At 36.0% G+C, this 72,089-nt stretch overlaps 1 protein-coding gene and 2 pseudogenes across 2 annotated transcripts; all 3 read left to right on the top strand.

Moving 5' to 3' along the window:
• Positions 1 to 18,805, top strand: part of LOC120222183 — a 22,917-nt pseudogene extending 4,112 nt beyond the window's left edge.
• A 29,434-nt stretch (positions 18,806 to 48,239) lies between these two features.
• Positions 48,240 to 63,069, top strand: LOC120222184 (UDP-glucuronosyltransferase 2B31-like). Of its 2 annotated transcripts, XM_039219895.1 has the most exons (6): positions 48,240 to 48,963; positions 53,422 to 53,570; positions 54,849 to 54,980; positions 57,230 to 57,317; positions 58,136 to 58,355; positions 62,566 to 63,069. In XM_039219895.1, the coding sequence occupies exons 1-6, from the start codon at positions 48,240 to 48,242 to the stop codon at positions 62,843 to 62,845; spliced, it is 1,593 nt and encodes a 530-aa protein (XP_039075826.1). In that variant the 3' UTR covers positions 62,846 to 63,069. The 2 variants fall into 2 exon arrangements, with proteins under 2 accessions (XP_039075826.1, XP_039075827.1); XM_039219896.1 differs by lacking the exon at positions 54,849 to 54,980.
• A 2,853-nt stretch (positions 63,070 to 65,922) lies between these two features.
• LOC120222188 lies at positions 65,923 to 66,328 on the top strand (annotated as a pseudogene).
• Positions 66,329 to 72,089: the final 5,761 nt, after the last annotated feature.

Below are 72,089 nucleotides of genomic sequence, written 5' to 3'. Positions count from 1 at the left end.
AGATGACACAAAAAAATGGAAAAACATTCCATGCTCATGTATTGGAAAAATAAATATTGTTAAAATGTCTATAGTACCCAAAGCAATCCACACATTTAATACAATCCCTATCAAAGTACCACCAGCATTTTTCACAGAGCTAGAACAAACAATCCAAAAATTTTTATGGAACCACAAAAGATCCCAAATAGCCAAAGCAATCTTGAAAAAGAAAAGCAAAGTGGGAGGCATCACAATTCCAGACCTCAAACTATATTACAAAGCTGTAATGATCAAAACAGTATGGTACTGGCACAAAAACAGACACACAGATCAGTAGAACAGAACAGAAAACACAAACACTATATGATCAACTAATCTTTGACCAAGCATGAGAAATATCCAATGGAAAAAAGACAGTCTCCTCAACACATGGTAAACATGGTATTTGGGAAACTGGACAGCAACATGCAGAAGAATGAAACTGGACCACTTTCTTACATCACACAGAAAAATTCAAAATGGATGAAATACCTAAATGTGAGACAGAAAACCATCAAAATCCTAAAGGAGAAAATAGGCAGTAATCTCTTTAACACCAGCTGTAGCACTTCCTACTAGACATGTTGCCAGAGGCAAGGGAAACAAAAGCAAACATGACCTACTGGGACTTCATCAAGATAAAAAGCCTTTACGCAGTGAAAAAAAAAAACACCCAATCAACAAAAGTAAATGAGAGATGATACTTGCAAATGACATATCAAATAATGGGGTTAGTATCCAAAATCTATAAAGAATTTGTCAAATTCAACTCTCCCCTGCCAAAATAATAATAATAACTCGGTTAAGAAGTGGACAGGAGACACAAATAAACATTTTTCCAAAGAAGACATCTAGATGGCCAACAGACACAAGAAAATTTGCTCAACATTATTCATCACCAGGGAAATACAAATCAAAACCACAATGAGCTACCACCTCACACCAGTCAGAATGGCTAAAATCAACAACTCAGGAAACAACAGGTATTGTCAAAAGTGTGGAGAAAGGGGAAATCTCTTACACTGTTAGTGGGAATGCAAACTGGTGCAGCCACTCTGGAAAACAGTATGCAGTATCCTCAAAAAGTGAAAAACAGAACTACCTTGTGACTCACCATTTGCACTATGAGGTATTTATTTACCCAAAGGATACAAAAATATTGATCCAAAGGGGCACATGAACTCCAATGTTTACAGCAGCATTATCAGCAAGAGCCAAAATATTGAAAGAGCCCAAATGACCTTTGATGAATGGATAAAGAAAGATGGTGTGTGTGTGTGTGTGTGTGTGTGTATAAAATATTATATAATATATATTTATATTGGAATATTTATAAATATTTATATTTATGGAATATTATATGTAATATATATATATAATGGAATATTACTCAGGCACAAAAAGAATGAAATCTTGCCATATGCAATGATGTAATGGAACTAGAATGTATTACGCTAAGTGAAATAAGTCAGAGAAAGATAAATATCATATGATTTCACTCATGTGGAATTTAGGAAACAAAATAGATGAACATAAGGGAAGGGGTAAAAAGAGAGAGGGAGGAAAGAGTAAAGGGAAGAAGTAAAGGGAAGGAGTAAAGGGAAGGAGTAAAACCATAAGAGACTCTTAACTACAGAGAAGAAAGTGAGGGTTGCTGGAGGGGAGGTGGATAGAGGAATGGGCTAAATGGATGCTGGGTATTAAGGAGGACCACCTGTTGCATTGAGCACTGGGTGTTATATTTAAGTGATGAATCACTAAATTCTACTTCTGAAACTAATATTATACTATGTGTTAACTAGAAATAAAATAAAAATTTGAAGAAAAAAAAACAGAAAAAAAATGAAGAGGCATCCAGAGACTACAACAGTAGAAAACATAGAAGGTACTTAGTAATTATTAACTGGAATAGTGAATAAATAAGGAAACCTCATATTTACTAGACAGACAGGAGCTACTATAACAGGAGGAAAAAGAGATGAAAAACACTAAGTGGAGCAAATAGAAGTTAGGTGAAAAACCTGGAGAATATGATAAATCATGAAGTATAGGAAAAATTTTAGTAGATAAAGGAAAATGCTGCTAAATGTAGGTCATATAAACAAAACTACTGATACATTTTTATCCGATTTCAGCAGAGAACATAGTTATTACTCTATTTGGAATCCATAACTTACAGATAAATTTGGGGGATGGTTTCATCAATTAAGTGTCAGCCATTCTGTTGTCTAAATTAAATATCAAATATGTATGTCATTAAAAGCCTATGCATAGGTTTGACCGTATTTGTGCAAACTAACTAAATAAATGATTTTGAAAGATTCCTTCCAAAGTATTAACACTATGCAAAAGAGCGGCATCCCTTGCCTCCATGCCATTAACTGGTGCAAATAAATTTTGGCACACTGCTTCCACATTCCCGAAGCCCTTATTTTGTTAGTCTTATTGAGTCCAATCATGTCATCTATTGGCCAGCCCAGAAATAAGTTTATTTAATGTCTTTTTTTCAGAAACAGCTTTGTGTGATACAGTGGAGGTAAAAAGCCTATGCTATGATTGGCTTGCTCCCTACATCCTTATGTTCCACTGTATGTTTTTTATCCATGTCAGTCTTATTCATGAGTGGCCATTTTCTCTTTAAAATCGATTTCAGTTTCCACCATTTCTGCTTTCTGTAAAAGAAAATACTATTTGAAAGTTTCAACATTATTATTTATTTTCTATTTTATTATCAACAAATCTGCTACTAACACTGTATCAGTGATGTCATAGTATTTACCATTTCCAACACACTGAAAATTACCAGGAATCATGTTACATGATTTTCATACAGTAACTTATAATTCTCAATAATTCCACATGTTGATGTTTTTATTGCACATTACAGATGACATTAATAGACTCAAATGTCCTCAGAACATGCTAGTCTGGCCTTTTGATCATCATACAAAATACGAATTATGAAATGAATCACATAGGAATGATTTAGGTGATAAACATGAACATCAAAAGTAGGTCTTCTATACTGCTTACTATTTATTTCTGCATCAATTTCAAATATAATCTTTTCTAAAAATAATTTTAAGGAATAATATATAATGATTTTGTTTAGATATTTTATTTAAATCTACAGCTGCATTATTCTCCACAATCATTTAATGTTTACATATCAAAATTTTGATATCTTATCACTTAGGCAAATATTAGTTTTTTGTTGTTGATATTTTGTTCTTTATTTTAAATAGGCAAATTCATTTTTCTGTTGTTTTTTATTTCAGTCAGTAAGTGTAATTTGCATTATTTTAACTTACAGTATAAACCTAGGGATTTTATTTTACTTTAGTTATCCTCTGATTCTTAAAACAACCTTATATGTATAAGAAACAGAAGCCTAAAGGGGCGCCTGGGTGGCTTAGTCGGTTAAGCGTCCGACTTTCGCTTAGGTCATGATCTCGTGGTTCGTGGGTTCGAGCCCCGCATCGGGCTCTGTGCTGACTGCCAGCTCAGAGCCTGGAGCCTGTTTCAGAGTCTGTCTCCCTCTCTCTCTGACCCTCCCCTGCTCACGCTGTCTCTCTCTCTCCTAGAAATAAATAAAAATATTAAAAAAAAAAAAGAAACAGAAGCCTAAAAAAATATAAATGGCCCAGTTAACACAATTTGTTAATAGCAAAGGCAAAATTTGAATCTAGGTTTTTTTTTCTCTTTTAATTCTTCCAAGATTGTATTTAACTTCAAATTACTTAACATATAGTGTAGTACTGGTTATAGGAGTAGAATTTAGTGATTCATCACTCACATGTAACACCCAGTGCTCATCCCAAGTGCCCTCCTTAATGCCCATCACCCATTTAGCCCATACCCCGACCCTTCCCCTTCAGCAACCCTCAGTTTGTTCTCTGTAGTTAACAGTCTCTTATGGCTTGCTTTCCTCTCTGTTTTTATCTTATTTTATTTTTCCTTCACTTCCTTTATGTTTCTCTGTTTTGTTTCTTAAATTCCACATGAGTGAAATTTTATGGTATTTGTCATTTGCTTAGCAGACTATACTCTCGTTCCATCCATGTCATTGCAAATGGCAAGGTTTCATTCTTTTTGACTGTGAATAATATATATATATATATATATTTCAATCTTATATACATATATGTATATATACATATATATCATACACACACACACACACAAACCACCTTTTCTTCATTCATCGGTCGATGGACATGTGGGTTCTTTCAATAATTTGGCTATTGTTAATAGTGCTGCTATAAACATTGGGGTGTGTGTGCCCCTTCTAATCAATATTTTTGTATCATTTGTATAAATACCTAGTAGTGCAGTTGCTGAGTCATAGGGTACAAGTTGTTTCTATGAGAAAAAGAGATTCTAAATTCTAGATTACTAAGTTATAAGGAAATTTCTGAACCTGTCCACTAGCTAAACACAAAATGACAAATGTTGGCAAATATGTGGATAAAAAAGAACCCTTGTGCACGGTTGGTGGGAATGTAAAATGGTGTAGCTACTATGGAAAACTGTATGGAAGTCCCAAAAGTTACCACATGATCTGGAAATCTCTCTTATGGGTATATATCCAAATCAACTGAAAGCAGAATCTCAAAGTGATATTTGCACACTCTTGAAGCATTGTTTATAATAGCCAGGAGGTGAAAGTCATTCAAATATTCATTAATAGACAAATAGATAAAATGGAAATGCACATACAAAAGAATGTCATTCAGCATTAAAAACAAAAGAAATCTTATCACTTGCCATAACATGGATGAACCTTCAGAATATTATACTAAATGAAATAAACCAGTCACAAAACAAAAACAAAAACAAAAGAGTTGTAAATTAGAGTATGAGTTGTAGAAGAATATACGTATCATCACTCCAGTATTTAAAAAATACAGCGAGAGAAAATATATATTCTGCTCAAATCAACATTCAAATTCTTCTAAAGAAACCAAACTATCATATTTGAACAGACATTGATGATGAGCATTTTTTCAATACTTTAAAATAGTTTTTATTAAATATTTTTATTAAATACAAAAGAAGAGTTACAGAACTCACATAAATTTTATTTTTTATTTAATTGTTTTAATGTTTATTTATTTTTGAAGGAGAGAGAGGCAGAGCATGAGTTCTGCAGAAGAACAGAGAGGGAGACACAGAATCTAAAGCAGGCTCCAGGCTGTGAGCCGTCAGCACAGAGCCCTGCGTGGGGCTCAAACTCACAAACTGTGAGATCATGACCTGAGCTGAAGTCTGGTTCAGGCAATTCTGAGTGGGGCCTGTTTTTGCAGTTCTAACAAAATCCTGGGTGATGTCAGTATTCCTGTTCTGCAGACTATCCTTTGAATTGCAAAGGTACTGATAATCCAATGATCACCTGTGTACAGTGATGACTTCTTTTAGATTCAATTAGAAACCACTTGATTAAACTTTAAGCACTTGTATTCCTATCCTCCAAATGTAACTTTTAGAAAATTTTTGGTAGTTTGAGCGATGTTGCTCAATTTTATTGAGCTGGACTCTGGCATAAAACAAAACTCCATCTCTCTCAAAATATATGAAAACAAACTTTAAAAAAAAAAAGGATTTCTGTCTGTGTTTTTCATGAGTTAATAAATATAGAAGATTTCCTGGGAGAGAGTAAATTCTTGACATATGTTTATTAATTTCCCCTTTAACCAAAAGACAGAAATGAAGCTCAGTAAATTTTTGTTATTGAATGAATGCAATCACAGAATCATGACAGGAAATCAGTCATATATGGAAAATATACTGAACCCTCCCATATTTCTTCATTTTTCAAACTGAGGGGAAGTACTGAATCTATCTAGCATCAGAAAACAGATATTGATAATTCTAATATAACCCCCAATATTTTAGGTTTACCTAGCAGATAATTTTGATCCAATGAGAATAAAGGAGTAATAGTAAATAATGCCCAGAGATAACTCACCCACAACTAGGCAATTTTCTTTCCTAAGGTAGATATTCTATGATCAGATCAAAGAAATAATACAGGTATAACTGAAAATTAAATCTAGAAGAGAGATACCAGAGACTTTGATTTTTCAAAGCTGAGTGGAATCCTAGCTATAAGATCATAGAAATGTTTAATTGTAAAGGGAAGTAAATTTAAATTTCACACAAAGTAGCCATACTTCTATACAGATAAAGTATACTTTTTATTATAAACAGATTTGGAAAATATATTTCCCCATGACCAACTTTCACTTGATTTCATAAATATATTTAATGAAGTTTCTTTCTGTAGCATATTAAAAATGGCTACGTGTTTTTTGTAACTTCTCCTATCAGGAGATGGAGGCTATTTCTCCAATATTGGAATAAGACTTGCCTCATGACTTGTTTTACCAATAGAGGTGGGAGAAATGACATAGAATGACTTCTACAATTGGGCCTAGAACTTTCATGCAAGCTCTTGTAAACTTCTGCTCTCACTGGAAAAAGCACAAAATTGTTCCCTGGAGAGGCCACATGAAGTGAGAATCAAGGTGTCCTGCTAACCTAGAAAACCTAGCCATATGAGTGTCACTTTCTTGGACCATTCCTCTTTAGTTAAGTTGATAGCTAGCTGCAGCCTACTGAGTGAGCCCAGGAAAGTCCCAAAGAAGAAACATTTTCTTGAGCACAGTCCAAATTGCTGGTCCACAGGATCATGAGCAAATGTTTCTGATTTAAACCCTAAGTTTTAAGATAGTGGGTTATACAGCAATAAATAACAGAGACATTAAGATTTATGAAAAATACAGTGCATATGTTGCTCTTCAAATAAGCCTTAAGAATGTAAATATAATGGATCAATCTCTCTCTCTCTCTCACTGCCCCTCCTATGCTCATCACACTTCAAGGGTGGGAGGAGTATTGAAATTAAAGATCATAAATTCTTAAATAAGTTAAAGGATGTAGAATGGTGGACTCCATTACATCTCCATTAACTCCATTGCAGTTTGCCACTGTAGCCAACAGGTCCTGAAGACTGATAGTAGACTCCTGGAAACTCTACCAAGTAGTTGCTCCAGGATCACCTCTTGTGCCATATGTAGACTCCCTGACAGATCAGATTAACTCATCTTTGAGTACATGGCATGAGGCCATTGCTTTGGTGTTCTCTTCCATTCCTATCTGGAAAGAGGATCAGAAACACTTCTCATTCTTATAGTTTTCATTCTGTTAGAGCAGTCATTCATTGGCATACATTTATGGTTCTGCATCAGGATTATATAAAATAACTTAGCTCTAAGAGATATGGAATATATGGTGCTCCTTCGGAAAATTGCACCAACCCACTATGTTGATGTCAGTATGTAAATTACACAGAATGAAGCGAGAAATGGCTAGGATTTTGGAGGCTTATTTAAGACACATGAGACCCAGAAAGTGGGAGATAAACTTTGACCCATCCCAAATAGAGAATGTATTTTCACATTTTGCCATTTTTTCCATTGACAATGGAGTGAATAAAATGGAAAAAAAATTGTCAAAAGGGTTATATAAGACGAAGCTAGGAGGACATGGAGGAAGAAGGGTTTATGTACATCTCCTGTCTTTAATTCTCAGAATTGTGGCTGAACTCAGTTAAAAGCCAAGGAATCTACTACATATTAGAGTAGACATAAGTGCACTTTCTGCCAAGAATTTGCTCTACTAACCAATCACATATAGATTAATGTAACTATAGCTGTACCAGCACCAATCAGATTTCATTCAAAGCAACTTATATCTTTCCTGTTTAAAAATACGAACTTTCTTTGTCTTTTGGAAGCACATGATTGATTTTACTCAGCTCTATGCTTCCCAGATTGCAATTCCATAGAACCAAATACACACATTTTATTTTGCATTTTTTAGTTTTGTCATTCATTGGTTGCCATCATTAAAAGGAAGATAGTGGGATGGAGGCAAGATGTCAGAGAAGTAGGGAGCTCTGTATTTTTTGCCTACTCACATCTCTCAAACAAAGAAGAGCTGAAGCCATAGAATACTGAACGGCAGGAGTCTGGGAGGAAAAGAGGCAAGAGTCTACTAAAAAGTCAGCCTCATAGGTGTGTGATTGTGAACTGGGGAAGATAAAAACGGGCCGGGACCCAGAGGCATGGAGGGGAGCTGTGGAGACATGAGGGGAAGAGAAAGAGCGGCTGAAACTTCTCACAGAACTGTCTCTGGAGAAGACAAAATCATTGGCCCGGGAAGAAGAGGGATCCTATCATCACATCTCAAACCTCAAGGCATTCGGAGAAAGATCCCATCTCTAGTCGTGGCGTGTTCTTTGCGCTGGGTGCCCTGGTCCCAAATGGCGCCAAGAGAAACTGCTCCTGTACTCCCCCTACTCGATCCCTGGCTAGAAAGCAGCTGGGCCTGCAGGATTACATTTTAGGTGGTATCATTAAAATACAAGGACTAAGATCTGGAAATGAGGTGGGGCTTGGAACATACAACACAGCCCACCTTGGCTATGCCTGTGGCACACCAAAAGAGTGATTTGCAACCCTAGGTTGGAGAAGGGACTGGGGCGCCGCCATTTTATCCTCACAATCGCCAAGGCGGGGCCTCAGGGAGCGCCCTAGGGACATACAGTGGAGGTGAGGCCTGCCTACACCAAGCCACGCCCATCCATGCTGGAGAGCTGCTTTTTTTTTTTTTTTGACCGAAGCCTGGGGCCAGTCAAACATTGATGCATTGCCATGATTAACTCTAGATCAATTCTTGCTATATTTTCCCTTTACTCATTCTTATCTCTCCCCTCTGCTGGACTGGACACTCTGGTCATTGGTTTGCTTAAACAGCCACATTTAATCCATTCTCTTGATGTATATTCTCCACCTCCATTGTTACCATCATTTCTCTCTCTAGAATAATCAGACTATATACTTCCTTTGGGTAACATTATCTTCATTTCTTTCTCCTCACTTCCTACCATATTCTCCTCTTTCTCTGTCTGAATTAAGCCTCTTAGTCTCTCTGCCTGGTCATTGTCCAATTTCGCTTTCTCTCCAACCCTGTCTTTTCTCTCTTTGTGTGTGCTCTTCCATCAGCACTGCCTCCACCCTGCTCTTTATTTGTAGCTGGGATTTCTGGGTTTATACTTTTAGACTGTCCTTTGTCTTTTTTTCTCCTTTTTTCTTTTTTTTCCTTCCCATCTCCCCTTTTGGTTTGCTTGTTTGTTTGATTTGTCTGTGCGTTTGTGTGCTTTTCTTCCCTGTGTGTTTGTCTGTCTGTTTTTCTTTTCAGGGCTACCTCAAGAAACAAGCCAAAGTACACATGGTGGAGAGTCCCAAATATCACTACGAGTAGGGAAATAAAATAACCAAAAACACAACAAGAGAGACCAAGGGACACCATTAAAAGAACACTGCCTGAATGAACAGGCTGTGGACAGCCAATGAGCCTCCTTTAATATAGCAGTACTTGCAGGTGCAGAGTGCATAGCAAGCTTTTAAAACGAACAAGAGACAGAAAGCTAGCCAAAATGATGAAATGGAAGAACTCTCCTCTAAAGAAATTCCAGGAAGAAATGACATCTAAAGAATTGCTCAAAACAGATATAAGCAACAGAACTGAACAAGAATTTAAGACAATAGTCATAAAGTTAATCACTGGGCTTGAAAAAGGCATGAAAGACACCAGAGAAGTTATTACCACAAAGATAATGGACCTTAAATAGTTGTGATGGATTTAAAAATGCTATAAATGAAGTGCATAATAAAAAGGATGTCGCCACTGCACGGATTGAAGAGGCAGAGAAGAGACTAGGAGAATTAGAAGACACAATTATAGAAAAAGACGAAGCTGAGAAAAAGAGAGAGAATTTGACCCAGGAGCACAAAAGGAGAATTCGAGAACTGAGTGATGCAATCAAACAGAACAATATCCATATCATAGGAATTCTAGAAGAAGAAGAGAGAGAAAAAGGAGCTGAAGGGGTACCTGAACAAATTATAGCATAGAACTTTCCTCAATCTGGGGAAGGAAATGGACATTGAAACCCAAGAGGCACAGAGAACTCCCCTCAGACATAACTTGAATCAATCTTCTGCATGACATATCATAGTGAAAGTGGCAAAATATAAGGACAAAGAGAGAATGAATTTTGAGAGCAGCTAGGAATAAAAGGGTCCTAACATACAAAAGGAGACCTATCAGAGTAGTAGCAGACCTATCTATTAAAACTTAGCAGGCCAGAAAGGAATAGCGGGAAATCTTCAATATGATGAACAGAAAACATATGCAGCAAAGAATCCTCTATCCAGCAAGCCTGTCATGTAGAATAGAAGGAGAGATAAAAGTCTTTCCAAATAAACAAAAATTTAAAGACTTCATCACCACTAAACCAGGCCTACAAGAAATCCTAAGGGGGACTCTCTGAGGGAAATGTTGCAAGGAACACAAGGTACCAGGGACACCACCACAAGCATGAATCCTACAGAGAACACAATGACTCTAAACCCATATTTTTCAATAATAACTGAATGTAAATGGACTAAATGCTTCAGTCAAAAGACATAGGGTAGCAGAATAGATTAAAAAAAAAAACAAAATCCATCTATTTGTTGTCTACAAGAAACTCATTTTAGACCTGAGGACACCTTCAGATTGAAAGTAAGGGGATGGAGAAATATCTATCATGCTACTGGAAGTCAAAAGAAAGCTGGAATAGCTATATCAGACAGACTGGACTTTAAAGGCAGTAACAAGGGATAAAGAAGAGCATTATATAATAATTATAGGGTCTATCCACCAGGGAGAGTTAACAATTATAAATGTCTACACATCAAATCCCGAAGCACCCAAATACATAAAACAATCACAAACAGAAACAATCTCATGGATAAGAATGTGCTAATAGCAGGGGACTTTAATACTCCATATACAGCAATGGATAGATCAACTAGACAGAAACAATGGACCTGAATGACACATTGGACCAGATGAATTTGACAGATATATTTAGAACTCTACATCCTGAGGCCATGGAATTCACTTTCTTCTCAAGTGCACATGGCACATTCTCCAAGATAATCACATACTGGGTCATAAAGCAGCACTCAATAAATATAAAAGAATTGAGACCATACCATGCACACTTTTAGATACCAATGCTATGAAACTTGAAATCAACCACAGGAAAAAGTCTGGAAAACCTCCAAAAACCTGGAGGTTAAAGAACACCCTACTAAACAACAAATGGGCCAATCAGACAATTAGAGAAGAAATTTAAAAATATATAGAAATAAGTCAAAATGAAAATACAACAATCCAAACTCTTTGGGATGCAGCAAAGGCAGTCCTAAGAGGAAACTACGTTGCACTCCGACCCTATTTCAAGAAACTAGGAGAAGTGCAAATACAAAATCTAACAGCTCACCTAAAGGAACTAGGAGAGCAACAAGAGCACCCCAAACCCAGCAGAAGAAGACAGATAATAAAGATCAGGGCAGAAATAACCAATATAGAATCCAAACAAAAACAAACAAACAAACAAAAAAGCTGAACAGATCAATGAAACCAAGAGATGGTTTTTTGAAAAAATAAACAAAATTGACAAATCTCTAGCCAGCCTTCTCAAAAAAGAAAACAGAGAGCACCCAAAAGGACAAAAACATGACTGAAAATGGATTTATTACAACCAATACCTCAGAAATACAAGCAATTATCAGGGAATACTATGAAAAATTATATGCCAACAAGCTGGACAACCTAGAAGAAATGGACAAATTCTTAAACACACACACACTACCAAAATACAAATGGGAAGAGATAGAAAATCTGAACAGACCCATAACTGGTGAAGAAATTGATTCACTTATCAAATATCTCCCAAAAAATTAGAGCCCTGGGCCAGATGGCTTCCCTGGAGAATTCTACCAGACATTTAAATCAGAGTAAATACCCATTCTTCTCAAGCTATTCCAAAAAATAAAAATTAAAGGAAAACTTCCGGACTCATTCTACAAAGCCAAAATCACTTTGATTTCCCAACCAGACAGAGACTCAGCAAAAAAAAAAAAAAAAGAGAGAGAGAACTAAAAGCCAATATCCTTAATGAATACAGATGCAAAAATCTTCAACAAGATACTTGCAAATCGAATGCAACAGCACATAAAAAGAATTATTCACCATGATCAAGTGGGATTCATGGAGTTACAGGGCTCGTTCAATATTTACAAATCAATCAATGTGATACATCACATTAACAAAAGAAAAACCATATGATCTTATCGATAGATTCAAAAAAATTTTTGACAAAATACAACATCCTTTCTTAATAAAGACCCTCAAGAAAGTCGGGATAGAAGGAACTTACTTAAACGTCATAATAGCCATTTCTGCTAGGCCCTCAGCTAACATCATCAGTGGGAAAAAAACTGAGAGCTTTCCCCCTGAGATCAGGAACACGACAGGGATGTCCACTCTCACCACTGTTGTTTAACATAGTGCTGGAAGTGCTAGTATCAGCAATCAGACACAAAAGGAAATAAAAGGCATCAGAATTAGCAAAGATGAAGTCAAACTTTCACTTTTTGCAGACGACATGATACTCTACATCGAAAACCCGACAGACTCCACCAGAAGCCTACTAGAACTGATCCATGAATTCAGACAAGTTGCAGGGTACAAAATCAACATACAGAAATCAGTTGCATTTTTATATACCAATAATGAAGCAACAGAAAGAGAAATCAAGAAACTGATCCCATTCACAATTGCACAAAAAAAACATAAAATACCTAGGAATAAACTTCACCAAGGATACAAAAGATCTGTATGATGAAAACTACAGAAAACTTATGAAGGAAATTGAAGAAGACACAAAGAAATGGAAAAACATTCTATGATCATGGATTGGAAGAATAAATGTTAAAATGTCATTACTACCCAAAGCAATCTACACATTCAATGCAATCCCGATCAAAATTGCACCAGCATTCTTCTGAAAGCTAGAACAAACTATCCTAAAATTTGTAATGAACCACAAAAGACCCTGAATAGCCAAAGTAATATTGAAGAAAAAAGCAAAACAGGAGGCATCACAATCCCAGACTTTAGCCTCTACTACAAAGCTGTCATCATCAAGACAGGCAAAAAATCAGACACATAGATCAATGAAATAGAATAGAGAACTCAGAATAGGACCCACAGATGTATGGCCAAGTAATCTTTGACAAAACAGGAAAGAGTGTCCAATGGAAAAAAGACAGCCTCTTTAACAGACAGTGCTGGGAGAACTTGACAGCAACATGCAGAAGAAAGAAACTAGATCATTTTCTCACACCATACACAAAATAAACTCAAAATGGATAAAGGACCTGAATGTGATACAGGAAACTATCAAAACCCTGGAAGAGAAAGCAGGAAACAACGTCCTTGACCTCAACCGCAGCAATTTCTTACTTGACACATCCCCAAAGGCAAGGGAATCAAGAGCAAAAATGAACTAATTAACTTTTGGGACCTCATCAAGATAAAAAGCTTCTGCACGGCAAAGGAAACAGTCAATAAAACTAATAGGCCACCGATGGAATGGAAAAGATAGTTGCAAATGACATATTGGATAAAGAGCTAGTATACAAAATCTAAAAGGAACTCACCAAACTTTGCACCCATTACCTCATATAGTTACAATTTTTGCCCTTGTGGTGAGAAATTTTAGAATCTACTCTTAGAGGAGGGGGCAAGATGACGGAGAAGTAGGGAACTCCGTACATTGCACTCGTCCCCATATCTTGCACGGAGAAGGCCTGAAGCCATAGGAACCCTTACAGAATCCACGAGTTTGGGAGGAAAAGGAGGCAGAGTCCGCTGAGAAAACCTCCAAGCGTGAGTGCGAACTGGGGGAGATAAAATCAGGCCGGGGCCAGAGATACAGAGGGACGGGGGGGAGGGATCCCTCTCTGCGGGGAGTTTAGAGTGGAAAGAGAGTGGCTGAAACTACTCAAGACACTGTCCCTGTCACTGGAGAAGAGAAAACCTCTGCTCGGGACACAGAGGGAACCAATTTCCTGCTCTCCAGCTAATCCTAGGCAGGAAGCACTTGCCCCAGGCGACCCCCAGATGAAACTCCTCCTCACTAGCCATCCCGACCTGGAGGAGACGGGAGCAGTGGCTTCTGGCTCAATCCCTGGGGGAAGGCAAGAGGCTTGGGACTTCCCTGAGGGGCTCGCCTGTGAGTTTGTGTTTCCGGCAATTTCAGTGGGGCGGGCGGACTGGAATCTGGAAACGAGGCCTGGCCTGGGATATAGAGCACGGCCCACCTTGGCTGCGCCCCTGGCACAGGGAGTTTACACACCCAAAAAAGTGAGTTGCAGCGCTTGGTTCAAGAAGGGACTGGAGCGCCGCCACTCTTCTCCCCACAACTGCCAAGGCAGGACTCCCGCGGGACACACTGGATCAAACCACGCCCATCCCTGCTAGAGAGCTGCCCTCTTCCTTTTTTTTAAAATTTATTTTTTATTTTTATTTAGTTATTTTTTTTTTTTTTACCAGAGTCAGGGCAAGACCAACATGGATGCACTGTCCTGATTAACTCTGGTCACTGGCTTGCTTAAACAGTCACATTTAATCCATTCTCTAGATGTAAATTCTACACCTACCTACCTTTTCATCTCTTTCTCTCTGGAGTAATCAGACTATATAGTTTCTATGGATAGCATCATCGTCATTTCTTTCGCTTCTTCTCCAACCATATTCCACTCTTTCGCTCTTTGAAAGAATCCTCTTATTCCTTCTGCCTGCTAATTTCATTTCCAATTTCACTTCATCTCTCTCCTGTCATTTCTCTCTTTCTCTATGCTCTTCCACCAGCATTGCATACACCCAGCTATTTTTTTAGCTGGGAAATCTGGTTACATGCTTTAAACTGTTCTCTGTCTATTTGGTTTCTTCTTTTTTCCTTTTCTTTTCTTCTTTTTTTCTTTTTATGTAGTTTTATTTCTTATTATTCACCTTCTCTCCTCCCTCTTTTTTCTTTTTCGTTTTCCCTTTCAGTTTGCATGTTTCTTGGATTTGTTTGCGCATTTGTGTGCCTTTGTTCCCTGTGTGTTTGTCTATCTGTTTTCTATTCCAAGGCTAACTCAAGAAAGCCAAAGAACACATGGTGTAGAGTCCCAAATACCACTACGAGTAGAAAAATAAAATAACCAAGGTCTCAACAAGAGAGACCAAGAGATACCATTCAAAGAACACTTTCTGAATGGACAGGCCCTGGACAGTCAAAGAGCCTTCTTTGGTACAGCAGCGCTCACGGTGCAGAGTGCATAACAAGCTTTTTAAACTAACAAGAGATAGAAAGCTAACCAAAATGATGAAACAAAACAGCTCTCCTCCAAAGAGGAGAAAGAATGAAACCTGGCCATGTGTAGCAACATGGATGGAACTTGAGGGTGTTCTGCTGAGCGAAATAAGTCAGGCAGAGAAGGACAGATACCATATGTTTGCACGTATAGGAGGATTAGGAGGAACTTAACGGAGGATCGTGGGGGAGAAGAAGGAGGGAAATAGTGGGGGAGAAGGAAGGAGGCAAACCATGAGAGACTCTTGAATGCTGAGAACAAACTGAGGACTGATGGGTGACGGGGGAGGGAGGGTGAAGGACATGGAGGAGGGCACTTGTGGGGATGAGCAATGGGTGTTGCATGGAAACCAACTTGACAATAAACTATTTTAAAAGATTAAAAAAAAGAATCTACTCTTAGAAACTTGCAAATAAACAAAATAGTATTCTTAGTTATAGTGATCACATTGTACACTATATTCCCCAGGATCTATTATCTTATAACTAGAAATGATCACCTTTTGACAATCTTCATCCCATTCGCCCACTCTACCCTCTGCCTCTGGCAACCACAAATCTTATCCCTCTTATCATCAGTTTGATTTTCTATTTTTCTATTTTTTATTTCTTTTTAAATTTTTAATGTTTTATTTATTTCTGAGAGAGAGACAGCATGAGCAGGGGAGGGTCAGAGAGAGGGGGAGATACAGAATGTGAAGCAGGCTCCAGGCTCTGAGCTAGCTGTCAGCACAGAGCCCGACGTGGGGGTCGAATGCACGAACTGTGAGATCATGATCTGAGCTGAAGTCGGATGCTTAACTGACTGAGCCACCCAGGCCTCTTAGCTATGTATCCATGATAAATAAAAACATATGCCCACACAAGCATATACATGAAAGCTCATAGCAGTATTATTCATAGTAGCCAAAAATGAAAATAACCTAAATGATCATCAACTGATGAATGGATAAAGAAAATGAAGTATATCGAAATAAATCTTATTTAGCTATAAAAAGTAATGAAGAATTGATATAGACTATGATGTGGATGAACCTTGAAAACATTATGCCAAGTGGAAAAAGGAAGCACAAAAGACCAGCGAGTGGATTATTTACTTATATTAAATGGAGTAAGATTATTCTGGAACAGACAAAGAGATGGAAAGTAGAGTAGTGGTTGTCAGAGTCTGGGAAGAAGGGGAAACAGAATGACTGCCAATGGATACAGGATTTTTTTAGAGTGGGTAATGAAAATATTCTATAATCAAATAGTGGTGATGGCTGCATAACTTTATAACATACTAAGAACTATTGAATTGTGTATTTTAAAAGAAAGAATTGTATGGCATATAAATTATAAAACTGATATTAAAATGGTGGGGGAGTGAAGTATCACACAAAGAGAATAAGATTACACCCAGAGCTGACACCAGTAAGGAACTAAAATGGAGTATGTACTGAGTATGAAGCTGGATTTTCAATACCGTTGTCATTACCAGAATCAAACCCATAAATTACTGAGATTTGTTTGTGATTGCTTATACAGATAGATTGTCCTAATCAATTCAAAATCCCTCATATTTTCTGATCAAAACTTTAGCATACCTAGAATTATCAAGGAGAATATTCAAAAGGCCATATGGTGGGAAACTATATAACCTACAATTTCCTCATATCAGCAATACTGAATATATATTTCAAAAAGACACAAAACCTCTGTGTAAGTTTCCTTATACCACAATAATTGACTAGAATTCAGAAACAAAGCTCTGGCTCCTAAATAAGGAAAATTACTTAATTCAGTCACTAATTTTAGTTTTTGTTCTGTTAATGTTCATTGGCTGCCACATCATTTGAAAGGAACTCCTTTATTGTTATCTGTCAACTAAATATGTCAGAATAGCTAATATTTTGTCACCAAAGAGGACAAAGTCTTATGAAACAGGAACTTTAATTTTGCATAGCAAAAGAGATAAGCCCTTTCAAAAATTTATTAAAAGATTTCTATTCCTAGTTGGATGTGATTACGTGTTTACAGCACACTTGAAAACACTAGAAAGAAGATGAATAGATTTGAAAGGTCAGTTTTTAAAGAAATCAAAGGCTTTTGGAGCAACAAGAATGAGATAAATTGTAATTCCAGTGTGTCAGAGACACTGCTACAATGGGCCATGGATCATTCTTTGTTTCTTATCCTTTGCTGAGAGTATTTGCCAACTCTGAGCATGAAGTAGGGCTCAGGCTTATCTCAAGAGACAGACTCTATTGTCAGGGAGAAAGCAGCAGGCCTTTGGTCTTCTCTAGACTTAGATCCTTGCTTGTTATTCAAAAATCTCACTATGATGTACCCTCAGGGGGGAAAGGTGAATTGACTTTGTGTGGCTTACATAAGCCCAATATTGATTCTTTAAAGATTTTTCTTTGAAAATTAGATGGTTAAACATTTCCTATTTAACATATCAGTTTGTTTTCTCTCTATCATCCTTGAGTTTTATTCAGGAAAACCTGCCACATGTGAAACTATGGGGAAAGCTGAAATGTGGTTGATTTGAACTTACTGAGATTTTGAATTTCCTTACCCTTATTTACCTAATTTTGAATTTGTTGGAGGATTGCACTGCCAGCCTGCAAAGCCCCTAAGGTAAGTGTGCTTATTTTTGATTGTCTAACTTTTTACCTCCTGGGATTATTTCTAGTTTATTATTCATAAAGTTTGACCCCTACACTGAAAACATGGACACAGCAATTAATGGACATTATTTTCTTAGACTGTTATATTACTATAGGTATCTTATAACATTGTCATGGCAACCATTAGTGATGTTGTTCATCAGATATGCCATGTATTTGATAAGGATGAGATCCCTAGCCCCTGAGTATAGTGGAACCATGGCTTTACAACAATCAGCTTAACTTAGAAATTTGGTGCTGTCACCGCTACTGCTGTGTAGCCTTGGACAAATTACTTAAACCTCCCTGAGACAGCTCTCCCATGTGCAAATGTATACATATCTCTTAAGATCACCATAAATCTAAGTTACATAATGCATCCAAAGAACTCAACACATGGCAGGAGATAACATGTAGCCAATAATTCCTAAACACAGACACACACAAACATACCTTAGAGTGTTTAGAACACATTGGAAGGGAACTTCCAAGGTAAATTATTTTTATTTGCCTAATAACGAGTGATTTAACATCATATTTCATACTCTAAAATGGTTAATATATGAAAAGACAGAACTATTCAATGATTCAAACACAGTGCTAAAGGTATATAGCTATATTATTCTTGTAAGCTCTAAATTTTCATATAACAAAAACTGTTTTCTTTACAGGAGTTAAAAGAGTTTGTCCAAAGCTCTGGAAAGATGGAGTTGTGGTATTTACCCTGGGTTCAATGATTAAAAACCTCACAGAAGAAAAGTCTAATCTAATTGCATCAGTCCTTGCCCAGATTCCACAGAAGGTCAGATAATCTTATCTCTTTTTGAGGAGCAGCCTTTCTAAAATCCATGAAGTTCTCCTTAAAAATGTACTTAACAGAGTTAAGAAAAGCTATTTAGTATTGTTAGTATCAATTTAACTGAACTTTGAGGAAAAAGTATTAAATGCTAGAGAGGGTAGCTAAAAATCTTGATTATTATCATGCTTTAAACTTGGCAATACTATCGGGAACACATATTGTAGTATTTTCATTTTTAATAATAGGCTAAAATAAGTCATTCACTGATCTTAAGCAATCTGTTAGCTCTAGGATGTAAGGCTTCTATGTAATCTAACCTTGTTTTTGTTGTTCTTGTTTGTTTTTAACTCTGAGGTACACATGCAAGTTATAACCAATATGAAAGAGAGTAAAGGAAAAGATATTTTAAAAATATAAACTTAATTCATAACTGCAACTATATGTCATTTTAATTGATGATTCTGAACCAGGTCCCGGGTTAGCCTAGAATTGACAGCTTAGCTTCCTAGACTATTCTTATTTAAACAGGATTCTCTTATTTAAACAGTTAAAAATTTTAATAATAGAGTAAAATTTTTGTGCAGTTCACTCTATGATGTTCCTAGCAAGATATGACTTTTATAACATTCTAGGTTATAACTTAATAATGTTCTTAAACTACCAGGGATATTTTTCGCTTTCTCGCCTTAATTAAAATAGACAGGTACACGCATTTTTAAGTTCCAGACAATCATGACAGTGCTTGGATTCATAACTAAATTCCTTGGAAAAATTGTTTGTGGAAGCAGTAGCCATTTAAATATTTAACTTTTAAAAATCTTCATATAAATATTGAATTTTGAAATATGATGTTTAGAGGTGACATCAGGGTAAAGTAGGAAGCACCAAGGATCTATCTCCCACCTAAACAACAGTTATACTAGCAAAAACTCTCTGAAGTAACTATATTAGAACTCTGGAGTCTATCTGAGCACTTGCAATTTGCAGCGAAATATTGGCTGATCAATTGTAGTTAATTTTGGAATTGCAGGAGCTTCAAATCCTGCACCACCCAGACTCATGGCAGCTAACCTCCCTGTATTACTGTGTGATTTGGTGGAGCCAAGATAGGCAAAAAGGATATCATCTTCTAAATATTATGATTCTGCATTCTGATTGCTAACTACTGCTTTCCGTCCACTGATATGTAGAAACAAAAGTTGGTCATAATTATTTCAGCTCCCATTAGTTGAAGCAGCAATACTTTTTTCTCCCTTTTCCCTCTTTTCTCCATCTGTCAGCCAGACATTAAAGAATGAGGTCATTCAAAAATAATCTCACATACGGGGCGCCTGGGTGGCTTAGTCGGTTAAGCGTCCGACTTTCGCTTAGGTCTTGATCTTGCGGTTCGTGGGTTCGAGCCCCGCGTCGGGCTCTGTGCTGACTGCCAGCTCAGAGCCTGGAGCCCATTTCAGAGTCTGTATCTCCCTCTCTCTCTGACCCTCCCCTGTTCACGCTGTCTCTCTCTCTCTCTCTCCTAGAAATAAATAAAACATTAAAAAAAATAATCTCACATACAATAAAATTTAGAAAGCAATATCCGTGTCCAGGGAAAAATACAGGCTCAAAAAAAAAAAAAAGCTTTAGTTACAGAAGATCTAAAGCATTCACTTCAGCCTATTCCTGGCAAAGAGACACCTTTCAATAATGAAAATAAATAAGCCTCAAATCTTAAGGAAAGAGAGAATCTGATTCTCAGAGGTATTGGGTGGCTCAGTTGGTTGAGCATCCAACTCTTGATTTCAGGTCAGGTCATGGTCCCAGGGTTGTGAAATCAAGTCCTGCATTGTGCTCCGTGCTGAGCATGGATCCTGCTTAAGATTCACTCTCTCTTTCTCTCTCTCTCTCTCTCTCTTTCCTTCTGACTCCTACCCCGCTTGCATGCTCTCTCTCTAAAATTAAAAATAATGCCTATAAAATTCTGATTCCCAGAGATATTATACTGATTACAAAAATCAATTGTCCAGTTCTCAACAACAAAAGAGTTCACAAGGTATACAAAAGTATGGACCATTGAAAGGACCAAAATATATTGAGAGAAACCATTACTTTATTCGTTTAGGTTTATTTGTCTATTTTGAGAGAGGGAGAGAGAAGGAGAGAGGGAGAATCCCAAGCAGGGACCACACCAGCAGCATGGAGCCCAACACAGACCTCGAACCCACAAACTATAAGATCATTACCTGAGCCAAAACCAAGAGTCAGATGCTTAACCAATTGAGCCACTAAGCACCCCGAGAGAAACTATTCCTGAAGAAGCCTAGATGTTGGACTTACTAGATATAGACTTTAAAACAATTGCCCTAAAGATGCTCAAATAATTAAAGACCCTGGTAAAGAGAAGAAAATGATGTAGGAACAAAATAAAAACATCAATAAAAAGTAAAGCAATTATAAAAATGAACCAAAAATAAATTCTGCAGCTAAAAATTACAATAACTGAAATAAAAAATCCACCGCAGGGATTCAAAACCAGTTATATGCAGGCAGAATAACAAACTTGAAGAAAAAATAGTTGAAATGATCAAGTCAGAAGAACAAAAAGAAAAACAAAGAAAAGTGAACAAAGCCTAAAGAACTTATGGGATATTATCAAGTGGAAGAACATACACACTCTGAGAGTCCCTGAAAGAGAATAATGGGCAAAAATAATTTGAGGATATAATAGCTTAAAATGTCCCAAATTTAATGAAATACACAAATCTATAAATCCTAGAAGCTTAATGAATTTAAAGTAGAATAAACTCAAAGGGATTCACACCAAGACACATAATCAAGTTGTTGAAAGCCAAAGACAATGAAAGATTCTTGAGAAGCAACTCAACACATAAAAGGTAACCAGACTATTTCTCATCAGAAACCTTGAGGCCAAAAGGCAATGGGTTGATATATTCAAAGTGCTGAAAGAAAAAATTGCCAAATGAGAATTTCATATCAGGCAACAATTCTTTCAAATTAAAACATTCCCAGATAAACAAAAGCAAAGGAGATCATTACCACTAGACGTCCGCTGCAAGAAATGAAAAGTCTTTGTGGTGGAAATGAAAGGTTGCTATATAGTAACATAAAAAAATAAAGATGTGCGGCAAAGGTAAAAACAAAAGGTGATTACAAAAGCTAGTTATCATTGTAATTTTTATTGTATTCGACTGCTTAAAATCTTCTCAAGTATTTTTTAAAAATGCATAAATAGCCATTATTAATCTAATCTATTTTAGAAACATAATGTTTAAATATGTGTTTTGTGTCATCAGAAACAAAAAGTAGGAGGTTTTGCTATAAAGGAGCAGAGTTTTTGTATGCTATTATAGTTTACAACTAATAAGCTAAAAAGAAAATCACAAGAGTAATTAGAAAATATTTTAAAAATGAATGAAGACACAATACACCAAAACTTATGGGCAATGAAAGCAGTGCTCAGAGGAAAGTTCATAGCTATAAATGCCTACACTGAAAAAGAAGAAAGATCTAAAGTCAATACCTAATTTTACACCTTAAAGCACTAGTAAAAGAAAGCAAACTAAACACAAACTTACCAGAAGGAATGAAATAAACATTAGAACAGAAATAAAACAGAATAGAAAAATTATAAAGAAAATCAATGAAACTTAAAGTTGGTTCTTTGAAAAGATCAACAAATTTCTCAAACTTTTATCCAGACTGGCAAAGAGAAGAAAAAAAAGATGCAAATAATTAATATCAGAAATGAACATGGGCAGATTACTGACTTTAGAGAGTTAAAATGGATTATAGTAAGATATTAGGAAGAATTGTATACCAACAAATTAGACAACATAATAGAAAAGGATAAATTCCTTGAAAAACACAATTTACTTTAAAGAAGAAACAAAATATTTGTACAAACCCACACCAAATCAAGAGATTGAATTAGTATTCAAAAACCTCTCAATGACAAAAAGTCCTGGATATATATCTTCACTGGTAAATACTACCAAACAGTTAAGAAAGAATTAAATAAACTAATACTTTTCAAATTCTTCAAAAAAACTGAAGAGGAAGAATCACTTCCTAAATGATTCAAGGGCAAATCTGCTCTGATACAAAAGCCAGATAAAGACATTACACGAAAATAAAATTACAGGCCAAGATCCCTTATATAGATGTAAACACATTCAACAAAATATTTAAATAATAAAATTCGCTAGAAAAAATAAAGTAATTTAAAAAATAAAATCCAGGGGTGCCTGGGTGGCTCAGTCAGTTGGGCATCCGGCTTCAGCTCAGGTCATGATCTTGCAGTTTGTGGGTTGGAGCCCTGCATTGGGCTGTGCCGACAGCTAGCTCGGAGCCTGGGGCCTGCTTTGGATTCTGTGTCTCCCTCTCTCTCTGACCCTCCCCTGCTTGCTCTCTCTCTCTCTCTCTCTCCCTCTCTCTCTCTCAGAAATAAATAAAACATTTTTAAAAATATATAATCCACTATAACATTGAAAGGTGTTTTCACCATAAATGGGATGTATCCCAGAAATGCAAAATTGGTACAACATAAGTAAATTAATCAATGCAATAAATCATATTAATGCTTATGAAGTAAAAATAACCAAACACATGATTATTTCAACTTACACAAAAATGTAATTTGATAAAATACAACATTCTTTCATGATAAAAAATCTCAGAAATCTAGGAATAGAGGGGAAATTCCTCAATATGATAAAGAGTAAGTTTGGAAAACCCACAGTTAACAACATACTCAATGGCAGACTGAAAGCTTTCTCCCTAAAATCAAGAGCAATACAAGGATGCCTGCTCTCATTGCTGCTATTTAATATTTTACTAGAAGTTATGGCCTGGCATATTAAACAAGAAAAAGAAATAGTAAAGCATCCAGATTGGAACAACAGAGGTAAAACAATGTCTATTTGCAGATAACATTATCCTATACATAGAAAATTCCCAAGAATCCACAAAGAGGTAATAGAGCTAATAATAAAATTTAACAAAATTGTAGAACCAATACACAAAAATCATCGAAATGTATACACACGTATTGAACAATCTGAGCATAAGATTAAGAAAACAATTCAATTTACAAAAGCAACCAAACAAATCAAATACTTAGTAATAAATCTAACCAGGGAGATGAAATATTTGTATGTTGAAAACAACAAAATAGGGGCACCTGGGTGGCTCAGTCAGTTAAGCGTCTGACTTTGGCTCAGGTTACTATCTCAAGGTTCGTGGGTTCGAGACCCGCGTTGGGAGGTGCTGACAGCTCAGAGCCTGAAACCTGCTTCGGATTCTGTGTCTCCCTCTCTCTGACCTCCCCTGCTCGTGCCCTTTCTCTCTCTCTAGAAAATAAATAAACACTAAAATTTTTTTAAATGCCACAGTAGTCTAGGATTCACTGAGATTTTATTCCATTGATATGGTTGTAGAATTAGATTCTAGTTAGATTCATGATCTATATTATAGAGTAAGATAAGATCATCTAATAGAATACCTTAATAATTTTCACTAAATTTTTATTGGCGAAGTAAAAATTTAGCTCATGATCAATTGATTATATGGGTTCCTGATTATTGTGGATATATTAATGATAATATTATGATTTCTGTCATTCCTATAGGCTTTTTTCTTTCTACATCAAAACTATAGAAAACAAGTCAGTAGGCCCCTAGTAACAAAAATATATTAGCTGAAGGTCAATGATTTCTGTCTACAATATTTTAGGACACAGTATTTCCTCCGTATTATATAACAGATTTAACTATATTCCCTCTCTAAGAAGAATAAATGTTATTTTTACTCTCAAGCCAATTACAATATGTTATTGACTACGTACCATAGAAAGATAAGGCAATAGCCAAACTATGCCAACAGCCCAAGTGTCCATCAACTGATGAATGGATAAAGAAGATGTGGTGTGTATATGTGTACACACACACACACACACACACACACAGGAATATTATTCAGCCATCAAAAAGAATGAATCTTGCCACCACTTGCAACGCCATGGTTGGAGCTAGAGCATATAATGCTAAGCAAAATAAATCAGTCAGAGCAAGACAAATAGCTTATGATTTCACTCATATGTGCAATTTAAGAAACAAAACAAGTGAGCAAAGAGAAAAAGGAGAGAGAAAGGCAAGCCAAGGAACAGACTGACTTAACTATAGAGAACAAACTGATGGTTACCATAATAGAGGTGGCAGTGGGTTAATAGGTGATGGGGGTTAAGGGGTGCAATTGCTGTGATGAGCACTGGATGTTGTATGGCAGTGTTGAATCACTATACTATACACCTGAAACTAATATTACTCTGTATGTCAACTAACTAGAATGTAAACAAAAACTTTTTTAAAAACATAGAAATATAGGTAAGAAAATATAAACAAATCACTCCTTATTTCCTTTAAAAAATGTTAAAACAATTAAGATCATGGTGGAGAAACCTAAATTGTCTTAAAGAAATCATAAAAATAGATTGTTAGTAGAACAGCACTAAAGTTGCTTCCAGTGAAGGCTTAGAAGAAAATGTTACTGGAAACTCAAAGGGAATCCTTGTTCTATAGGGTCAGAGAGCTTAGAGAAATTGTGTCCTATGATTATGTGGATAGAGCAGTTTGTAAGAGATGAACTTGCAGGTTTACCTGAGGAGATTTCCCAGCAAAGTTTCAAGATACTGCCTGATTTCTTCTGCTGCTTATAGTAAAATGAGAAAAGAGAGAGTTAAATTGATGGAAAAAAACTGTTAACAAGGAATGTGGGCTTGATGATTTAGGAAATTCACAGTCTGTCCAAATTGAAAAAGAGGCTAATATTAAGAGATTCACTGTGAGGAGAACATGCTCTAGAGAAAGAGCCAAGGGTATGGCTATATAGCCTTTTGCTAAAATCTCAGAAAAAAATCAAAAGTTTAGAGTATTTAGTCACACAAAAGACTCTTTGAAAAGATAGAAAGTATGACTCAATTAAACCAGAGAGCATATAGAAGTTACTCTCACCCATCTCAGTAAATATCAAAATAGAGGATTATCTTAGAAAGATATGTAAATGAGCCTCCTATCTAAGGAAGTAAATCTCCATGACATACACAGGAAACTCACAAAGTGATTGAGAATTTTATACCAGCGCGACCACTGTCAGCTTGGACCAAAATTGAGTACCAAATGAAAAACAAAACAAAACAAAACAAAACAAAAACTGTTTAATATCCAGAATTCTACTTGCAGGAAATGAGCTGATAAAATTTAATTGGCTGCAAATACATGCTATCTTCCATAAAAAAGGAAGAATGGCTCAGAAGGGAGAAGTTACAAACTCTGAGGGCAGAGCCATGAAGTACAATGGATTATCCTCAGATCTTGATATCTAGGGGCATTTTCCCAGATGGATTTCACAATGGCTTGAACCAACAGCTTTTTTTTTTTTTCATTTTCTCCTCTTTTGAACCGAAACTTCTATAACAGCTATATTAGGTGTATCACCATTATATTTTGGGAGCAGGTAAATTGTTCTTTAGTTTCATAGAAGAGAAACGGTGCTCCATAATGTATTATACCTGAAGCCTCTTTCCTACCCGATTTAGGTGGATATGGATGATGAGATATGGGACTTTTGAACTGATGAGATTTTGGACTTTGAATTAATGTTGCAATATATTGAGACTTTGGGGGCCCTTAGGATGCAGTGAATGTACTTTACACATGTGATTGGCATGAATCCTTGGGGGCCCAGACGACAGACTGTGGTGGGCAGGTTAATGACCATCAAAGATATCCAAACCCTAATTTTTAGGATCTATGAATACCAGAGTATCCATAGCAAAAGGAACTTTGCAGATACTGCTGTCAATTTCTAACTTTATGTCCTTGTGGTCAGAAAAGATGTTCGGTGTTATTTTCATCTTCCTATATTGCTAAAACTTGTTTTGTGGCTTATCATACATATGATCTATCCTGGAAACGTTCCATGTGCACTTAGGAATATGTATTCTGCTGCTGATAGGAAAGATTTATATATGTCTTTTAGGCCCATTTGGTCTAACGTATGGTTCAAATCTAACATTTCCTTGTTGATTTTCTTTTTGGATGATCTATCCATTGCAGAAAGTGGGGTATTAAAATCCTCTACTATTGTTGTGTTGTCTATTTCTCACTTCAGATCTGTTAGTATATATTTAATATATTAAGGTACTCTGATGTTGTGTGTATACTGATTTTTTAACTCTCTTTTCCTTTAACCTTTATATGTATACTTACCTTTACTACTGTGTTGTATATTTTCATATGTTTTCATTGAAAACATTTCAGCTAAAGGACTTTTTCATTTAATTTAGGCTAAAGTACTCCTTTTCACTGTTTCTTGTAATGCGTATGTGTAGTAATTTTTATTTCAGCTGAAGAACTCTTTTCATTTCAGCCAAAGAACTCTCAGCATTTCTTATAATGCAAATATGGAATAATGAACTCTCTCAGCTTTTATTTGTCTGGTAAAGTCTTTATGTCTCCTTCATTTCTGAAGGATAACTGTCCTATATGGTATTCTTGGCTGGCAGATTTTTCTTCTACCACTTTCAATATATCATTTCACTTTCTCCTGACCTGAAAGGGTTTTGCTGAAAAAATTTGCTGATAGCCTAATGGAGGTTCCTTTATAGCTTACAATCTTCTTTTCCCTTGCTTTTAGGATTCTTTGTCTTTGATTTTTGACAGATTCATTATAATATGTCTTTGAGAAGATTATTTTGAATTGTAGTTATGGGTGATCTATTAGTTTTGTTAAGTTGGATATCCAAGTCTCTCTCTGGTTTGAGCAGGTCTCAGCTAGTATTTCTTTAAATGAACTTTCTGCCTCCTTTTCCCACTCCTCTCTTTGTGGAATTCCAATAATTCATTTATATATAGATAACTTTTCTTTTTACTGATGTCCTACAGACTTTTTTTACTATATTTTTTATTCCCCCTGATAAGTTTATGTCCAATTTCCTATCTTCTAAGTCATTGATTCTGTCTTTTGTTTGCTTCATCACTCAATGAAAAAAGAAATTCTAGATTTGAGTTTTTGATTCCAGCTTTGATCAGGTTTGGAGATATCAATAGTGCTACATCCATCCTTAAAATTCCTTCAAAGGGAATGGCCAGAACTTTGTGTTTCAAAAATAAATCACTTCAAAAAGAAATCAGATTTTAAATTTTATTATGGTATATGGAGCCATTTAGGAAAGTTGTTTTTTTTACAACTTAAAGTAATTTTTCCTCGTGGCTTTAAAGACATTTTACTGAGATGTTCTCCCTCTATACATTTCCTTCAATTGTGAAAGCTCTCAAATGCAATTCATCTAATGAAGTCTTTGAATAACTATTCTTTCAAAATATGAGGTTATATTGTGTTTTTGAAAAGTATTTTTATAAATAAGTTGCATATAAAGCTATTTTCCCCATAAGCAAAAATTAGGTCCTCTTTTCTCAGTCTTTCTATATTTTCTCAAAGATTTTTCTTTCTTTCATCTCATCTCTTTCACATATAAACACTGAGTCTCTCAGCAGAGGTTATATTAAAAATAACCCCTGCTCTGTGTTTTAAGTTTAAGTAACAAAAAATTATAAAGATATTGGGAAAAATTAGAAACTAATTCACAAAGATTTAACAATTCTTCACAAAAATTATTTCATGATGAGTGTTCTATAAGGAGAGACATGTAAATATCTCAATTGATCAAGAAGTTCATGATCTAAGATCTATACTTACAAATTAGTCTTAATCTCACCACCTAAATTCATTTCAAAATAAAACTTTAATAATATGTTCCTGCCAGGAAAGTTTACAACAGGATTTATATAAGTTCATATAAAAAGTATGGGGTAATTTTAGGGAAAAAATAACATTTTTAAACTGGAACATATAAGTTTGGTATATTTCATAATTAAAATTATTAGTGCAAAAACTATCTCACTCCAACTTAAACTAAACTATAACAAAATCTTTAGGATTACAGTTGCTTAATATTTTCTTTGCAATTCAGATCATTAAAGATCTTTCCAATGATTATCCAATGTCTTCTAATTATAAATCTGTCATTAAGTTATTTCTTAACCAGACATCCTTACATTTCTTATCTTTCTTAAAGGGATGAGGCACTTAGTGGAATTCTAATTCCATGCTTAAAAAAAATAGTTTTGAATGAGAAATATATAGAAAAGTATTTAACCCGTTTAAGAATATAAACTCCCAAATCAAAGAAACCAGCGTATTTAATGAAAAATGTTCTTGAAGACATCTGACATGTTTCCTTAAACAAGGAGACAACCAAATAAGCATAAAATAGAAAAATAAAACACTCTAGTTAACTTTTTCAACCCCCGCCCCCCCCCCAATACATACACACGGTGTTTTTTCTTTTTTTTCCTCAGATAATCTGGAGAGCTCTAAAGGACAATGACCATGTATCTAATTGACCAGCCCCCAGCTAACATATCATAGCACTATGCTTTGAAACTGGGCTAAAACTGTGAAGAAATCATTACTCAAATAATAAAGTGAGGCATTTCAAATCACATATTTTATTTTCTAACTTTATGCTTTGGTTCATATTTTTTAAATCCCCTAAATCAAACATTCTTTTGAATTATATGTGTTATACATCACAGAATTGCTAAAAACCACTGATCAACAGCCAGTGAACTTATCCATTATCACTATTATTTTGTGCAATATTAATAGGTGCACCCTGGCATGAATGTTAACTGTTTTGTTCTTTATTAGGGAAAAAGTTGCTTATTTTGTTCCCTTAATTTTAGTGAGTCTGAGAAAATAAGAGGGTATACACTCTCTCAGTTCAGTAAGTCACCAAACATCTATATTAAGAATATCCCAGGAGTACCTGGGTATCTCAGTCGGTTGAACGTCTAACTTTGGTTTTAGGTCATGATTTCATGGTTTGTGAGTTCATGGCTCATGTACTGACAGCGCAGAGGCTGGAGCTGGCTTCAGATTCTGTGTCTCCTGATATATCCTGATATCTCTGATATCTCTGCCCCTCCTGATATCTCTGCCCCTCCCCCACTCACACTGTCTCTCTCTCTCCGAAATAAACATTTAAAAAATATTTTAAAAAATATTCCCTTGTTACAAAGCTTCCTCAGTTTCTGCTCTAATTTGTCTACTCAAGACTATCCCTAGTTGTTTGCACTGCTTAAAAATAGGTACGGACCTCTATTTCTGGCCCTTACGGTGTTAATGTGGGCAGTGGGCCTCTACCGTAAACAACTAGAAAATGAGACAAATTATATATAACAATTATTTTCAGGCATTGAATATTAGGCATCACAGGAACACAATACCTAAAAGAAGGTAAACTAGTGAAGTGAATCTTAAGGTCTCTCCAGTTTTCTGAGTATAGCCACTATGTAATTTGAAAATTCAAAATAGCCCACACTATTTTCTAGTGAAAATTAAGATACTGAGAAAGGGCTTTGTTTTGACACGCAAAAGTCAGTTTTCACACATGACCTTAAACTATCTTGATTTCAATACCAGTTTATATCTCTCAGCTTTATCAACGGTTTTAAATGCCGAAATTCCAGGTTAATGGAATGTGACCTTTCCACAGAGCCCATGTGGACAAGAAAGATAAAGTAATTCTCAGTATATGTGGCTATTCCTGTCAGGGAAAATAGCCAGGGTGGAAAAGACCCAATATGGGAAACTGACACCCTCACCTGTCCCATATCAGGGACACAGTGTTCCACTCTAGAGCTAGCAGACTTGATATTCTTGACACTCAGTTTATATAGCAGTTCAATCAGCATTGTTAAATAGAAGCCCATACATGTGGGCCCATACATGGCCTTACTGTCTGGTACAATGGTCACTTCACTAATTTGTTCTTGGAGCCAGCACTGGGATGGTTGTCTACAAAGACTGGCTGATCTCAACTGGGTGAGTGATTTTGCCTCCTTTATTGTTCAGCACCTATTCTGTGATGGATGTTGTCTGCTGGGCATTACCATGGTATCTCATGGTCAAGTGTTCCATCTCTAACATGCCAGGATTTCTTTTTTCAAATGCATGTAATTCTTCAGTCCAGATGGCATCATCTGGCTGTCCTGTTATTCTCTTATCAGCCTTGCCACCAATTCCACATGTATAGAATGTGCCATGTCCTTTTGGTTGTCTGTATATTTTATCCTTAGCTCTGCCTGCTGTATAACCATATCCATAGCTTTATATGGGTTACGCCTGCCTGGTTGCCACTCTGACCTTACTACTTTCTCATTGTGATCATTGTGACCACTTGGCTTCTAACAATTGAATGCCATCTGCTAGGTTTTCAGATTTGTTTATAATTAACATCACTGAGCTGCTTTGTAACTACAAACAGACCTGGCCATCAGAGGACAGCATGCTGAGCATCCCTTATAACTTTAGTCAGTATACAATCACTGGTAGATTTTCCAGATTTATGTAGCATCTGTATCTTAATATGCCCACTTCTATAGCCTTTTGATTCCTTCTTCCGCTGTTTCCTATGCACTTCCAGCAGGTCAGTTTCACTTTCTGTGGGGCATTGCTTACCACCACTTCCTGAAGTCTGAACAAGGGTATTGAATCCTATGTCCTGAGAAAGTGCTCCAAAATAAAACTATGCTTCCTTCTACAAGTTTATGTTCTGCTTTCCTTAATTCAGTCCTTCAGCATACAGTTCTCGATATAATCTCCCAGTTCCTACTAGGAGATATTGGCTATGTCTTCTAGTTCTTCTGAGTTTGAGTAATATCTTTCCTCAGTCCTTTAGTAGGTCCAACATATACCTGGCTGTTGACTTATCCCTACTTATTGGACTATAGCCAAAAGGGGAGATAGCAAATTTTGAGAGGGACACAGGAAGCCCTGTGGAAAAGATCATAACATATCTTCAAAAAATGGAAAAGTATAATTCCTTAACAAAGAGGAGCAGGCCACTGATCACAACTCAAAACACTCAGGGGAACTTAGGAATTGAAAAATGTCATGTACAATTAACCATTTCTCAGATGACTTGAAATTCTGCTCTTTCTCAACTAGGGTTCTGACATTGGTAAGAGATTGGACTAGTTTGGGAATTTAAGTAGAACTAGAAATGTCTTATTTTTAAAATGATTCAGATTTTTTTTTTTTTGGCTTTCTGCCAGAGATGGGAATCTCTTTATATGCTACCAAGGAGGTCTCTCTGGTTTTCACATGTTGCCTTAATTTGATGGTTAATAGTCATCACTTCTTTTTTCCCATTTTATTTCCCAAAGCATGAATTCTACAGAAACAACTATCTACCTCCACTGTCTTCATAATTTCTGCTTTTCCCAGATGTTTATCAAATACCTGAAACATCACAGCCATTAGTGCCTTTCCTTCCTGCAGTGTAAGGTCCCATTCACCATCACTGAAAGAAGTAAAAGTTTCAGTTATCAGGGTTCAGAGGCTATTTGTATCCTACCTTCCACCAGTGATAGATTCTTCATTACAACTGGTGGTGATTGATCCAGCTCCAAAATCCAATCTTAGTGTCTACTCTGATTCCATTCTTGATTCTATTATCAAAGATTGAGTATCCCTAAGAAGAAGAGACTGAGCTGAAGATCGGCTTAAAGGAAGACTATTAAGGAGTGATCTTGGAAACAAAGTCTGTGAAAATGAAGGACTTGAAGCAATATTGGACAGTGGAAAAAACAGAGACAGGGGTACCTGGGTGGCTCAGTTGGTTAAGCATCTGACTTCAGCTCAGGCCATAATCTCACAGTTTGTGATTTTGAGCCCAGTAATGGGCTCTGTGCTGACAACTCAGAGCCTAGAACCTGCTTTGGATTCTGTGTCTTCCTCTTTCTCCCCTCCCCTCCCCTGTTTGCACACATCTCTCTCTCTCAAAATAAAATAAAATAAAAAACATTAAGAAAAGATAGAAAGAAAAAGGAAAAAACAGAGACATACAGTGCCCCTCCCTCTTATCCACAGTTTTGCTTTCTGTGGTTTCAGTTACCCATGGTCAACTGCAGTTCACAGGCAGATGATTCTTGTGACATATTATCAGAAAATCAATGGTAGTCTAGTGCCATATCGCAATGCATACATCATTCACTTCACATCACCTCATCACATAGTCATTTTATCATCTCATGTTATCACAAGAAGGGTGAGCACAGTACAGTAAGATATTTTGTACCACATTCACATAACTTTTTTTATCGTATTTTGTTATAATTGTTATATTTGTTATTTAGCTACTATTGCCTGTTGTATAAATTAAAAATTTAGCATTGGTATATATGCATATGGAAAATAGCATATATAGGGTTTGATATTTTCTGTGGTTTCAGGCATCCACTGGGTATTGGGAGTCATTCTGAACTCACTAGTTGAAAAAACTGCTTATGAGGTTAAGGCAAGTTTGCAAGGTCTCTTGCCATCAGATGACAACCAATATCCACCCCTACTTAATTGTTTCTGCTTGAGCACCGACACCCTCTGCCCCAGGCATCTTGTTGATTGGTATGCCAAGTGACTTATTCTGGCCACTCATATGCTGATTGCACCTTGTGAAGAAATTTATCTTACTAACTTCTTTTCTCATTATGTGGGCAAACATTGCACTTCCTGAAAAACCTATTTTTCTTATACTTCCCCTTAAGCAAACAGGCTATTGACCCCTGCTCACAAAGAACTCACTTTTGCCTTTGCTCTGCTAACAACATTGTCTTGTGTTTGAATGCTAAAGATACCTTCTTTCCCCATAGGATAAGCATCAAAATCCCCTACCTCAGTCACTATTGATAAAGGTTCTGCAGGAGTCTTCTAGAAATCTACGTTCTGGGAAATTTTTACATATCAAAGAAATTTGTCACTAGAAATCATTGTCTAAGGCAAATGCCACTTCTGGGCTTTTCCCCATACACTTAACCATAAATAAAGCTAAGTCTCAGTCAGAGCAGAGATGCCTGCCTGGTGACCAGGAAGACTCTCGTGGCCTCTCTCATCCCTCCCTCGCCGACACCGTCCATCCTTCAGGGACCCCTGAATTGGCTGGAGCTGGACTCCGGCAACTGGGGGTCTTGAAACACATCTTTGCAGATAAAGGGTGGGGAGACTACTGCAATGAAGCTCCGGCTTAGGTCTCAACCAACCCAATCTGAAGGTAAGGTCACCTTTAAGAGTTGTCCCAAATTGAAATGAGGAGGCAGACACTGGATGTGGGCTGCCCCAGGGAAAAGACATCACTTTAGACTACATAGTTCTCTTCAGCAGAAGTAGCTCTTAAAGAAAGCTGGTGGGTGAGAACTGTCCATCTTCTCATCAGCTGAGGAATAACTTCTATATCCCCACAAGGAGAATCTAGGTAACACATCAAACGTCCACCAAAGGGCATTACCAGAGTAAAGGATGTTGCAACCCTATGGACAATGTTTTGCTCAGAATCGTCTGACCAAATACTTTTTAAGAGGGAATCTCCTCTCATTTCAAGTCAACAGATCATTGATAGCGTGAAAACGAATCGATCCCATGACACAAGGCTTCCCCTTTCTACTTCTAATTTGAAGAGACTTCCTGATAAGAGTTTTTACATACAATTCACGTGGATTAAGAAGGCAGTCTACAAAACAAAGTTCAGAAGATATCTAGAGGATAAATACTTTTTAGAAGTGTTGAGGAAGTAAAAGTAATATAAGAATGTTGCAAATGTTCAAACAAAGGAAATTATCATAATTTGGAGGTAATATTTCTCAATGAAGAAAAGTAATTTAAGTGGTACTCAAAGGGCACCCAAGTTTAGATAAAAGGGGGAAAAAAGACAGTAATATCTATCTATAGTCAGAAAAACAAAGGCAAAAAAATGGAATAGAGCTAAATACAAGGTGTAAAAATATGGAGGAGGAAATTCAGAAAGCATGCGTGGCAATGCTCAAATAAATCAGAATAGATTTGCACTGACACAATGGTGCTTTCTTTCTCATCTGACAATTCATTACATGCAAGGTAGTTTCTTTCCAGCCCAGAGATGACAGTATTTACAGTGATACTAGGATTCGTTAGAGGCACATAGAAATACAAGATCGTCTACTCTTTTCTTTATTTAATTTCTTACTGATCTCTGTTAGCTCTTTAATCAATGCAACCTTAACATTTATTATACTTTATATATAAACTACCTAATTAATTAATTAATAACTACCTAATTTTACTTTAACTGCTTATTTCTATTTTCTATTTTAACTACTTCATTCATTCCTGTATATGAATGACAGCCACATCAGAAGTTAAGAGAGATGTATAAATAAAGGATTAATTTTCCCAGGATGTCTAAAACACCGACTCATCTTTTTGTGCTGTGTTTTTATTTCAGCTGTGGAGCCTGTGGCAAAGTGCTAATGTGGCTATTGGAATAATCATTGAATCAGTTTTCAGACAATAGTGTCTGAACTTGGTCAGGGGTCATGAGGTAACTGTTCCATTCTTGTGGATTCCACCACACCATCTGCTCTGAACTTTGAAGTGTATCCTACATCATTAACTAAGAATGAATTTGAATTTGCTTGTCATGAAAAGTTCAAGATGTGGTATATGAGTTACCAAAAAGCACAATGTGGACATATGATTCAAATGTGCAAAAAATCAATATTCGAATACTTTTCAAAAGCTCTGTGAGGGATATAGTTTTGAACAAGAAACTTAGGAAGAAACTACAAGAATCTGTTTCTCCTTGTGAGCTACTGCCTGAATCGTTTAACCTATTTTTGGTCTACAGCTGTAATTTACCGCTAGCAACACGTATGAAAACCTGTGGAAGGCTTACATGATCTTTCTATGTACCTGTTGTCATATTAGAACTTACTGACAAAAATGATAATTATGGAGAGGGTGACAAATATATTGCATTACTCTTATATTTTCACTTTGTAGTTGAGATTTTTCATAAGAACTGGGATAAGCTTTACAGTAAAATATTAGATAAGCCAGTAGTTCATTTATTACATTTTTTCTAAAGTAGGTGGAAAGAAACCTTACTTTACATATACTATATATAGATATACTATAAATAGATAGAGATATCGATGATATAGAGTTTATATATATATATAATTTTAAATTAAAGAGAACTTATATTTTCTTAGGTTTAGTGTTGAAATGGATATATAATGGTTTTCAATCAAAATTTATCAACCATTTAAGAGAACTCGTGTAATCTAGAACTCTGTGACAATAGAGATGTCTCTCTATTGGACAATGATCTACGATATTAACATCCTTAAGGCTGTAATTATTTAAAGAGCACTGTGTTTTTCCTAAATCCTAATGTCCCTGTTATTTATTGCTGTGTAACCCACCATCTCAAAACTTAGGGTTTAAACCAGACATTATTTGCTCATGATCCTCCGGACCAGCAGTTTAGGGTGTGCTCAGGGAAATGTTTCTTCTTTAGGGCTTTCCTGAGCTCATCATTAGGCTGCAGTTAGCTATCAACTCAGCTAAGGAGGAATGGTCCACATGGCTAGGGTTTGCTAAATTAGCAGGAAACTTTGATTCTCACTTCATATGGCCTATCCAATGACAAGCCTGTGCTTTCTCCAGTGATAGTAGAAATCCACAAGAGCTCACATGAGAGTTCTAGGCCTAGGTTTAGAAAGCATACTATGTCACTCTTGCCACCTCTATATGTAAAACAGGTCATGAGGCAAGTCCAATTCAAAGGTTGGAGAAATAGCCTCCATCTCTCGATAGAATAACTTGCAAAGAATATGTATCCATTCTTAATATACTGCAGCAAGAAACTTCATTAAATATACTTATAAAATCAATGAAGGTCAGTTATGAGGCAATATATTTTCCAAACCTGTTTCTATTTTAAAATCTACTTTACATATAAGAAACAATGACTATTTTGTGTGAACTTTACATTTCCTTGCCTTTACAACTAAACATTCCTATGCGCTTATAGCTACAGTAACTTTCAGTTTTCTAAATCAAAGTTCCTACAGCTCCCTTCTAGATTCAATTTTTTAAATTATTATATCTATTCGATTTCTTTCATCTAATCATCTAATATCTCCAATAGAAAGGAAAATTTCTCCATTGTGAATGAGTTGTCTCTGGGCATTATTTATATGACTCCTTCCTTCTCGATGGATTAAAAATCACCTGCTAGGTAAACTTAAAACACTGGGGATTACATTAGAATTACCAATATCTGTTTTCTGATGCTAGATTCACTACTTCCCCTCAGTTTTTTCAGTCTGAAAAATGAAGCAAAATGTGAGGGTCCAATATATTTTTCATATCTAAATGATTTCTAATCATGATTCTGTGAGCACATTCATTCAGAAACAAAAGTTTATTGAGCTTCACCTATGCTTTCTGTTTAAAGGGGAAATTGATAAACATTTGTTGAGAACTTACTCTCCTGGGAAATCTTCTATGTCCTTCACATTTATTCACTCATGGAGGACACATAGAGAAATTCTTTTTATGGGCACTATTATTCTCATTTTACAGATGTGGAGACTGAAGTACAGAAAGTTCAGGCAACTTGCCTAAGTTCTCATGGGTAAGAAATGTTGGGGATGGAATTGAAACACAGCAGTCTGGCCCCTGGACCTAACAAATTTGCATATTGCAATAACTGGAAGACAAGAGAGAGCTCCTAACTTCAAAACTTAACATATTACTGGGAGAGACACTGTGCTAAGCACCAAGTATATTACATAGAAGACAAAGAAAGTTAATTTTTCTTGATCTGAGTGGTCTTTCTGTTTTTGTATTTTTTTCTTGAGAAGGAGACAGAGAGAGAGAGAGGGCGGGAGAGAGCAGGAGTAGGGGAAGGGCTGAGGGAGAGGGAGTGAGAAAATCTTAAGCAGGCTCACCNTCATGTTCACATTTTCGGCCATTGCAGGTTACCACTGCCTCACTGGAATGAGGTTGTACACGTGTCTGGCATGCCAGCTTCTGTGTCAGCTGCACAGAAAGCCCCAGACTTGATCCTTGGTTCTGGGATAGTCTTCAAATACATCAGATCTTAGGCCACAAAAATGTCTAAATAAGTTTAAGAAAATTGAAATCATATCAAGCAACTTTCCTGATTTGGTGGCCAGAAGTGTCAGAAGTATTGTATTGCGAAATAATAAGAAATACATAGATTGATCTTGACTCCCAGGTCCTGACAGATAGCTCCTAAAACCCTTATAAATTCCTTAGCGATACGTGCACTAGAACAGCTTCTGTTCTAATATTTGGTCTTTGACTCCAGTCCCTGACACAGGGCTTCTAAAACTCTTATATATTCCTAAGTGATAAGAGCACTAAGTGCATCTTATATTCAATAAGGTAGCTCTAGATGGACTCTTGGGTGGGAGCTGGTCACCAGAAAGACCAGAGCATAATTGGAGCTTGCAACTCTCAACCTCCCTCCCCACTGCTTTAGACAGGGGAAAGGGCTAGGACTTGCGTTAATATTGATCATGCCTACACGAGGAAGCCTCATAAAAATCCCAAAAGTAAAATGGTGAAAGCTTTCAGATGGGAGAACACATCCATGGAACGTCATCTTTTGTCATTATGTGGGCAAACATTGCGCTTTCTGAAAAACCTATTTTTCTTATACTTCCCCTTAAGCAAACAGGCTATTGACCCCTGCTCACAAAGAACTCACTTTTGCCTTTGCTCTGCTAACAACATTGTCTTGTGTTTGAATGCTAAAGATACCTTCTTTCCCCATAGGATAAGCATCAAAATCCCCTACCTCAGTCACTATTGATAAAGGTTCTGCAGGAGTCTTCTAGAAATCTACGTTCTGGGAAATTTTTACATATCAAAGAAATTTGTCACTAGAAATCATTGTCTAAGGCAAATGCCACTTCTGGGCTTTTCCCCATACACTTAACCATAAATAAAGCTAAGTCTCAGTCAGAGCAGAGATGCCTGCCTGGTGACCAGGAAGACTCTCGTGGCCTCTCTCATCCCTCCCTCGCCGACACCGTCCATCCTTCAGGGACCCCTGAATTGGCTGGAGCTGGACTCCGGCAACTGGGGGTCTTGAAACACATCTTTGCAGATAAAGGGTGGGGAGACTACTGCAATGAAGCTCCGGCTTAGGTCTCAACCAACCCAATCTGAAGGTAAGGTCACCTTTAAGAGTTGTCCCAAATTGAAATGAGGAGGCAGACACTGGATGTGGGCTGCCCCAGGGAAAAGACATCACTTTAGACTACATAGTTCTCTTCAGCAGAAGTAGCTCTTAAAGAAAGCTGGTGGGTGAGAACTGTCCATCTTCTCATCAGCTGAGGAATAACTTCTATATCCCCACAAGGAGAATCTAGGTAACACATCAAACGTCCACCAAAGGGCATTACCAGAGTAAAGGATGTTGCAACCCTATGGACAATGTTTTGCTCAGAATCGTCTGACCAAATACTTTTTAAGAGGGAATCTCCTCTCATTTCAAGTCAACAGATCATTGATAGCGTGAAAACGAATCGATCCCATGACACAAGGCTTCCCCTTTCTACTTCTAATTTGAAGAGACTTCCTGATAAGAGTTTTTACATACAATTCACGTGGATTAAGAAGGCAGTCTACAAAACAAAGTTCAGAAGATATCTAGAGGATAAATACTTTTTAGAAGTGTTGAGGAAGTAAAAGTAATATAAGAATGTTGCAAATGTTCAAACAAAGGAAATTATCATAATTTGGAGGTAATATTTCTCAATGAAGAAAAGTAATTTAAGTGGTACTCAAAGGGCACCCAAGTTTAGATAAAAGGGGGAAAAAAGACAGTAATATCTATCTATAGTCAGAAAAACAAAGGCAAAAAAATGGAATAGAGCTAAATACAAGGTGTAAAAATATGGAGGAGGAAATTCAGAAAGCATGCGTGGCAATGCTCAAATAAATCAGAATAGATTTGCACTGACACAATGGTGCTTTCTTTCTCATCTGACAATTCATTACATGCAAGGTAGTTTCTTTCCAGCCCAGAGATGACAGTATTTACAGTGATACTAGGATTCGTTAGAGGCACATAGAAATACAAGATCGTCTACTCTTTTCTTTATTTAATTTCTTACTGATCTCTGTTAGCTCTTTAATCAATGCAACCTTAACATTTATTATACTTTATATATAAACTACCTAATTAATTAATTAATAACTACCTAATTTTACTTTAACTGCTTATTTCTATTTTCTATTTTAACTACTTCATTCATTCCTGTATATGAATGACAGCCACATCAGAAGTTAAGAGAGATGTATAAATAAAGGATTAATTTTCCCAGGATGTCTAAAACACCGACTCATCTTTTTGTGCTGTGTTTTTATTTCAGCTGTGGAGCCTGTGGCAAAGTGCTAATGTGGCTATTGGAATAATCATTGAATCAGTTTTCAGACAATAGTGTCTGAACTTGGTCAGGGGTCATGAGGTAACTGTTCCATTCTTGTGGATTCCACCACACCATCTGCTCTGAACTTTGAAGTGTATCCTACATCATTAACTAAGAATGAATTTGAATTTGCTTGTCATGAAAAGTTCAAGATGTGGTATATGAGTTACCAAAAAGCACAATGTGGACATATGATTCAAATGTGCAAAAAATCAATATTCGAATACTTTTCAAAAGCTCTGTGAGGGATATAGTTTTGAACAAGAAACTTAGGAAGAAACTACAAGAATCTGTTTCTCCTTGTGAGCTACTGCCTGAATCGTTTAACCTATTTTTGGTCTACAGCTGTAATTTACCGCTAGCAACACGTATGAAAACCTGTGGAAGGCTTACATGATCTTTCTATGTACCTGTTGTCATATTAGAACTTACTGACAAAAATGATAATTATGGAGAGGGTGACAAATATATTGCATTACTCTTATATTTTCACTTTGTAGTTGAGATTTTTCATAAGAACTGGGATAAGCTTTACAGTAAAATATTAGATAAGCCAGTAGTTCATTTATTACATTTTTTCTAAAGTAGGTGGAAAGAAACCTTACTTTACATATACTATATATAGATATACTATAAATAGATAGAGATATCGATGATATAGAGTTTATATATATATATAATTTTAAATTAAAGAGAACTTATATTTTCTTAGGTTTAGTGTTGAAATGGATATATAATGGTTTTCAATCAAAATTTATCAACCATTTAAGAGAACTCGTGTAATCTAGAACTCTGTGACAATAGAGATGTCTCTCTATTGGACAATGATCTACGATATTAACATCCTTAAGGCTGTAATTATTTAAAGAGCACTGTGTTTTTCCTAAATCCTAATGTCCCTGTTATTTATTGCTGTGTAACCCACCATCTCAAAACTTAGGGTTTAAACCAGACATTATTTGCTCATGATCCTCCGGACCAGCAGTTTAGGGTGTGCTCAGGGAAATGTTTCTTCTTTAGGGCTTTCCTGAGCTCATCATTAGGCTGCAGTTAGCTATCAACTCAGCTAAGGAGGAATGGTCCACATGGCTAGGGTTTGCTAAATTAGCAGGAAACTTTGATTCTCACTTCATATGGCCTATCCAATGACAAGCCTGTGCTTTCTCCAGTGATAGTAGAAATCCACAAGAGCTCACATGAGAGTTCTAGGCCTAGGTTTAGAAAGCATACTATGTCACTCTTGCCACCTCTATATGTAAAACAGGTCATGAGGCAAGTCCAATTCAAAGGTTGGAGAAATAGCCTCCATCTCTCGATAGAATAACTTGCAAAGAATATGTATCCATTCTTAATATACTGCAGCAAGAAACTTCATTAAATATACTTATAAAATCAATGAAGGTCAGTTATGAGGCAATATATTTTCCAAACCTGTTTCTATTTTAAAATCTACTTTACATATAAGAAACAATGACTATTTTGTGTGAACTTTACATTTCCTTGCCTTTACAACTAAACATTCCTATGCGCTTATAGCTACAGTAACTTTCAGTTTTCTAAATCAAAGTTCCTACAGCTCCCTTCTAGATTCAATTTTTTAAATTATTATATCTATTCGATTTCTTTCATCTAATCATCTAATATCTCCAATAGAAAGGAAAATTTCTCCATTGTGAATGAGTTGTCTCTGGGCATTATTTATATGACTCCTTCCTTCTCGATGGATTAAAAATCACCTGCTAGGTAAACTTAAAACACTGGGGATTACATTAGAATTACCAATATCTGTTTTCTGATGCTAGATTCACTACTTCCCCTCAGTTTTTTCAGTCTGAAAAATGAAGCAAAATGTGAGGGTCCAATATATTTTTCATATCTAAATGATTTCTAATCATGATTCTGTGAGCACATTCATTCAGAAACAAAAGTTTATTGAGCTTCACCTATGCTTTCTGTTTAAAGGGGAAATTGATAAACATTTGTTGAGAACTTACTCTCCTGGGAAATCTTCTATGTCCTTCACATTTATTCACTCATGGAGGACACATAGAGAAATTCTTTTTATGGGCACTATTATTCTCATTTTACAGATGTGGAGACTGAAGTACAGAAAGTTCAGGCAACTTGCCTAAGTTCTCATGGGTAAGAAATGTTGGGGATGGAATTGAAACACAGCAGTCTGGCCCCTGTACCTAACAAATTTGCATATTGCAATAACTGGAAGACAAGAGAGAGCTCCTAACTTCAAAACTTAACATATTACTGGGAGAGACACTGTGCTAAGCACCAAGTATATTACATAGAAGACAAAGAAAGTTAATTTTTCTTGATCTGAGTGGTCTTTCTGTTTTTGTATTTTTTTCTTGAGAAGGAGACAGAGAGAGAGAGAGGGCGGGAGAGAGCAGGAGTAGGGGAAGGGCTGAGGGAGAGGGAGTGAGAAAATCTTAAGCAGGCTCACCCCAGCATGGAGCCTGAGGGGGCTTGATCTCATGACCTGAGCCACAATCATGCTTCAGATGCTTAAACAACCGAGCCACCCAGGCATCCCCTGAGTGGTCGTTTTAACAGATGCTTTCCATTGCCAGCATATGTCGCCAACTACACAAACTTCACTTTACCAAGAGGAGAGTCCTCTTGTGACAATTGACTCATACATAGAGAGAGCATCTTTTTGTTGAGCAGTCTTATAAAAATTTTGGAAACCTAAAAAAGAAATATTCCTTTCAAATGGAACTTAACTACCCTAGCATAAATGTCATAATTATTCTCAGTGGCCAAAAGGTATGTAAGACTGATTTAAGGTTACAGAGAAAATAAAGCTCTGAGTTATTAAAACATTAGACTGTGGCTACATATTTTGTATGGGGTTACAGGAGGATTAGATACTGCCTAAATACAGGTAAGACTAAAGCCTCTAAAATAAATCTGCTGAATCGCAGGTCACAGAAAAGAAACTATTCTTTTAGGTAACTCTAAAACACCATGGGTTATTTTGACCTTCTGAGATTCCAAAGCAAGTTCATGAAAGGTAATGCGAAGGAAAACAGAACATCTCATGACAAACAACCAAAGTAGAAAGCTGAATGATGGGTGAGGTCAAAAGGTGGGCAGATCCACGATCAAAACCCAAACTGAAACATAGAAACACTAAATAGACAATACAAAGACCAAAGTTTCTAAGATAAATCTGCTAAAAATTAACCAAGAATCATAGGTCATGGAGAATAATCTCATAGATGATGTGATATAAGGGCTTGCACAATAATATGTAGAAACAGGGTAAGAAAAGGCAAACAAAAAAAGTAGGAAGCTGGATGGTGAGTGGAATGGGTGGTTGAGTTGATGAGTCTATGGGAATAAAAAACTAAATAAATAATCCAAAGTCACAAAGAAGCAAGGAGACCCTTATATTGGGTAAATAAGGGGACAGAGATGCAAAAGACTGATGCAAATAAACATTTACAACAATGTAGAGTTGAGAGGAGAATGGTTTTCTAAAGCTCAGCTTGGCTCTCCGGAAGTTGTTTGCCTTTTCTTGAACAGGCACCAATCACACATTGATGATTTCTTCTAGGCATAGACACTGACAAAAGAGATCCCTTGGTTAAATTACAAATATATAAAAAGAAAAATTTACAGCATTTTGTAAGTGACTCTTTCTTACCACCCATGGCCACCATGCTTGGTAATACTTATCTTCAGTTTTCCCATTTTATTATTTTTCTGGAGCCCAGAGACACAAATTTAGATCCAGAAAAACACTTAATGGACTGAATCATAGAACAGTTCCTGGGCTCCTCTTCTTTCCAAGCAGTTATCAAGCAGCCTTCCCTTTACACTAAATCATAACAATTAATACATTATTATTAACGTATGTATCAAAATGTTTCAGAATGTTTCAAGTTTCCTCAGACAGAAAAAACTACATGACATGGATATGGAAGTGCAAGACATCATTTCATTTAGTGCATCTCATTCATCATGCACTTTGCCAATTCTAGAAAGTCCAGGAACTTGGTCTTGCAATAACTTTTGTTTTGTACAATATACAAGAAAAGATGAGTCTGCAAAGCTATGGAAGGGAAGGCGTGTTGATTCCTGGTGAGATCTGCATCATTAGGGAGGGCATCTAAGTCGCAGGTTTCTCTGCTTGTCTTTCCCTATAAACCCTATAGGATATTCAGCTTCCCATCTATGCTGAGGTGGCTGGCTGAGGGCCACTGGAGGCTAGATGGAGATATGTGTGATCACTGCAAATTCTTCATGCTGCAAATCCACATTTAATATGGAAGGTCAGTATGAGCTTTAGAAAACAATTTCTTATTCAGCCACGGACATCAGCCTAAGGGCCTTTCTCCATTTTAAGTGAGAAGTGAGTTCTGGGTTGGGCCCGGGTGCCATGTGACACTCAGTCACATGAGCCTTCCTCAAACGATGAGGGTCATCAGTTAGCACAGAAAATAAAGCATGCTTACAATGCTATAGAATTAAGTAAAAATACCACAAATACCGTAAAAGAGACACAAACCTAATGCAATGGAGATGGGAAACAAGATAGCCATTAGGAATGTAATGTATAAACCATACAAATGATCACAGAGAAATACTGACTTACAAACATAACATATCTTGAATTTGGAATACATGCAAGAAAATGACTCTTTATTGAATATTTGAACCTTGAAAGACTTCAGAGGTGAGAGCATTTTATAAAATATGTAACCTTCTCACGCACATGGTTTTCTTTTCATTTTTGTTGTCTAAATGTCTGTTTAAACTTTAAAACATTGGCATACTTTGAACATCCTGCCTGGAATTATATTACTGTATCTTCTAGGAAATATAAACAAAAATTCTTAAACTAATGTATTTTTGTTTCTCTCTTTTCTTTTTCAGGAAGATCCATTACATTATGTGAATTGATGGGAAAGGCTGGCTTGTGGCTGATGCAAAATATTGGGATTTTGAATTTTCTTACCCCCTCCACCCCACCCACTCCCAACACTAATTTTGAATTAGTTGGAGGACTCCGCTGTAAAACTTGCGAAAATCTTGCCTAATGTAAAACTTTAATCCCTTTGAAAGAGTTTTCCATCAGACATTCAGACATCTTATGGAAAAGACATGGGGCAACGTGTACAATTTCTTCACACCATTCCCTCACGATACTGTTCACCTATTAGTGAGGATTCTGGGCTATATAACAGTTGTGAAAAGTGTAAAAGAAATGCTATATCCTGTGGATACAGCCACTATAAGACAGCCTTTCTCTTCCAACATGTAAGAAAGGATAATTTTTTCAACAAATGTGTATGCCGTGTCCTCTAGATGCTAGTGCACCCTCTGTACTGGAGGACAGTGAATGATACAGATGCTCCGCTGCTCTTGGAAACATATAGACTTGGAAGAAGAAAATTACAGATGTTGGGGTACCTGATGGCTCAGTCGGTAAAACATCGAACTCTTGATTTCAGCTCAGGTTCCAGTTCATGAGATCAAGCCCCACGTTGGGCTCTGTACTGATAGTGCTTGGGGTTCCCTCTATCCTTCTCTGTCTGCCTCTTCCTCTCTCTCTCTCTCTCTCTCTCTCTCAAAATAAATGAATAAACTTTTAAAATATTGATGAAGGAAGTAAGAAGGGGAAAAGACAGTCCCTTCAATTAATGGTGTTGGAAGAACAGTTATTTGCAAAAGAATAAATCTGAACCACTTCCTTACAACATATTCAAAATAAATTCAAAATGGATTGAAGACTTAAATATGAAACATGAAATCATAAATATCCTAGAAGGAAACATAGGAGCAATCTCTTTGACATTGTTTGCAGCAATATTTTTCTAAGTATGTCTCTTCAAGCAAAGGAAACAAAAGCAAAAATAAACTATTGGTATGACACCAAAATAAGGTTTTGCACAGGGTAGGCAACCAGCAACAAAACAAAAGGGCAACTTACAGGGAGAAGATATTCGCAAATGACATATCCAATACGGGTCAATATCCAAAATATATGAAGAAATTATACAATCTAACTCACACAAAAAAATAATCCAATTAAAAATAGACAGAGGACCTGAATAGACAGTTCTTAAAGATGATAATACATGAAGGGGAGCCTGGCTGGCTCAGTCAGTAGAGCACATGACTCTTGATGTCAGAGTTGTGAATTCAAGCCCCATGTTGGGCATGGGGCCTACTTAAAACACACACACACACACACACACACACACACACACACACACGCACACACAAGACCAAGAAGAAGACACAGAACGGCCGACAGACACATGTAAAGATGCCCAATGTCACTAATCATCAGAGAAATGCAAATCAAAACCACAATGAGATATCACCTTACATCAGTCAGAATGGCTAGATTCAAAAAGACAAGAAATAACAATGAGCAAAGATGTGGAAAAAAAGGAACCACCATCCTGTTAGTGATGCAGCCTCAATAGAAAACAGTATGGAGGTTCCTCAAAAAATTAAAAATAGAAATACCTTACGATCCAGTAATTCCACTACTGGGTATTTACCCAAAGAAAACAAAAACACTAATTCAAAAAGGAATATGCACCCTATGTTTACTGCAGCATTATTTGCAATAGCCAGCATATGGAAGCAACCCAAATGTCCATCAATAGATGAATGAATAAAGAAGATGTAGTATATATAGACGATGCAATGTTACTACATCTTTAAAAAAAAAAAAAGAAAAAAGAATGAGATCTGGCCATTTGTAATAACATGGACAGACCTAGAGGTCTGTTATTCTAAGTGAAGTAAGTCAGGGAGAGAAAGACAAATACCATATGATTTCCCTTATATGTGGAATCTAAAAAACAAATCAAATGAATGAACAAACAAAAAAGGCAGAACGACTAAAAAATACACGGAAACGATGGTTGCTAGAAAAAAGAGGGGAAAGGGGAAGACAAAATGAGTGAAAGGGAATAGGAGATACAGGCTTCCAGTTATGGAATGAATGTCAGGAGGATAAAAGGTACAACATAGGGAATATAGTCAAAGTTATTGCAGTGGCTCCGTATGGTCACAAATGGAATCTACCTTTGTGGTGAGCATAGCATAACAGATAACTTGTTGAGTCACTATGTTGTAACCTAACACTAATATAACATTGAGTGTCAGCTTTGCTTCAATAAAAAATTACTTTTAAAAAGTCCATACCACAAAAACAATTTGTGACGTGAGGGATTCCATAACTAATCTTATGGAATAATCATTTCTCAACATGTTGTACATCTTTAACCTGCACAATGTTATATCAGTATCTCAATAAAGTCAGAAAACAAATCTTTTAAATAAAGCATTATGTTAATTAAAGTAGCCAGCACAAAAGACAACATAATGTATCATTTCATTTCCATGAAATGCTCAGAAGAGGCATTATATAAGACAGAAAGCAGATAAAATGTTGGCTAGGGCTGAGAGATTCAGAAAATGGAGAGCTTCATTAGAGCGTAAAGGTTTCCATTTGGGGTGAAGAAAGTGCTCTAAAATTGATCAGTTTTGTGCAGGGTGGTTACACAATTTTGTGAGTAGACTACAAAACACTAAACTGTACATTCTAAATTTGGCAGTTGTATAGTATGTGAATTACATGTCAACAAATTTCCTATGAACAAAACCAAAAAATCCCTTGACCCACCGTATCTAAGAAATATAATCCACCTGTATAATGACTTTAATTCCTGTGTCAAGAAGACTGCAGACACAGTTACCTCTTGCCTCTTCCAAAATATATTACATAAGGCAGGTGATTTGCATGTGCAAGGTCATTGGCTCTTAGCTAGATAATAGAACTTATAATCATCAAAGAGACATTAAGCACGTGTATACCAATGAAGTCATCTGCCTTTAGCTTTGTCCACATGCCATCCAAATGCTCTGACTGTTCGTATGATGTATTTACTTTGAATGTAAGCGTTATATTTTAACTTCTTGATTGATTTCTCCTTGGATATTAGAACAAGCGACGGTAGAAGGAAACAGGAATTTGAAAAGAAGCATTGCATTCCACTAGGATGTCTATGAAATGGATTTCAGTTGTGCTTCTGCTACATCTGAGCTGCTACTTTAGCTCTGCGAGCTGTGGAAAGGTGCTGGTGTGGCCCACAGAATACAGCCACTGGATCAATATAAAGACAATTCTGGATGAACTTGTCCAGAGAGGTCATGAAGTGACTGTTCTGACATCTTCAAGTTCCATTCTTGTTGGTCCAAGCAAATCATCTCCTATTAATTTTGAGGTTTATCATGCACATTTATTGAAAAATGATTTTGAGAATCTCTTCCAAAGACGGATCACGGAATGGATTTACGATATGCCAAAAGATACATTTTGGGCATATTTTTCACAAATGCAAGAAGCCTTCTGGGAATATTCTCACTTCATTGAAAAGCTCTGTAAAGATGCAGTGTTGAACAAGAAACTCATGAAAAAACTACAAGAATCAAAGTTTGATGTCATGCTTGCAGATCCCGTTGGACCGTGTGGCGAGCTGATAGCTGAACTACTTAAAATACCTTTAGTGTACAGTCTCCGCTTCTCTCCAGGCTATGCATTTGAAAAGTATAGAGGAGGGCTTCCTTTCCCTCCCTCCTATGTACCTGTTATTATGTCAGAATTAAGCGATCAAATGACATTCATGGAGAGAGTTAAAAATATGATATATGTACTTTACTTTGACTTTTGGTTCCAAACATTCGATGAGAAGAGATGGGATCAGTTTTACAGTGAAGTACTAGGTAAGTCATATTTTTAACTGGTAGCATGAAGTCTTAATTCTCCTTGTTTCTTGGAGGCATGTTTGGATAAAGTCAGAGGAAGTTGTCTTTTATAAGAGAAAGGATAAAATGAAAATATAAAATGATCTCTCAATCTCACAAATATTGTGGAAAGGCATGCAGGAGGGTCAGTTTGAACCTGTGGTCCAGTATTAATACATTACACTCCAGGAAGTTAATAACCACAAATTGAAGACCTGAGGATTTCTTGGAGCAATGATGTATCTATTATTTGCTTGCTTTTAATATTTAAAAAATGTTTTTCTGGGTAAAGTGTTTAATCCTTCCTATGTTTATTAAATGCAGGGTGAAAACACTACTTACAATATGCTTTATTTTTTAGAACAATTTTAAGTCACGGTGTATTTATTTGAGATTTCCCATATAACTACTGCCCCCACACATGCATAAGTTCCCCCATTATCAACATCTCCCACCAGAATGGTACATTCGTTACAACTGATGAACCTATAGTGACACATTATTATCATCCAAAGTCCATAGTTTACAATAGAGTTCACTTTTGGTGTTGTACATTCTATGGGTTTTAACAAACTTATAATCACATGTATCCACTACTACTGTATCAGAGTAGTGCCTTAAAACTCCTCTCTGCTGCACCGATTTTCTACATAACCATTTTACTATATTTTGCAATCTTTAAAAAGGCATTAGAAATTTCACTATCTTGATGTAAACAGACATGTAGATTGAAGAGTTCCATATTTCTAGCACAACTGCTTATGGACATTATTTCCATTTGTTTCTCCTCACTTTCCTCATTTAAAAATTAAAATGTTTTGTCACATTACCTGAAAGATTCCTTCACAATTGGAAGATATGGTGGCTCTATCCCAGACTCAGGAACTATAATATGAAGTTTCTAATGATTACACATTCTTTCACAAGGACTTATGAATCGTGTTTTAAAGGCCTAAGTTTTGGTGAAGGGTAGACATACACACAACCATGCCACTCCATTAAAGACAAAATGAGCCAAAGTTAACAGCGCATATATGTATTTCCATACTTGATGAAAATGCTCCAGCTGTTATTGGCAAATATTACTTAATACACAAACCTTATTGAGCTCCTAATAGGAACCAAGTGCAATGGAGAGCACAAGGAATCAAGCCATACCCTCAGAGTCTCACAGTATCCTTGGGAAATCCAGGGTCAAGGAAATAACTTGCTAAATTATAGAAATTACACAGGATTCTAGCAAAAGGTGTTTCCATTGGTTAATTGATTGGGAAGCTCAAATAGTTGCTTACATTTGCATGTGTTACTTTTGCAGCATTTCAGAGTAAACAAATGCATGTCTAATTTGATAGTGCTTAGGTTCAATAATCATTTATGATTGTGAATGTACTACTGTGATGTTAGAAATGAGCCTCTTGTGGGGTGCCTGGGTGGCTCAGTCGGTTAAGTGTCCAACTTTGGCCCAGGTCATGATCTCATGGTTTGGGGGTTTGAGCCTCACGTCGGGCTCTGTGCTGACAGCTAGCTCAGAGCCTGGAGCTGGTTTCAGATTCTGTATCTCCCTCTCTCTCTCTGATCCTCCCCTGCTCACGCTGTCTCTCTCTAAGAAATAAATAAAAAATATTTTAAAAAGTTAAAAAAAAAAAGGAAATGAGCCTCTTGAACATTGTCTTTTATATATATATATGAACATATATCCTTGTAATTATATATTTGCATCATTATACATGTTTGCATCATATATGTGTTGTGTGAGTGCATTATTAAGTCACACTCTTATACTGTTTTGGCTAAATTATTCCAAACCCCTTTCAGAAAATTCCCTAGTATATTGACATTATATTACTCTCGTCTTTTCTACCTGTTACTTGGTGTGGGTTTTTTTGCTTATTTACTTACTTACTTACTTAGCTACTTACCTACTTACTTTTTTTTTTATTAAGTTATTATTTTAATTCCAGTATAAGTTAACGTGTTAGGTTCGTTTTAGGTGAAAATACAGTGATTCACCAATTCCATACATCACTCAGTGCTCTTCATGACAAGTGCACTCCTTAATCCCTATCACTTATTTTACCACCCACCCCCCCGCTTTCACCTCTCCTCAGATAATCAGAACTTTGTTCTCTACATTTAAGAGTCTGTTTCTTGGTTTGTCTCTCTCTCTCTCTCTCCTTGTCCTTTATTTGTTTCATTTCTTAAATCCATACATAAGTGAAATCATATGGTATTGTTCTTTCTCTGACTTAATATCACTTAGCATAATACTCTGTAGCTCTATTCATGTCATTGCAAATTGCAAGATCATTCTTCTTTATCCACTCAAGTCTATGGACACTCGGGCTGTTTCCATATTTGGCTATTATACATAATGCTCTAAAAACGTATGCATACATGTTTCCCTTTAAATTAGTATTTTTGTATTTTTCGGGAAAGAGAAGTAGAATTGTTGGATTGTAGGGTGGTTTTATTTTTAAATTTTTGAGAAACCTCCACACTTTGTGTTTTTTATTTTACCCATTCTGAAAGGTGTAAAGTGGTATCTCATTGTATGTAGTTCTGACTTGTATTTCTCTGATGAAAAGTAATGTGGAGCATCTTTTCATGTGTCTGTTGGCCATCTGAATTTCTTCTTTGAAGAAATGTGTGTTTATGTCTTCTGTCCATTTTTAATTGGATTATTTGGTTTTTAGATGTTAATTGTACAAATTACTTACGTATTTTGGATAACTAATGCTTCCTTGTATGTGTCATTCGCAAATATCTTCTCCCATTCAGTAAGCTGCCTTTTAATTTTGTTAATTGTTTCCTTCATTGTGAAGCAGGTTTATTTTATTTTAATGTAGTCCCAATAGTTTATTTTTGCTTTGGTTTCCTTTGCCTCAGGAAAAATATCTAGAAAAACGTATCTAGAAAAATACTGCTACTGCTGATGTCAGACGTATTATTGCCTTTGCTCTCCTCTAGAATTTTTATGTTCTCAGGTCTCACATTTAGGTCTTTAATCTACCTTGAATTTATTTCTGTGTATGGTGTAAGGAAGTGGTCGAGTTTTACAGTTTGCATGTAGCTATCCAGTTTTCCCAACATTTGCTGAAGAGACTTTCTATTGGATATTTTTTCCTGTTTTGTCAAAGATTAATTGACCATATAACTGTGGGTTTATTTCTGGCTTTTCTGTGCTGTTCCGTTGATCTATGTGTCTGTCTTTGTGTGAATACTATACTGTTTTGATTACTACAGCCTGGTAGTATAACTTGAAATCAGGAATTGTGATACCTCCAGTTTTTTCTTTTCCAAGATTGCTTTGGCTATTCGGGGTCTTTTGTAGTCCCATACAAATTATAGGATTGTTTGTTCCTGCTCTGTGAAAAATGCTGTTGGTGTTTTGATAGGGACTCCATTAAATCTGTAAACTGTTTTGGGTAGTGTTGACAGCAACATTTGTTCTTCCAATCCATCAGCATGGAATATCTTTTCATTTCTTTGGGTCCTTGTCAATTTCTTTCATCAGTGTTTTTCAGAGTACATGTCTTTTACCTCCTCGGTTAAGTTTATTCCTAGGTACTTTATAATTTTTGGTGCGATTGCAAACAGGATTGTTTCTCAATTTCTTTCTTCTGCCTCATTATCAGGGTATAGAAATCCAGCAGATTTCTGTACATTCATTTTGTATCCTGGGACTTGACTGAATTCATTTCAGTTCTAGTTCTAGCTTTTTGGTGGAGTCTTTATATTTTCTCTGTATGATAGCATGTCATTTGCAAATAATTAAAGTTTTACTACTTCCTTACCAATTTGGATCCTTTTATTTTTTGTTGTTGTTGTCTGAGTGCAGGAGCTATGACTTCTAGTACTATGTGGAATAAAAGTGGTGAGAGTGGACGTCCTTGTCTTGCTCCTGACCTTAGGGGAAAAGCTCTCAGTTTTGCTCCATTGAGTATGACGTTCACTGTGGGTTTTCCATAGAAGGCCTTTACTTTGTTGAGGTATGCTCCCTCTAAACCAACTTTGTTGAGAGATTTTATCATGAATGGATGTTGTGTTTGTCAAGTGCTTTTTCTGCATATAGGGAGATGATTATATGGTTTTTATTTTTTCTCTTATTTTTTAGAAGCAGAATAAATTTTTTATTTTAGAAAAATATATATTATGATTATTATATGTTATATATAAGATTTTAATGCAAAATAAGATATGACAGTATGAGGAAAAAGGTAACAGATTATTTTAATTGCATTGTCTATTGAACATACATATAAAGACATTAATTTTGACAAAATCATTGACAAGTTTTTAGAACATTAAGGCTAGAAAAATGGAAACTGTAATTTTATTGTTCATTACTACAATAGATCAATATGTCGGTATAAGTTTTCCCCCTCTAAGAACTAGCCTATTCTCATTGATGTGACCTATTTGCTTTTTTCCCTTCAGGAAGACCCACTACATTTTCTGAGTTAATGAGGAAAGCTGACCTATGGCTCATTCGAACCTACTGGGATTTTGAATTTCCTCGCCCAGTCCTGCCACATTTTGAATTTGTTGGCGGCCTCCACTGCAAACCTGCCAAACCCCTGCCTAGGGTAACTAATTCTTGTTTCTTTTATTTGCTCTGAGACACGTCACCAGTATTCTAGCTTAGGAAGATCCTTCTTCAACAATACGTTTGTGTGCCCCAACACTATCTGCAGGCAAATCCAATGCTTACTTGCCATCACCACAACATTTGCACAATTCCTCATTTGAGATCCCAAGGTTTGACATCTTAGAGCATGAAAAGTTCTGCTTAGTCAATTAGAGCATGTGTTTTCTGCCACACACCAAGGCTGGGGAAAAAAATCTCAGTAAAGATCTGTTGGGGAACATGGTTCTCAACATTACAGCTGACTGACAAGTTGGGCACAGAGAAAATCTATACTGTGTATACAATAAGGATCATAAATTCTGCATATTTAACAAAGACCAAATAATTTCTACCATTTATATCTAAAAAACATCCATAGTATAAAATTGCAGAAGGGTTCTGTTAGCATATAGAATGATATTCTCTACTAAAGAAATCAATAATGTAATATGTTTTAAGTTGATATCATATCTTTAAGACATAATTGAAAAACGAGCACTCCCTACTGAATTATTCTGTGGGCTCTTCAACATCTTGTTTGTCTGCCTTCTTATTGGCAACAAGTTGAAACTAAGATCTTATTTGATGGTTAACCCAATACTGATTTTGACTGCAAAGTGCTTAGGCATATATGGTAACTTTCTCAAAGTCTAAAGCCTGAGGTAAAATCAGTACAAGTTTTATTCAGTCTAACATAAGTGTCCATCAACAGATAAGTCCATAAACAAAATGTATTTACACACAGTAGAATATTGGTCGGAAAAATTGAAGAAAATTCTAACACATACTCCAACATGGATAAGCTTGAGGATGTTATGCAAAGTGAGAAGAGGCAATCACGAAAAGACAAATACTGATGATTCCATTGATAGGAGTATTCAGACTAGTCAGATGTATAGAAGAAATACGATACTACATGATTGCTGCTAACGATGGTGAAGGAGGGAATTTGGAATTGTTATATAATGGGTACAGAGTTCCAGGTTTACAAGTTGAAAAAGTTCTGGTAAGTGGTTGCCCAACAATGTACATAAAGATACTATTGAATTGCATACTCAGGAATAATTAACATGGCAAATTTTATGTGTATTTTGCCACAAATTAAAGATAAAACAGGCATTTCCTTAATAATTCCTGGTAATTTTTAAGATCTCTCTTTAGCTGTTTGTAGAAATTCTTTCAGCAGTGTTTACTATGCACTTCCTCTTTTGTGATGGAGCAAATTCTTTCTTCACAGGAAATGGAAGAGTTTGCCCAGAGCTCTGGAGAAAATGGTATTGTGGTGTTTACTCTAGGGTCAATGGTCCGTAACATTTCAGAAGAAAGAGCCAACATGATTGCATCAGCCCTTGCCCAGATTCCACAAAAGGTTAGCTAAAGTAACTTAATCGTATACCACTACTTAATGAGTCTGTTAAACTCTGTAAAAGGTGTGATTACCCTTTCCTTTATGACACGGAAACCATTATGATAGCTCCAATTTATCTCAGATACGAGTTCATACTAAAATATACATGGCAGATGCTAAAGTAGTACAGAAGGTGTTTTGATGAATAATAACTTTGGCATTAACACTGAGATCAGATACAGATGATAGATAGACAGATTAGATAGGTAGGTAGGGAGATAGATAGGTAGATGATAGATAGATAGATAGATAGATAGATAGATAGATAGATAGATAGATAGATAGAAGGTACAGTGTAATAATGTTTGGTATTATAATGTATTGTGGGCAGGTACAGAAATTGCCAAATTCCATCTAGTCATTTGCTCCTTTCCTGTCTGGATTTCTGAGGTCACTGAATACCTCATAGATGTTCTCAGAAACAAGTTAAATTTAAACAGTTATGTTAAGAAGGAATTGATAAAAGTCCAGAAAGTATCATGCAGTTTAAGCTTGCCAGAAAAATCTAGGTTTCTTTTCCTTCCCCTACATTTTGCAATAGGACTACTCAGTGTGCTGTTCAGAGAAAGGATGGCCATCTTTCACCAAGCTATGTCTAGGTGTTCATCCAGCCAAGATGATTTACAGAGAGAGAAAAACTGGCATACCTGGTGGAGTGGGCCCTATTAAGAGTGAAAAAGAAAGATGTATGAAAAGGGGGAAGATGGGTCCATCTGTCAAGGTCATCCCATGCTTAGAAATACGTGGTTCTGAAAGGACTCTAACCTATTAGGATAATAACTCCTCCTGACCGAGAGAAGTGAAGGAAATATATTAAGGAGTCAAGCCTAACATGGGAAAGTTTCAGATGCCTCTTTCTATATACAATACAGTAGTATATATAAAAATATAAAACTTATTTTTCAATATATAATATCCATTTGGAGTATTTGGGTATTTGTGAAGTACTTTTTAGTGTACTGATATAGTTTCTCCTTATGCTAATATTTGCTTAATATCCAAAGTTATTTTAATATTCACATAGCAAACATATACCATCCAATATAAATTATAATCCAGTTTACGAGGGTTGCTGGGGAATTATAAAATCAGTATTTTGGTACTGGAAATGGAAATTGCTTGGGTATGGATCACATCTTAATCAATGCTGTCAGTACTCTGTAATGTATCACTGAAGTGCTAACAATTAGTTAAACAAAATTTAGCATCATCACAGTTTGGGATTTGTTTCAACAGCCACACTGTTATTTATGAAGTGCCAACAGGCTCTTCTTTCCACATTCTAAAAAACTTTCAAGCCAAGAAATAGTAATAATAGTCTGAATTCATGTAAGAAATTACACTTTTTCTCTGAAAGTAGTATTTAACAATTAATAATCTAAAAGATAAATGTACTAAGAAGAAATTATTTATATTAATAAATTATTTTTTTACATTTTTAAATGTTTTCTTATTTATTTCTGAGAGAGAGAGACAGAGAGAGAGAGAGAGCAGGGGAAGTTCACAGACAGAGGGAGACACAGAACTTGAAGGAGGCTCCAGGCTCTGAGCTAGCTGTCTATCAGCACAGAGCCCAATGGGGGGCTCGAACCAACTAACCCCGAGATCATAACCTGACCCGAAGCTGGACGCTTACTCGACTGAACCACCCAGGCGCCCCAATAAATTATTATTAAGTAGACTTATTTATTTCTCACAAGGAGTAGATTGCATAGTTAGCTTTTTTATATATCAAAAGATGTAAAACTCTAATAAAACAACTTATGGAACAAGCAGATACAAGTGAACTCCCTTCTGTAACACTTAAAAAGAAATAAATAGGTTAGTATTACATTGGAAAGTGAAAGTAATTATAATAGATAAGACAAAACAAATGTGTATATCTTAGTAATTTCCTTTTTGTCTATACCAGAATTATAACTGCCTAAAAATGTCTTAACTATTTGAATTTATCATTGATAGTCTCATTTGTCAAATCTCTATGTGAAACATCATGATTACATTCATACTTGATTGAATACAAAAATAACAAAATGTGGGTATTCTTATTATACCACTGTTTTTTAGTTCTCTCATTTTTAATATCCTTTGTCCTCTCGGTTATCAATCAATTAAAGGTGTTTAACTAGATTATCTCTTAATTTCTTTAAAATGCTAACACGTTATAACTTCAAAGTTCAACTCATGAAATAAGGTATTTCCTTCAACAGGTTCTGTGGAGATTTGAAGGCAAGAAACCAGACACCTTAGGGCCAAATACTCGGCTGTATGATTGGATCCCCCAGAATGATCTTCTTGGTAAGAATCTGGAAACCACTGAATTGAAAGTAACTCTAAGCAAAATAATAATAGTTCACCAAGAAGCAAATTTGTTGAGCATTTATTATCGAAAAACTCAAAAATAAAACTTAACTTCTTTACATTTCTTTTGCAGTCCTGGGGTGAAAACAATAAGACGCAACAGTTGGCATGTTATTATACACAGGCACATTCCTTATGGCCAGAATCAAAGTTTCTTTATTTCAAGTGTAGTTACTTCCCACAGATCATTTTTGAATAACTACCAGATCATCACTCGGTCTCCTAATTCTCCCAACTTACTCCAATCCTTTCTCCGTCTGCATGGCTATTCGGCACCACTGAATAAATAAAACCTCTCTTTTATTACCAGTGACTATGTTCTCTAGGAAAATGCCTGTCATAACACATTTCATGATAAGGTACAGTCTTGTTTTCCCCTTATTTGAGGCACCACCGCCATATTTCCTGCTGCCTAGACACCTACATGTTAAACTTGGTGACTTATTGTCTCTTTAAGAGAATATGTTCTAACATGCCACCTCCTTTTCTCTTTTTCTGCACATGCTATTCTTTATACAGAAAGTTCTCTTTCAATTTGTCTGTCCAACAATCCTGCATTCGTTTTTCAAGTCACAAGTAGCAGATCAATTTTCATTTACCTCTCCAGTGGATTTATGTACTTCTTGCTCTGGGATCTGAAAGATATTTTAATGCCATTTCAGATGTATAATAATATGTGTCTTATGTTGCCCAAATCTCATTTTTCTTCTAAGACTTATACCCAATAATGTACTGTCATTCATCCAATTACCCAGGTCATCCAAAAACCAAAGCCTTTATAACTCATGGTGGAACCAATGGCATCTATGAGGCAATCTCCCATGGGATCCCCATGGTGGGCATACCTTTGTTTGCGGATCAACCTCATAACATTGCTCACATGAAGGCCAAGGGAGCCGCTGTAAGACTGGACTTCCACACAATGTCTAGTAGAGATTTGCTCACTGCATTGAGGACAATCATTAATGACCCTTCGTGAGTATTACAATTTTTTAAAAAGATTGTATTTATACATAGGTTTTTTTTGTCTACACTGAGTATGAGTTTCATCCTTTTTTTAAGAGGCTCATTTGAAATTTTAACATGATTTAACTGATCTTAAATCTACTTTTTATTTTCAACCAGACATTTATTTCAACGTTGCATTTTAACCCTGTTGATTTAATGGGTAACCACCTCTTGTAACAATTTTCTACATGAGCAAATGGAAACATTATATAGGTAACTGTAAGAAGAATACCTTTTTAAAAATATAATAGAACCCGTAGAATGAAGAAATGAAGAACTTGAAGTTCGGTAAATCATTTCAATTCAGGACCAAAAATTTCCAAAACTATAAATCCTTCTGCTCAAAAATTGATTGTTATTATTTTAATATATTTTAAAATATGTAATTTATGTAGCACAAAATTTAAAGTGTGAAATCAAATATATTTAGTATGTTACAGAATTATGGAACCATCACCATAATCTAATTGTGAGACATTTTCATGAGTCCAAGAGATCACATATGCCTTAGAAGTCACTTACCATTCCCCCTGCCTTACATAAACTTTAATCTACTTTCTGTTTCTATAAATTACTATATTATGGATATTTCAGGCAAATGGAATCACACACTATAAGGCCTTTTGCCTGTGGCTTCTTCCACTTGGAGTGTTTCTGAATATCAGTCTTATGGTAGTTTGTATTGCTAAATAATAATCTATGGTATGGATATGCTACATCTACTTATCCATTTATTAGTTCATGAACATTTTGGTTATTTCCACATTTAGGTATTATAAATAACACTACACATGTGAACAAAAGTTTTCATTTCTTTTGGGTAGACATCTAGGAATAGAAGTGCTGGGTCATATGTTAACACTATGAGGAACTGCCAAATTGATGTCCAAATAGGTTGCACCTTTTTACATTTCCACCAGCTGCATTTGAGAGATCCAAGGTCTCCACATCATTACCAACAATTGCTATAATTTTTTTAACTATAGTCATCCTAGTGGTTATGAAGTGTTCTCTCCTTGTGGTCTTGATTTGCACTTCCCTTAGAGCCAAAATTATTAAACATCTTTTCATATACTTCTTGCCATTTACATATCCTCTTTAGGGAAATGTCTATTCCAAATATTGATAATTTTTAAATTTGATTGTCTCATTAAAGAATTCCCTATGTGTTACAGATATAGTACATTAGAGGGTGTATGGTTTGTTATATTTTCCCCGTTGTAGCTGGGTTGGTTTTTCATTTTCTTGATTGTGTCCTCTGAAGCACCAAAGTTTTTAAATGTGATAAAATAAATATCAAAATGCTCTATATTTTAGAGAAAAATATTGTGACAGAATTTGTAGTGCCTAGCTCAGCAACCATGAATTCAGTATTTACTACCACTATCAGTATTATTATTACATTAGGAAGATATCATCTAAAGAAATACTAAAAAATATATTATTGAGAAGAAAATGGTTAAACAATTGAATAATAAAAATACTTTAAAACAAGCAAGAACTATAACGTAGGTTGGACACATGGAAAATGAAACAGATAATAAGATAGTAGATGAAAATATAAATATGCCAGAACTTACATTAAATCTAAACAGACTAAATCATTTAAAGACAAAGATTATCAGGATACATTTTAAACACTATATACTGTTTATAAGACATGTTCAAATAGAAATGTACAAGAAGACTGTAAATGTGAAGGCAGGAAATAATCGATTTTAGCAGTAACCACAGAAAGATGTTGTACCTAAACTAATAGCGGACACAGTAGTCCAGAATCACAACTAAAAATAAAGGTTAATTATTTTGTGTCCACTTCGGCTCAGGTCGTGATCTCACGGTTTCTGGGTTCGAGCCCCATGTCGGGCTCTGTGCTGATGGCTGGCTCAGAGCCTGGAGCCTGTTTCAGATTCTGTGTCTCCAGACCTCTCTCTGATCCTTCCCTGCTCACGCGGTCTCTCTCACTCTCTCAGAAAGAAATAAAAACACTACAATTTTTTTGAAAAATAAAAATAAAGGTTAAGTATTCCATAATGATAAATAGACCATTCTTTCAAAACAATTCAAATTACCAGTTGATGACACCTACTAATAAAACATCAAAATACAACAAAAGGAGACAAAAGAACAAACAAATATACAAATCTTTGGTCATAATATTGAGTTTTTAAACCTCTTTCTCAATAATATAGAAAAAGATGACAAAATAATGGATAAATACTAAAATGTTTTGATGAACACAATTGAAAAATGCAAGTTATCATATATATATGTCATTATATATAAAACAACAGAGAATGCATATTTTTCAAGAATGGAAAAGATACTGGGGCACCTGGGTGGCTCAGTCGGTTCAGCATCTGACTTCAGCTCAGGTCATGAGTTTGAGCCCTGCATCAGTCTCTGTGCTGACTGTTCAGAGCCTGGAGCCTGCTTTGGATCTGTGTCTCTCTCTCTCTCCATCACTCCCTGACTCACACTCTGTCTCTCTCAAAAATAAATCACTACAAATAAAAAAAAGAAAGGAAAATGGAAGTGATACCAGAATTAACCACATGCTGGGCCATACCAAGATTAAATTGAAAAGATATAAATCATTAAGAGTATATTGTCCAGCCTTACTGGAATTCACTTACAAATCATCAAAGAGAAAGTTAACTGAAATATCTCTAAATTTTGGAAATTAAGCAATATACTTCTACATAATTCAGTCAATAAAGAAATCGTAATCATAAATACACCTTCATCTCAGTGATTCCACTTCTACATACATATGAACATAACTGTATAAACATGTAAATCAAAAAAAATACACAATTTTTATGACAGTATCAGTAGTAATGGCCAAAAAAAATATTAACACAAATGTCCACTGACCATTAAATAACTAGATAATCTGTGGTATTGTCATACAATGGAATACTATATATACACCAACAGAATTAACCAACACCTTTACACACAAAAAACAAAATGAAATGAAGACTACTTTATGATTCCAATATATAATATTGCTTTATTATTCTAATATATAATTAATAAAAACCAATCTATGGTGTTAAAAGTTAGGACAGTAGTTAATTCAGGGAAGGGAATAGTGACTAAAAAGGTCACAGAAGATGGTGCTTCTCAGTAGCTCGTGATACCCTACACCAGTTCCTTAGTAGTAGGTACATTATTTCATCCACTTCACAATACTTTTCTAGCTAAGTTTGAATTTATGAGCCATCACTTAGATGATGTGCATCTTTCTTATGTAATATACTGAAATTATTTTATGGAAAATATAACATGTTTTCAAAGTCTAGAATTCAAGTGGCAAAATAGACACACACACACACACGCACGCACACAGACAAAATAGAACAAATGTCTAAGGGTGCTCTGATTATGTGGCCAGGAAAAGCCTCTCTGAGATGGGACACAAAGCTGGGGCATCCATCAGGAGATCAAAGCAGCCTTGGGGTGTTGCAGGGAAGAGCGTCCAGCAGAGAGACAGAGAGAACAGAAAGTGCAAAGGGGCTGAGATGAGAACACGTTTGGTAACTTCAATGACCAGCTAGCAGGCAAGTGTGCCTGCAGCAGAGTGTGCATGGGACAAAGTGACAGGAGAAGAGGTTGACAGGGCCTGTTCCTATAAGATCCTAGAGTGCAAATGCCATATTTGGATTTCATTCTAAATGGGATGAGAAGCCAGATGAAAATTTGGAGCAGGAGAGTGTCATGATCTGATGTCTGTTTCAAACATCAGACTGGCTACATGATGAAAAATAGAGAGTAGAGGGTAGAAGGATGGAAGTACAGGGACTGGAAAGGTGGCATCTCACCCTGACACAATTCCCTTGACTCCTTCATGAGGATCATTCTAGAAGTGCACTTCCACCATCTCAGCTATAGCTGTTACCATGGCTCATATCATTTTCTCTGTTCAAAAAGATTAAACTATGCCAACCTAACTTCCATTTTCATATTTTAAAATATTGGTGGCCCAGAAAATTCCACTTTAAAAGCCAACTCTCCTATGAGGACCCACATAAAAAACATAACTACTTCTATAATTCTATGACATTTACTTTGAATCATTTTCATGACACTTTTCAAAAACCTTTAGTGGGAAGGATATGATTAGGCAAATTGACGTCCTTTCAATGTTGACATCTTTATGTTTCTCCTTTAGCTATAAAGAGAATGCTATGAGGTTATCAAGAATTCACCATGATCAGCCTACAAAGCCCTTGGATCGAGCAGTCTTCTGGATCGAGTTTGTCATGCGCCACAAAGGAGCCAAACACCTTCGGCCAGCCTCCCATGACCTCAGCTGGGTCCAGTACCACTCTCTGGATGTGATCGGGTTCCTGCTGGCCTGTGTGGCCACTGCGATATTTATCACCACAAAATGTTGTCTGTTTTGTTGCCAGAAGTTTGCAAAAATGGGAAAGAAGGGGAAAACGGAGTAGTTGCATCTGAGAGGCCTCAAGCTGGTGTGCCTCATACATGGGACTCCTCCAATTTATTCAAGCAAGTTGTTATGTAAGGTTCCCTTCTGCCTGTGACAAAATGACTTCACACAATTTAGCTTCTCAGACCAAAATTTGCTTTCAAGAGATTTACTGCCTATTTAAGAGTTATAAATATGTCATGCCAACAGAAAAACTGACAATAAAATAAAATAAATGTAAAACTGTAGGGATATTTATTGAAATTTATTATTGTAATCAAAATTCCTTAACCCCCCCCCCAAAGTTATTGAGTTTAATTGTGTTTCAAACATTAGGCACGGACATGAGAACCTTAAGTAGGCGCATGTCATGATCTTGTGGTTCACAGGTTTGAGCCCCCCATCAATCAATCTGGAGCCTGCTTTGGATTCTGTGTCTTCATCTCTCTCTGCCCCTCCCCCACTCACGCTCTGTCTCTCTCTCAAAACATGAATAAACATAAAATTTTTTAAAAATATTGCTATAATATCACTATTTTTATACAAATACTCAGAATATTTTAACTTCACTTTGGGACAGAATTTTGTAGTGTTGTCTTTTGGTAAAGAAACTATTCAACACTGAAAACTGTGTAAAATGATTTACTCATCCATTTTGTTTTCAGGAGATCACAAATTCTCCTTGGCTCTTACTGTGCACACAGCTTCAGCATCTCTCCTTACCTAAGGACATAGCAAGTGTGGGCCTTCATCCAGTTCTTTCATTGTTCAGTGATGTGTGTGGAATTAGAAATACAACCACCAGGGGGCACCCTGGGTAGCGCGGTCAGTTAAGCATCCAGCTCTTGGATTTCATTTAGCTCAGATCCTGATCTCATGGTTCATAGTTGGAGCCCGAGGTCAGGATCTGTGCTGACATGGTGAACCTGCATGGGATTCTCTCTCTCCACCCCTTCCCCGCTCGTGCTCGCTGTCTCTCAAAATAAATAAACTTAAAAAAAAAAAAAAAAAAAAAAGGAATATAACCACCAATACCTGCATCCTATTATAAAGTTTAACTATGTGAAAGTATTTGATTCATGACCAAATTATCTTTCTTCTTGGTCTTTAAAAATATTTACCTGGTTGGGGCACCTGAGTGGCTCAGTCGGTTAAGCGTCCAACTTTGCCTGGGATCATGATCTCGTGGTTCACAAGTTCGAGCCCCACATCAGATTCTGTGCTGACAGCTCAGTGCCTGGAGCCTGCTTCGGATTCTGTGTCTCCCTCTCTCTCTGCCTCTCCCCCACTCATGCTCGCTCTCCTTTTCTCTCTTTCTCTCTCAAAAACGAATCAACCTAAAAAAATATGTTTTAAATATTCACCTGGTTACTTTCACTCTCATATTTAGCCTTTGATAGATAACAAATGTAAGGTCTTCCTACCTGGTTAGCCTCCCAAGGCTCAACACATAGGCAGCAGACAGAAATGCCCATCCCCTAGTCTGTCCCTTAAAGAGGCCTATTTTCATACTTTAAAAGCTGCTCCCCAAGGATCAGGCTTCAAATTCAGCACAAATCTAGCAATAGACTGCAATCCTCCCTGGAGTCCAGGGAGGCCAGTGGGTACCATTTTCATGTTCACATTTTCGGCCATTGCAGGTTACCACTGCCTCACTGGAATGAGGTTGTACACGTGTCTGGCATGCCAGCTTCTGTGTCAGCTGCACAAAAGAAAGATGCCAAATTAAAAAAACCTAATTTTTACACTTCAACAAACTAGAAAAAGAACAAACCATACTCAAATTTTTAGAGGGAGGGAAAGAACAATGATCACAGCAGACATAAATGAAATAGAGACTAAAAGATAATAGAAAAGATCAATGAAACTAAGTGCCATTTTTTGGAAAAGATGAACAAAATAGAAAGCCTATAGCTAAATTTATAAAGAAAAAAGTGAAAGGACTCAAATGAATAAAATTAGAAATTAAAGAAGAGACATTACAACTGATAACACACAAATATGACTGATCATAAGAGACTACTGTGAAAAAATATATGCCAAAATTTGAACAACCTACAAGCAATGGGAAAATTCCTGGAAACACACAACCTATGAAGACTGAATCATGAAGGAATTGAAAATCTGAACTGACCAGTTATCAGTAAGCAAATTGAAACAATAATCATATCACCCAACAAATGAAAGTCCAGAAGCAGGTAGCTTCACTAGCAAATTTTACCAAACATTTAAAGAAAAATTATTACCAATCCTTCTCAAACTCTTCCGAAAAAAATAGAAAAGAACAGTTCCAAACTTATTTTATGAGGCCTGTATTAACCTGAAACCAAAATCAGACAAGAACACTACAAGAAAAGAAAATTAAAGACCAATGACCCCAATAAACATAGATGATAAAATCCTAAAAAAATAGTAGCAAGCTGAATTTAACCATAGATTAAAGGAATGTATTAAAAGAATCACACATCATCATCGGTGGAATTTCTTCCAGGGATGGTTCAACATCTGCTAGTCAATCAATATAATACACCACATCAACAAAATTCAGGATGAAAGTCATATGATCACCTCAATAAATGCGGGAAAAAAACCTGCTGACAAAAGTCAACATTCATTTATGATATAAACTCTCAACAAAGTGGGTATAGAAGGAAAAGACCTCAGTATAATAAAGGCCATTCATGGCCATCTCACAGCTAACATGATACTCAAAGGTGAAAAGCTGAAAGCTTTCTCTTTAAGATAAGGAGCAAGACAAGCATACCCACTCTTGCCACTTTTATTTAACATAGTATTGGCAGTCCATCCCATTGCATTAGGCAAGAAAAAATTAAATCATCCAAATTGGAAAGGAAGGATTAAGACTGTCTCTATTTGCAGATGACATATTATATATATATATATGAAATCATAGAGACTACACACGCACACAACTACTAGAAGTAATAAAGGAATTTAGTAAAGCTGTAGTATACAAAATCAAAACAAAAAATCAGTTGCAATTCTTATACACCAACATCAACTATCTGAAGGAAAAATTAAGCTTTCTTCCTCAGTGTTACCTGAAAAAGTGGCAGCCATCTCCTACTGGGCATCATGACCACTCTCAGACCTCTGGTGAAGCCCAAGATCATTAAAAAGAGGACCAAGAAGTTCATCTGGCACCAGACATTCAATATGTCAAAATTAAGTGCAACTGGCAGAAACCCAGAGACTTTGGCAACAGGGTGCACAAAAGATTCAACGGCCAGATCTTGATGTCCAACATTGGTCAAGGAAACAACAAGAAAGCAAAGTACATGCTGCTCAGTGGCTTCCAGAATTCCTAGTCCACAATATCAAGGAGCTCAAAGTGCTACTGATGTTCAGCAAATCTTACTGTGCAGAGATTGCTCACACTGTCTCCTCCAAGAACTATGAAGTCATTATGGAAAGAGCAGCTCGGCTGGCCATCAGAGTCACCAACTCCAATGCCACACTGCACAGTGAAGAAAATGAATAGACATCTTATATGCATCTCATATTTGTGTCAGGCAGAGAAGGACAAATATCATATGTTTGCACGTATAGGAGGATTAGGAGGAACTTGACGGAGGAACAAGGGGGAGAAGAAGGGCGGAAATGGTGGGGGAAAAGGAGAGAGGCAAACCATGAGAGACTCTTGAATGCTGACAAAAACTGAGGACTGATGGATGTGGGGGGGAGGGGGGTTGGGCATGGAGGAGGGCACTTTGGGGATGAGCACTGAGTGTTATGTGGAAACTAATTTGACAATAAACTATTTGTAAAAAAATAAAAATAAAAAAATAAAACCATAAAACTATTTAAAAGGAGAAATTAAGAAAGCAACCCCATCTATCATTGCATCAAAAGGAATAAAATACTTAAATACACTTAACTAGGGAAATGAGACATCTGTACACTGAAAACTAAAGAGATTGCTGAAAGAAACTGAAGAAGACTCAAATAGAAAGATATTTCATGCTCATGTATTGGAAGAAATAACATTGTTAAAATGTCCACACTACCCAAAGCAATCTATAGATTCAGTGCAATCCCTATAAAAATTCCAACAGTACTTAGTAATTTTCACAGGAGAATCCTCAAATTTGTGTGAAACCATAAAAGACCCAACATAGCGAAAGCAATCTTGAAAAACAAGTACAAAGCTAGAGGTGTCACACTTCCTGATTTGAAATCATATTACAAAGCTATAGTGATCAAAACAGTATACTCTTGGCATAAAAACAGACACACAGATCAATGGAACAGAATAGAGAGCCCAGGAATAAACTCACACCTATATGGTCAATTAACTTAAGACAAAGGAGGCAAGAATATGCAATGAGGAAAGGACACTATTTTCAATAAATGTTGTTGGGGAAACTGGAAAGCCACATGCAAAACAAGAACGCTGGACCCCCACACATACACAACACCCTTACACCATACACAAAAATTAACTCAAAATGGATTGAAAACTTAGATGTGATACCTGAAACTATATAACTTCTAAGAGGAAAACATAGGAGATAAGTTCCTCGACATTGGTCATTGCAATAACTTTTTAGATATAACACAAAAAGTAAAGGCAACAAAAGCAAAATAAACCAGTGGGACAATACCAAAATAAAAGGCTTCTGCATAGCAAAGGAAACTGTAAACAAAATGAAAAGGTAACTTACAAATTATATTCCTGATAAGCAGTTAATATCCAAAATATGTAAAGAACTCATGTAACTCGATAGCAAAATAACAAACAATCCAATTAAAATTATACATAGAGAAACTGAATAGACATATTTCCAAAGACATACAAATAGCCAACAGGTACATGAAAAGATGCTCAACATCACTAATCATGACAGAAATGCAGAAACAAAATAATGAGATATCACCTAACACCTATTAGAATGGTTGTTATCAAGAATATAAGAAGTAACAAATTGTTGGCAGGGATGTGGAATAAAAGAAACCCTTGTGAACTTTGGTGGGACTGTAAATTGGTGCAGTCACCACAGAAAACACTATGGAGATTCTTTAAAATAGTAAAAGTAAAACTATCATATGACCCAGCCACTCAAGCAAATGCAATCACTATCTCAATAAGGTATATGCACTTCTATGTTGACTTTGGCATTATTTACAATAGTCATAACATAGGAGCATTGTAAGTGTCCATCAGTAATGCATGGATGAAGAAAATGTGGGGTATCAATATATACCTAGTAATGTTATTCAGTCATAAAAAAGAAAAAATCCTGCCATTTTTGGCAACACAAATGGGCTTCGAGGGCATGATGCTAAGTGAAATAAGTCAGAGAAGACACATACTGTATAATCTCACTGTATGTGAAATTTTAAAAAATTGAACTCATAACAATGGAGAACAAGCTGGTGGTTGCCAGAGATAAAAGCTGGAGTTTGGGGAAATGGGTTAAGGTGGTCAAAAAGTACAAACTTTTAGTTATAATATAAATAAGATCTCAGGATGTAATATACAGCATGTTGACTACTATAGTTAGTGATATTGTATTGTATATCTGAAAGCTGTTACAAGACTAGATCTTACAAGTCCCCATTACAAGAAAAAAAATTTGTACCTCTATGAGGTGATGAATGTTAACTAAACTCATAGTAATCAACTCACAAAATATACATACACCAAATTATTAAGTGGTATACCTTACAGTGTTATATGCCAATATCTCTTAGTGAAACTGAAAAATAGATTTTTAAAACACAGACACTAGAAAAAGAAGAGCAAACAAAACCCAAATCTAGTAGAAGAAAGGAAATAACAACAGAGCTGAGATATCCAAAAATAGAGAATAAGAAAGCAAAAGAAATGTATCAACAAAATTAATAAACCTTTAGCTAGATGGACACCCCAAAAAAGAAAAGACACAAATTTCTAAAATAAGCAATGAGATTGGAGATATTACTACCAACCTTATAAAACCTAAGTAAATAGGTTTATATTTAGGTTTTACTCACCTAAATAAAAAGGATCATTAAGAGAACACTAACAGAGATTCTATGCCAACAATGAGATAAATAGGTGAAATGGACAAATCACTAGATAGACATGAATATGAAATGAATTCAAGTAGAAACAGAAAATCTGAATAGACCGATGACAATAACAATAAAAAGAGGGATTGAATTAGTAATTAAAAAAACTACCACAAAAGAAAGCCCAGGCCCAGCTGGATCCACTGAATGATTCTACCAAGAATTTAAAGAAAATTTAATACCAATTATTTTTAAAAATCCTCCAAAAATATAAGAGGAGAAAATATAGTCAATAAAACATGATCTTTTTAAAAAATTTTTTTAAAAATGTTTTATTTATTTCTGAGAGAGAGAGACAGCGTGAGCAGGGGAGGGTCAGAGAGAGAGGGAGACACAGAATCCGAATCAGGCTCCAGGCTCTGAGCCAGCCGTCAGCACATAGTCCCACACGGGGCTCGAACCCAGGAACCGTGAGATCATGACCTGAGCTGAAGTCGGACACTTAACCAGCTGAGGCACCCAGGAGTCCCGGTTTGGTAATATTTTTAAATGTTTGACAAAATTCACACAGAAATGGCTGGTTCTGAGCTTTTATTCAATTTTTTTCTTGCTAATTACTGGTCTGTTCAGATTTTCTGTTGCTTCCTGATTCAGTCTTGGTTAGCTGTATGTCTCTGGAAAATTACCCATTTCTTCTAAGTTATCTAACTTGTGGGCATATAATTGTTTATAGTAGGTTTTTATGACTCTTTGTATTCTTTTAAGTTTCAATTGTAATGTCTCTCTATAATTTTGAGTCTTCTCTCTTTTTTTCCTCTTTTCGATAAAGATTTGTCAAGTTCATCTCTTCAAAACACCAGCTATACTTTGGTTCATTTTCTATTGTTTTTCTGCCATTTCATTTACTTTGATCTTTGTTACTTTCTTCAACTAAGTTTGGGCTTAGTTTCTTCTTCTTTTTAATTCCTTCAGGTATAAAGTTAGGTTTTTTGAGGTTTTTTTCTTATTCATAGACATTTATTTCTATAAATTTCCCTCTTAGTGTTGTTTTTGCAGCACCCAAAAGTTTTTATTTTTATTTGTTTTAAATTTGATTTTACTTTTCTTCAACACACTAGTTGTTCAAGAGTGTGTTAATTTGCACTGATTGGTGAATTGTCCAATTTTTCTTTTATTGATTCCTTGTCTAATACCATTGTGTTTGCAAAAGATAATGGTCTAATTTGAAACTTCTTAAATTTTCTAAGATTTGTTTGTGGCCTATCACATGATATATTCTGGAGAATATTCCACGTGTGCTTGAGAGTAATTTGTATTTGCTCTTGAATAGAATATTGAGTATATGTCTGTAAGTCCCATTTGTTCTAAAGTACATAGTTCATGTCCATTATTTACTTATTGATTTTATGCCTGGATGGTTTCTGTTGTTAAAGGTAGGTTAACCAAATGTCTCATTATTATTGTATTGCTATTATTGTATCGCCATTTTTCCCTTCATACTGTGGTTGTTTGATATATTAGGTGCTCCAATATTTGGTGCACATATTTAAAATTATCATATCCTTTTATAAACTTGAACTCTTTATATAAGACCTTCTTTGTCTCATGTTAGGTTTTCTGACTTAAAGTCTCTTTTGCCTGATGGAAGTATAACTACCTCTGTTTTCTTTTGGTTTCCATCTGCATGGAATATCTTTTTTTCATCTCTTCATTTTCAGTTTATAAGTGACTTAAAACTTAAGTGAGTCTCTTGTAGGTAGCATATTGTGGAATATTGGTTTTTTAATCCATTCAGCCACTTAATGTCTTTCACATTAGAAAGACTGTTCTATGTCTATTTACATAGAACACGTAGTCTATTTATGTTTAAAGTAATTATTGGTAGGTATCACTATTTTGTTAATAGCTTTCTGATGTTTTTGTAGTTTCCTTGCTCTTTTCTTTTTCTCACTTTGTGTATTGATGTTTTTTTGGTAGTGGTGTCCTTTTGTTCTTTTCTCTTTATCATTTGTGTATCTATTACAATTTTGCTTTTTTATTACCATGAAGCTTTCACATGGTACATCTTATAGTTTTAACAGTCTATTTTAAGCTGATAACAAGTTAACATCAATTGCATTAAACATTTCTACACATTAACTTACCTCTTCCATACTTTATACTGTTGATACTTCAACTTACATATTTTATATTGTGCACCCATTAACAAAATATTGTGAATACAGTATTATCACTTTTGTCTTTTAATTTTTATGGTAGAATTCAAAATGACTTATACACCATCACTGCAGTATTAGAGTATTTTGAATTTGATTATATATTTACCTTTACCAGTGAATTGTATGCTTTCAAATGCTTTCATGTTATTTCTTAGTGTCCTTTCATTTCAGCTTGAAGAGCTCCCTTTAGCATTTCTCCTAATATGGGCATACTGGTAATAAATTCTCTTTACTTTTGTTTGTCTTAGAAAGTCTTCCTCTCTTTCATTTCTGAAGGACAAGTTGCTACATATTTTTGGTGGGCAGTTTTTTTCTTTGAACACTTTTATCATTCATTCTCTTCTGGTCTGCAAGGTCTCTACTATGAAATCTGCTGATGGTCTCCCTTGTGTCTCAGACTTTTGAGTCTGGAGTTCTCTCTTGCCCAGCAAGAGAGCAGATGCAGAATTGAATACGAGAGAGACTAACGCTAGGAGGATACAAGAGCTCCAAGTAAGGGTCCTTGCTCTGTATTTATTAGGATCAGAAGGCTTACAAATGTGATGAACGTGCAGTGCATAATGAGACAAGGAAAGAGTGATCATTAACTCAAGTGTGTGAGAGAAAGGGAGTTTTGAAGAAATGCGGTGTTAGGAATGTGAGACAATACAAAATAAAATCCTGGTGCTGAGCAGATGGATGTTTACAGCGGGTACCACGCACCAGATGTGTTTATCTTAACTTGCCTAGGGTATAAGACAGATAGAGTGTGCTACTTACGGTCAACAAGGCACCTTTCTTTTGCTAATTAGCTCTGGGCAATTTCACCCTGCTGTGGTGGTCTATGGTTCTGTGTACCTGTTCTCAGACACTTCTGTCCTGTAGAAGCAGCTTTCTGCTTTTGTTCTATGCTGGGGGCACTTTCGTCCTATTTACCTATTTTCAGACGCTTTCATCCTAAACCTTATTAACCCATTGGTGCAAGCTCAGGGAATTCCTAAACTTATTCCCCACACTCTTATAAGTGAGGAATCTTTTTTTCTCTTGCTG

Source organism: Hyaena hyaena, unplaced genomic scaffold, assembly GCF_003009895.1.
Source record: "Hyaena hyaena isolate Hyena2069 unplaced genomic scaffold, ASM300989v1 scaffold_846, whole genome shotgun sequence".
In the NCBI taxonomy this organism is placed as follows: Eukaryota; Metazoa; Chordata; class Mammalia; order Carnivora; family Hyaenidae; genus Hyaena; species Hyaena hyaena.
This window is presented reverse-complemented; position numbering and strand designations above follow the sequence as displayed.

What these genes read in the sequence shown, in the direction of transcription:
- LOC120222184 (XM_039219895.1), top strand. Translation starts at nt 48,240, where the DNA reads ATGTCTATGAAATGGATTTCAGTTGTGCTTCTGCTACATCTGAGCTGC. An exon ending in GTTTTACAGTGAAGTACTAG is followed by an intron (nt 48,964 to 53,421) that starts GTAAGTCATATT and finishes TTTTCCCTTCAG; the next exon opens with GAAGACCCACTACATTTTCT. An exon ending in ACAATCATTAATGACCCTTC is followed by an intron (nt 58,356 to 62,565) that starts GTGAGTATTACA and finishes TTTCTCCTTTAG; the next exon opens with CTATAAAGAGAATGCTATGA.